At 36.1% G+C, this 70,497-nt stretch overlaps 7 protein-coding genes across 9 annotated transcripts; 1 reads left to right on the top strand and 6 right to left on the bottom strand.

The window, feature by feature from the left end:
* Positions 1–7,744: 7,744 nt before the first annotated feature.
* LOC131010228 (protein NRT1/ PTR FAMILY 5.10-like) lies at positions 7,745–10,824 on the bottom strand. The gene is made up of 4 exons (XM_057937653.1): positions 10,489–10,824; positions 10,147–10,364; positions 8,742–9,226; positions 7,745–8,669 (listed from the first exon to the last, which is right to left on the bottom strand). The coding sequence occupies exons 1-4, from the start codon at positions 10,664–10,666 to the stop codon at positions 7,877–7,879; spliced, it is 1,674 nt and encodes a 557-aa protein (XP_057793636.1). The 5' UTR covers positions 10,667–10,824; the 3' UTR covers positions 7,745–7,876.
* Positions 10,825–14,656: 3,832 nt separating this feature from the next.
* On the bottom strand, positions 14,657–17,783 carry LOC131010220 (protein NRT1/ PTR FAMILY 5.10-like). The gene is made up of 4 exons (XM_057937641.1): positions 17,505–17,783; positions 17,198–17,415; positions 16,184–16,680; positions 14,657–15,537 (listed from the first exon to the last, which is right to left on the bottom strand). The coding sequence occupies exons 1-4, from the start codon at positions 17,653–17,655 to the stop codon at positions 14,733–14,735; spliced, it is 1,671 nt and encodes a 556-aa protein (XP_057793624.1). The 5' UTR covers positions 17,656–17,783; the 3' UTR covers positions 14,657–14,732.
* A 3,430-nt stretch (positions 17,784–21,213) lies between these two features.
* LOC131010219 (protein NRT1/ PTR FAMILY 5.10-like) lies at positions 21,214–26,213 on the bottom strand. The gene is made up of 4 exons (XM_057937640.1): positions 25,965–26,213; positions 25,661–25,878; positions 22,245–22,777; positions 21,214–22,176 (listed from the first exon to the last, which is right to left on the bottom strand). The coding sequence occupies exons 1-4, from the start codon at positions 26,113–26,115 to the stop codon at positions 21,372–21,374; spliced, it is 1,707 nt and encodes a 568-aa protein (XP_057793623.1). The 5' UTR covers positions 26,116–26,213; the 3' UTR covers positions 21,214–21,371.
* Positions 26,214–29,810: 3,597 nt separating this feature from the next.
* On the bottom strand, positions 29,811–37,667 carry LOC131010221 (protein NRT1/ PTR FAMILY 5.10-like). Of its 2 annotated transcripts, none has more exons than XM_057937642.1 (4): positions 37,465–37,667; positions 37,056–37,273; positions 35,376–35,872; positions 29,811–30,636 (listed from the first exon to the last, which is right to left on the bottom strand). In XM_057937642.1, the coding sequence occupies exons 1-4, from the start codon at positions 37,598–37,600 to the stop codon at positions 29,868–29,870; spliced, it is 1,620 nt and encodes a 539-aa protein (XP_057793625.1). In that variant the 5' UTR covers positions 37,601–37,667; the 3' UTR covers positions 29,811–29,867. The 2 variants fall into 2 exon arrangements, with proteins under 2 accessions (XP_057793625.1, XP_057793626.1); XM_057937643.1 differs by having other exon boundaries at positions 37,056–37,290; positions 37,465–37,666.
* Positions 37,668–44,233: 6,566 nt separating this feature from the next.
* Positions 44,234–47,591, top strand: LOC131010223 (uncharacterized). Its single transcript, XM_057937646.1, has 5 exons — positions 44,234–44,547; positions 44,741–44,813; positions 45,283–45,844; positions 45,967–46,192; positions 46,277–47,591. The coding sequence occupies exons 3-5, from the start codon at positions 45,317–45,319 to the stop codon at positions 46,735–46,737; spliced, it is 1,215 nt and encodes a 404-aa protein (XP_057793629.1). The 5' UTR covers positions 44,234–44,547; positions 44,741–44,813; positions 45,283–45,316; the 3' UTR covers positions 46,738–47,591.
* A 3,612-nt stretch (positions 47,592–51,203) lies between these two features.
* LOC131010224 (uncharacterized) lies at positions 51,204–53,331 on the bottom strand. Its single transcript, XM_057937647.1, has 3 exons — positions 52,860–53,331; positions 52,087–52,448; positions 51,204–51,990 (listed from the first exon to the last, which is right to left on the bottom strand). Exons 1-3 carry the CDS (start codon positions 52,876–52,878, stop codon positions 51,421–51,423), a joined length of 951 nt encoding a protein of 316 aa, XP_057793630.1. The 5' UTR covers positions 52,879–53,331; the 3' UTR covers positions 51,204–51,420.
* A 113-nt stretch (positions 53,332–53,444) lies between these two features.
* Positions 53,445–56,561, bottom strand: LOC131010222 (protein NRT1/ PTR FAMILY 5.10-like). 2 transcript variants are annotated; one of them, XM_057937644.1, is made up of 4 exons: positions 56,302–56,561; positions 55,930–56,147; positions 54,495–54,940; positions 53,445–54,427 (listed from the first exon to the last, which is right to left on the bottom strand). In XM_057937644.1, exons 1-4 carry the CDS (start codon positions 56,423–56,425, stop codon positions 53,680–53,682), a joined length of 1,536 nt encoding a protein of 511 aa, XP_057793627.1. In that variant the 5' UTR covers positions 56,426–56,561; the 3' UTR covers positions 53,445–53,679. The 2 variants fall into 2 exon arrangements, with proteins under 2 accessions (XP_057793627.1, XP_057793628.1); XM_057937645.1 differs by lacking the exon at positions 56,302–56,561 and having other exon boundaries at positions 53,464–54,427; positions 54,495–54,900; positions 55,930–56,146.
* Positions 56,562–70,497: the final 13,936 nt, after the last annotated feature.

Here is a 70,497-nt window from a genome sequence, read left to right as displayed (position 1 = left end):
TGCTTCAACTTTTGCCTAGGGTCCAACACAGCAGCAATATAAAGAAGCCTATTCATATTGGGATTTGATTCGACATCCTCCAACCAATATTTTCCAATCTTCGCCCTCATCTTGGTAGCCATCGAAGACACCTCAAGATCTTCACTCACCTGCAACTCAGCAATAAGATCAAATATATCACACATCTCAACAAAGAAGAGGTGTGAAGTGGCATATGAAGTCCCGGATGCAAGAAGAGTGAGGTCGTAGAATTTCTTGAGGTATTCTATGATCTTCTTAACATTCACCCAATCTGCCGCTTCAGGTGGTCCAATGGGCCCATTGTCGAATTTTTTGTTCTTCAAGTCCTCTGTATAAGAAGAGAACATATTCCCACACACCCCGAACACCTCCTCATACGGCTCAGCTGACTCTAACATCAGATATGTTGAGTTCCACCGTGTAGGGACATCCAAACACAATTGCTTCTTGGATTCAATCTTGACTAACTTTGCATAGTCATAAAACTTTGAAGCTCTTGCTGGGGAGGCCTTGATCCACTTCACTGCTTCTCTAACTCTGTGAACCGATAAACCAATCTCAAGTAAACCCTCCTTCACAACCAAGTTCAAGATGTGGGCTGCGCAACGCATATGGAGGTAACCTCCATCGAGAACTCTAGACTGCACCTCATCAAGATAATAGTTCACATATCTTACTGCCCCATCGTTTGCTGTTGCATTGTCTAGCGTGCAACAAAGCAATCTCTGCAAGCCCCAATCCTTCATCGACATCACAATAGCCTCACCAATATCAATGGCTTTGTGACTAACGATCTTGACAAATGTAATGATCTTCTTATGTAATCTCCAATCCTTACCAATGAAGTGTGCAGTAACACACATAAAATTGGTGTTGTTTATTGAAGTCCAGCTATCTGTGGTCAATGAGACCCTACCCATGCCCTTCTTGGTGAAGAAAGTCTTCAACCTATCTTTCCGCTCCAAGAAGATCTTCACACAGTCAGCTCTGATCGTTTGCCTTGTAGGAATTTGGAACATTGGGCAAGCAGCAGCAACAAATTTTTGGAAGCCCTCCTTTTCCACATGTGTGAATGGGAGCTCATCAAGGATAATCATCTCAGCCAAAGTGAGTCGAACAAACTTCTGATCAAACTTCCAAGCTGACAATGAGCTAGTTCCATCCGTGCTGGCAGGTGTGAAATGCAATACAGTTTGACCTTCCGTTGTATTTTTATGCTTTTTGGAGCACGAAATAGTGTGGTTCTTGAGGCCATTCGTCCCATTACGGTATGAATCGGCGCAAATTACAGCTCCACATGTCTTGCACTTCCCCTTGCGTGTCTTCTCCGGAGGATCACCTTCTTCAACCCACATAAGTGTGAAACCTTTCCAATGATCTGAGCGTGCACTTCCTTTTTTCCTTTTCTTTGATACACCACTTTGAGATCCGGTTTCTATTGTTTCTTCCCCGTCTTCGCCGATAGGAATATCCTCTAACCCATCATCATCCATATCATCATTCATATCAATAGCGTCTTCCTCAACACGATTACTATTGCGAGAAGATGCCATAACAATGTAGCAAACTACAAAATAAGTAAACACACTCATTTAGTCATTTAGAAACTGAATTCATAAAGAAAATTGTCATAATAGCTCAAACTAATTTAGAAACAATCAATCAAGCCAACTGAAATCAATCAAACCAATAATAGATATGATGAAATCAATCAAACCAATCAATACCAAATGAAATCTAAAGCCAACTGTACCAAATACCAATCAAACCAAGCAAAACATTCAAATTGAATTCTGAACCGAATCAATCAATGAATCAATATTACAATAAAATACATAAAGCCAACTGAATCAAAATTCTAAAGCCAACTGAATCAAACATTCAAATTGATGCATAACAGATGTGATTTAGCTAATTTATATCAAACATTCAAACTCAACTGAATATCAATGAATCAATATTACAATAAAATACATAAAGCCAACTGAATCAAACATTCTAAAGCCAACTGAATCAAACATTCAAATTGATGCATAACAGATGTGATTTAGCTAATTTATATCAAACATTCAAACTCAACTGAATCAAACATTGAACTCAACTGAAATCTAAAGCCAACTGAATTCATAACACATTCACATTGAGTCATTTAAAAAAAAAGGAAGAATAAGAAGATTCAGAAGAAGAAGAAGAAGAAGAAGAATCGTACGGACCTGGGGAGTGGGGACGGCTGGCGGCGTCTGCTCGGACCTGCTCGGAGGCGGCGCGGTTGCTGGGACGATGGCGGCAGCTGCGTCCTGCGTCCTGCGCGGCTGGCGGCGTCTGCTCGGTATTTCGGCTGGGGAAGGCTCGCGACCTGGCTGGGGGCGACGGAGGCCGGCGCCGGCGCGCCGCGTGAGGAGGCTGGGGAGGCGGGCAGAGGGACGGGAGGGCAACTGGGCAAGGAAAGTTTGGAACAGAGAGGGAGGCGGGCAGCAAGAAGGAAGGAAGAAGGAAGTCTAGGGCTGGGTGGGAAAGTCAAAGTTTTTGAAATTAATTTAGTTAATTAAATAATTTAATATATAATTATTAATTAATTGCAAAAATCGGGTATTTTCGGGTATACCCGATACCCGATCGGGTATACCCGATACCCGATATTTTAGTACCCAAAATACCCGATACCGACCCCGAACCCGAAATTTTCGGGTATAGGGTACCCGATACCCGATTTTTTCGGGTCGGGTAATCGGGTACCCTATACCCGAACCCTATCTTCCCACCCCTACAGTTCATGGTGGTGATAATTTGACGGGTTTTGGAATTGTAACACCTATATCCTTTTTGATTAACCCCATATCCTACAAACACACACTTGACTGCACAAGGAGAGAGTTTGGTGCGTTCATGTTTAGGAATGTGAACGAAAACAGAGCACCCAAAGACCCGTGGTTGAAGTGTAAGGGCAATAGGTATGGAAGCCAGGGTAGACAATTTCTGTAATGGGGTTTTAAGTTTAAGAGTCCTAGTAGGGAGACGGTTGACAAGGTAAACCGAGGTTGCCACAGCCTCGGGCCAAAACGAGGAGGGAACATGAGACTCAATCATCATAGAACGAGTCATTTCAAGTAAAATTCGGTTTTTTCTTTCGGCAACTCCGTTTTGTTCAGGAGTGTGGGGGCAAGTAGTTTGATGAATAATCCCTTTTGTTTGACAAAAAATTTTCATGGAATTATTAACAAATTCCCCCCCATTGTCGGTTCTAAGGGTTTGTATGTTTTTCTGAAACTGAGTTTGAGCCATAGTATGGAAATGAGTAAATTTTTCAAAAACTTCAGATTTGTGTTTTAAAAAATATACCCATGTCATCCTAGTGCAATCATCAATAAATAACAAAAAATATTTAAAACCTTGTCCCCCTATCACGGGCGAAGGACCCCAAACGTCAGAATGAACTAAAGAAAACATAGAGTTCACTTGTGTATCATTTGATTTGAAAGATTGTCTATGGCTTTTAGCTAAGATACAAGTCTCACAAGAAAGAGTATCACTTTGGAGTAATTTTGGAAATAAAAGTTTAAGGTATCCCGTGGAAGGATGTCCTAACCGACGATGCCAAAGCCAAGCTTCCCGGTTTGCAGTTCCGTGAGCCAGCATCACATTGCCTTTTTGAGCAATCTCATCCACATAGTACAGTCCATTTTTCTCAGTGCCACGCCCAATAATCTCCCTCGTCCTGATATCCTGAAGAAAACAGAAGTGAGGATGCATTAGCATGGTACAATTGAGTTCTTTGGTAACATGACTAATTGACAACAACTTATGAGATAGGGACGGAACATATAGACAATTGGATAATCGCAAGGTTGGGGTAATTTCTATATTTCCAGCCCCTTCTACTTGAGTTAAGTCACCATTAGCAGTTTGCACATGAGTTCTAAAGGATTTTGATGACTCAAGTATATCTGATTTATCAAAAGTCATAGTGTCTGTAGCCCCACAATCAAAAATCCAATTTTTGTTCCTACTGATTTGTTTATTTGAGACTTGACATGCAGTAGGGGTTTTTTTCGAATTTTCACAAAGTTTAGGGTCAAAATTAGACTTTTGCATAACTGTGGGGCTGTTTTGAATAACATGGGGTTCATTCTGGGATTTCCCTAAACTTGAGGGACTAGACTCAAAAAAATGGGGTTTCTTTTGTAATTTTCGAAAAATAGGGGACTGAAATTGAGAGAAGGCAAAAATGGGAGGGTTTGATGGATATTCATCAAACCCTATACCTAATATTTCCTCCCTTTGACCGAACAATCTCGCCTCTCTCTCCCTTTGACTGAAATCAGCCGCTGATTCCTCCTTTCCTCTCTCGGTTCCGCCTTTATTTCCTCTCACTGCTCCGCCTCCATTAACGCCGGCATAGGCTCCGGCAGTCGACAGCCTGCTGTTTCCTCGGCCATCTCGGCCTGGGAAGGCGGTCGCGGTTACGCCTCTCTCGGAATTCTCGGCTCCACCCACGGCTACCGCCGATCCGGCGGTCTCTCGGCCATCAACGCCGGCCGCCGCCTTCCCTTTTGCTTCCCACCATTCGGGGTAGCCGATGAGTCGAAAGCACCCTTCTTTGGTGTGCCTCGTCATTCCACAGTTTGTGCAAATGAGCTTCGATTTGTCCTCCCTTTTTGGTTTCGAAAATGGTAAGCCGGGACCTCTGCCGCCGGAGGTGCTGGCAGCGTGGGGTGGTCGGCCGCTGGTTCCAGAGTGGTGGCGGGAGGAGGCGAGTCCAGCCCCTATTTCTCCCGATGATGAGCCTTTATTTTCGGTAGAGTTGGTTGCCGGCTGCAGGATCTGTAGCCGGGCGGCCTCTCGTCTTACTTTTGAGAAAGCCGATTCGGCTGAGGGAATGGGTGTTTCTTTGAGGATGTCTCGCCGGATGTTATCGTATTTCCGATCCAACCCAGAGAGGAATTGATAGAGTCTCCGGTTCTCGATTAATTTCCGGTATTTATTGATTCCTTCTTCACAACACCCGAGAGGATCCGGCTCCCTTCGATCGATGGTGAGCCAAATCGCCTGCAGTTCGTTCCAATAATCCTCCAGAGTAAGTACTCCTTGGCTTACTTTGTTGGCCTTAACTTCAAGGTCGTAAATCTGAAAAGGATCGACCCCGCTTCCATAGGTGATAGCGAGGCTATCCTAGACAGCTTTTGCCGTTTGGTGTTGAGCAAAGTTCACCACTAACTTTGTTTCCATGTTTTGTATGAGCCATGAAAAAACTGATAGATCTGTTTCCTCCCATTTGTAGTAGTCGGGATCCGTTGTTTTTGGAGGTGGTGGTCGGCCGGTGATGTGGCCGGATTTCCCTCTACTCCCTATGGCCACCTTCATGAGGCGAGCCCATAGGGCGTAGTTATTGCCATCAAGCTTGATTCCCAGCGAGATGGTGTTTGAGTTTTGCACTAAATTTGCAATCTGTAGTGATAATTCTTGTGAGGCTGTTGTTTTTGGATCGGTAATTTGGGTTTCTTCTGACATGTTTTGTTTTGTGGTTTGTTTTCAGGAGAAACAGCGTGAGATAAGAACAGGTTTGATCGAAAAAAAAAAGGTTTGAGTAAGGGATTTGGAAACTATGATGATATTTTTCTGAGTTTCAAGGATTTAACCTGCTCTGATACCATGTTAAAAAACATGTTATCATCATAGAAGAGAGAATTTGTTTCTTGAATATTGTTCTTGTATTTCTTTTTCTTGATTTTTCCTGCTGATACAATCATCCCCTTTTATAGTGTTTAGAAAGGGAGCTGATATTCTACAACATCATGAGGATCCCTACAACATCATGAGGATTCCTACAACATCATGAGGATCCCTACAACATCATGAGGATCCCTATAATTAAGGGATCCTTGATTATCTTTTGACTAACTTTATCTTTTGACTAACTTTTTTATTCTCAACATTATTATTATTATTATTATTATTATTATTATTATTATTATTATTATTATTATTATTATTATTATTATTATTTATTCAAAATATAAAAAACATTTTTTGAATAAAAAAATATTTTTAGAAAAAAATAAAATATTATCAACTTTATATAAGCAATAGTCTAATATATGGATTAAAATTAATGCAACACATTATACAATCATATACATGGATTAATATTAATAAAATAAAATAATTTCATTTCATTCCTAAACTTTATTTCTAACTACCAAATATAGAAATTGAATTAAACAAAGAATCACAATTTGGTATTCCTTGTGCATACAAATCATAGAAATCACTAAGGTTTGTGATTCATTTTTCACCCTCATTCCATTGCATTCCACTCCACCTTTATTCCATTCCATCATACCAATCACCTCCTAAAAGTTAAAAACTCATTTATTATTAGACTAGATGTTAGAGAAAAAAAGATGAATTTCTAAATTTGATGTAGCAATTTGAAGTTGAAATTCGAATTTTTTGTTGGAGGCACCCGAATAGATCCACTATTTTCTAAAATAACTGTATTAACTATTACTCTATCCGTCCACCAAAAATAGTCCTAAAGGTGGATGGCACATGTTTTAATAAAAATAGTTATTGTATTGTGAGTGTAGAAATGACCCATGGCCACTTAAAAAATAGTATTTATAATTATAATTAATTGTATTGTAAGTGGATAATATGGTCCACCAAGTGATAGATAGTTTTCAAAAATGAAAAGAGATTAATTTTTGTGGACATATCAAAATGACGAAAAGTGAGGAGTATTTTTTAAGGACGGAGGAAGCATCATTTTTTTCTAATTTATTGAACTCTTTCTCCACCCATCAAATACATCACCTTAGAAAAATGAGTATAAGGTTTAGAAATGAAACAATGTAGTCAAATGGCCATAATGAAGATTGAAAATCAATTTTTGGCCCCTAATCTTAAAACATCAAAATATGGCCATTAATTAGGTGGTATGCCTAATTTGTCATTTTTACTCGGCCGCTGGAAGCTTATGGGTGAGTTGCGCGCTCGCGGGGAAAAGCCAACGCCCGCTGCGCGTATGGCACTAATAGTGCCATAAGTGCCATACGCATCATTTTATTACTTGGTTTTATTTTGGATTTCCGTTGGTACTTATGGCACTATTAGTGCCATAAGTGCCAAAAGGACCATTTTAAACACTTCCTCGCAGGGTTTAGATGTTCCATTTAGGGTTTAGATGTTCGATTTAGAGTTTAGATTATCCATTTATGATTTCTTGATTCTATTATTGTTGTTTCTGTTGCACGTATGGCACTTATGACACTATTAGTGCCATAAGTGCCAAAATGACAATTTTACTTGGTTTTATTTAGGATTTTCGTTGGCACTTTTGGCACTATTAGTGCCATAAGTGCCAACGGAAATCCAAAATAAAATCAAAGTAAAATTTTGGCACTTATGGCACTAATAGTGCCATAAGTGCCTATAACCCGACCCGATACGCAACCCGCGTGCCTGATCCTACCCGGTCGGCCTCATTAAGGGTAAAAACGTCTAAATCAATAAAAATGGCCAAATTTTATGTTTTTTCAATGTGTGACCATAAATTGTGTTTTATGCTTTATTTTAGCTACTTCAAAATTTTACACTTTAGAAATTATAAGAAATTATGATCTTAAGACATTCTGACAATATTTTACAAACTCAAAGAAGCTATACTATTGTTTTTTGATGGAAGAAGCTATACTATTGTTAAATGCAATAGAAAACAAAATACTAATGTCAAACAATAACAGAAGATTCCAATTCGAACTCATCCCACTTACCTCATGCATGCATTATCTACAAAATAAATCTTACTGTAATACTTGATTTATATAGAGTTATAGTTGCATAGATAATAAATACTCTAATAAGAATACTCCAAATCTCTTCCCTTATAAACATAGGATTTTGCAAAGAAAGCATAAGCTAACATCACAAGTGCACTAATCCCTGCTAGCAACCAGTAGAAATAATCAACATGCGCTTGATTCATGTTGTTGGCGAACCAACTATCATGCCCAGCTCGACTCGTGAGGAATTCGATTAAAGCTATTAAAAAACTGCTGAGGAAATCCCCAATTCCCAAGATACTGAGGTACAGGGCAAGCCCTATACTTTTCAAATCACTAGGGACTTGATCATAGAAGAATTCTTGAAGGCCAACGATCGCAAACACGTTCGCCAAACCGAACAGAACGTATTGGGGCGCCAACCACCACACGCTCATCGGGAGAGTCGCGCCCGCGTCGTCCACCAGCCCGTACTCGGCCGCAGTGGCGAGGCGCCGCATCTCAACGAGCGCGGCAATCACCATAGAGAGCAACGACAGGAACAATCCAGCTCCAATTCGCTGGAGCATGGATATTCCTGCGGGTCGCCTGGTCACGGCCCGGGCGGCCGGGACCAGGACCCAGTCATAGACCGGCATGAGGATGACGACAGTCAGGAACGACAGGGACTGCAGCGTGGCGGCGGGAATCTCGAGGCCGTGAAAGATCTCACGGTCCATCGTTTGGCCCTGTTTGGTGAACAATGTCGAACTTTGCGAGAAGACGACAGCGAAGCCCAGACAAGTGAACCAAATGGGGAGGAGGCTTAGGAGCGCCCTGGCGTCGTCAATGTCCCGTCCGCTGCACCTGCACCCATCGGACGCGGTCCTGTCGAGAAACATATGATAGGTCAGGCATAGATGAACCGAAAGCAAGCAATCATCTATGACAACTACTTACTTGATTCTGGCTTTTTCTGCATCAGGAGAGGCAGAAGGGGTGGTGATGAAAACGCGGCCAATCCTAACGAAGGGATTCTCCGCATCGGTGTGTAGGCGAAAGCGGTAGGTGAAGGAGGCGAACAAGTAAAAGAGGAGGGCAAGGATCATGACGAAGCAGGGGATCCCGAAGCCGAGATCCCAGCTGAGATTATCTTGAATATAGTTCAAGATCAAGAGGGCTAGCAGAGAGCCTGCATTCATTGCGAAATACGACCAGTTGAAGAAGGCGCTTTTGGATTTCGACTCATTGATGTCGTCCCCGTCGAACTGATCGGCTCCAAAAGCTTGTATGCAAGGCCTCATTCCGCCTTCGCCAAATGCAGCCAAGTAGAGAGACAGGTAGAAGAAAACGAGTTCCAGTAAAGGAGGAGAGCACTTCGAGTTATTTGCTTCGGCTTTGCAGTCAGAGTGAAGAGAAGCCGACAGAGACAAGAAGCCCAGGCTCTATCCGTTTCATCAAAATTCCCAAATTAAACGAGGCAGATCGAAATCATCTAATTGAGACTAATGCTGGTGCATGTGCCATGTTATGAGAATACAAGTTTGAGGTTAAAATTAGGGATATTTGCAATAAAAGATTAGGGGATTCATTCATGTCGTCTTCAGCAATTTAGGGCTCTCAATCGAGCTAGCCATGTCTATGGACAACAACTCACGCTCATCCTCGAAGGGTAGATGGTGAGGGTGAGTTGTTGCCCATGGACACGACTATCTCTTTTGAGAGCCCTAAATTGCTAAAGACGACATGAATGAATCCCCCAATTTTTTATTTGAAGATGCTCATATGTTATTTTATTAGAAACGACGTTGTTTCATACAAGTGAGAACGACACCGTACGTGTTTTAGTAAGCCAACGATTATGCCATACTGGAAATTTAGACGTTCAACTCAGCTTCGAACCCGTGGAAAAAAAATTAAAAAAAATTAAAATATGGTGTATTTTTTTTATAAAAAAATTAAAAGATTATATGAAAAACGAAATTTGTTAAAAGTTCGTCTACTTTACGACAAATATCCTTTAAAATTACTTGAGAAACTTGTATTTAAAGAGTTTGTGTCATTGTGCCCCATTATTATATCTACTATTTTAGTAATATTTTTATAAAAACAATTCTTTTTAATAATATTATGAATTATACTTAACTTTTATTTCAAACAATTGTAAAAGTTCTATATATACCCTAGCTTTCAGTTTATCAACTATAATAATGAATACTAATAATAGGGAAATATATTTAGTCCAAATGCAATAATTTTCTTATATTTAATATATAAGTACAACAAAAGTAAATTCTTATAGAAAGTGAAAAACAAAAATTCTCAGGTGGAAATTTGCTGTGGTGAGTAGTAAGTACGCACTAACCAAAATGTAGACCACAACGGAAATAATAATGGTACGGTATCTGCCCAAAAATGAGTCGGCCACGAAAGCACCCAACAGCGGCAGAAGCGCCGCCGCGCCGTTCCATGCATTGACGTTTGCGGCCGCAGACGCCGTCGATTGTCCTAACGGCCCCGTCAGATAGGTGATGAGATTTGAAATTATTCCGTTAAATGCAAATTTCTCCGCCACTTCCACGCCTAATCCCAACAATAGGTTTCATAACATATTTAACTACTGCAAACTTGAAGGCTCACTCAATAATCAAAATGTAGATGGAAAAGATAATTACTTATACATAGAAATGGGATTGAACGGTGGTACCTATGATGAAAGAAGCAGACCTCCATAATCCGGATTTGGATCGGACGGCGGGGCGGCCTTTAAAATCGGCAAAGCCCGCCACCACATCATCTACATCTAGTAGCCGAGTTTGCGCTTCGGAAAGCCCACCACCCTCAACTCCGATATCCTTTCTCTCCCTCTCTCTCTCATATCCCATTTGCTCCAAATTATTGAAAATTCAGACTAACTCCACAAATTCAAATATTCATGATAATTTTCCAACTGTTTTTAGACAAGACTAAGAAGATGATCTAGTGCCATATATGGATTTCTTACCCAAAGAAAGGGATTACTGGCTGAAATACTATATTATTTTCCACGTGTACGGTCCACATAATAAACAACTTACCTAACATTTTCAATGAGACCTAGATCAAGTGGCAAAGTTGACGCACTTAAAAAATTTTCATTGTGAGAGGTTGTGTTCAATTCCGCCTGAGTGTGGGGAGTTTTCCCACTTCTGTGTGGGTAGTGGTTCCACCTGCGTGAGATAATGGTGTAGAGGTCCCGCTTGCATACGAATTGCTTATTTGATTATTTTTTTATCTTTGTGTGGTGTAAATGTCTCGTCTGCATGCGAGTTGCTAAAAATAATAATAAATAATAAATAAACATCTCTGGTAATTCTAAAGAAAAAAAAATTAAAAAAATAACGTACCTAACATTCTTTCGCAAAAAAAAATAATGTACCTAACATTCAACACAAATAATTTGCATTTGTAATAGAGTGAGACTTAGTATGTCACGTATACTATCCACTGGATCACTTGTAGTGTTTAATTTATTTCTTTAATTTTTATATTTAAAAGATAAAAGTACTCTCTGTCTCAATTTACTTGATCTAATTCTTTTCCCTACAATTTTTTAAAAGAAATAAAATTGTAGTGAAAAGTATGTAAACCCATATCTATTATAATAAAAATTTGTTAATAAAAAATGAAATAGGCCTAGTCAAATGAAACGACCCGAAATAAAATTAGACCAAATAAAATGAAACGAAAAGATTACTTTTTTAGGTGAACTTGATATTAAAGTTTAATTTTTCATATCAAAACTCTCAATAGCATAATATTGATGACTATATAATGGGGAAAAAAGTCTACATTTTCCATGGCAGTAGTCTAAATCATCAATATCAATATAAATCTAATACGAATCTTGAATTTAACATTTTTAATGGTTTTGTTTTGAAGTACCTAAAAAAAATGATTTGTTTTGAAGTAACACAAAATTAAACTTTTCACAATGCCATAATCCCGTAATCAACCAGAGTGAAGATATTTCAAAATGGCAATAATTCAAATAGCAATATTTATAAATAGTATCCGCATATTTTCACAAATATCTCCATATAATGATTTTAGCCCCAGTAGGTTCATTATGATTTCAGCCCCATCAGGTTCTTGTTTAATTTCTGTAATTTCATGATTATAGAAAAATTAACCATGAAGCACGATCTATTGGTAAGACGCTTTTCTTTCAATCAATAAATCGAGAGTTTGAGTCATCTAAATAGCTAAAGTTTGAGTGTATTTTTCATTTCTTTGACTAATAATAATTTTACAAAAAAATGATTATAGAGAAATTTCATAAAAAGTGAATTTCATATGAGACTGAATTAATTATAGTTTATTTATGACTTGATCTTTGAGTCTGAGCTGCAAGAATATATTTGATGTTTGGATTAAAATCGCAAATATAACCCTAGCCTCACTACAAAACAAGTTTCAATTACTGACATGAGACTTGGTAGCTAATATTTTGTGTCAAAATTAGTGACGTTTAAAAGTGTAATTATTATTGATTAGTTACATCATCAAATATCACTAATTTTTATAAGACACTTAATATCTACCAAGCCACCTGCTACTAGTGGATTTTTTTTTTTTTTTTCTGTAGTGCCTATATTTTTGTGCTCGAAATTCTTACGTGAAAGTCCAAAAATCGGTATGAATATTTTAATTTATTTTGTAAATTGTCCATGAGGTAAGGTTCAAAATTATTATTATATAATACTATTTGAGATTCATGCTCTCTTCTTAATCATGGTACTGCGTGGATTAATAAGATATTTTTATTTTATTTTTCTGCAATTCTACATCTCTTGTAGAAATTTTAACATGAAAATATTTCTCAATATGGAAATCTCAAACTAAACATAATTTTTTTCATAAATTGTAGTATAATATTTTCTTTATTTCTTTTTTGCTGTTTTATTTTTATTTTTGTCTTTCTTTTTTCCTAAAAACATGAATTTTAGTTAATAATAAAATATTCAATATCTATACTAATATAAAAAGAGCATTCAGCACAACATGTGGATTGCCTATTTTACCCTATTACATGTTTTATTTTAAGATTATTTTACATATTATATATTTATAAGAATATATTAATTCATTAGATATTACACTAAATTAATTTGTGTGATATATATCTATCCAATAAATTATACTCCCTCCGTCTACCAATTCTTGACTCATTTATAAATTATCCAATTAATAGATTTTCTAAAAAAAGTAAGAGATAAATAATACAATTAAATAGACCAAATTGTTAATTGAAAAATTAAATATAATAAACATTATATTTATATTTTTTATTTTATCAAATAAAATAACATTAGTTATGTGTACAACGTACGCTCTTTTTGCTAGTACATATAAAACTATAGATTATGACAAGAGCTTTAAATTTGATATATGTAAATAATAGATTTAAAATAAGAAAGTTATACAAGTTAGAATTTTCAAAATAAAATATTTTTCTCTCATCTTTCTTATTTTACATAATATAGTTTTTATTGCATTTGAAAATATTATACTCCCTTCATCCCCCATATTTATGTGTACTTTTTTTTTGTACGTCCTCCAAATTTATGCACACCCTATTTTTGGATACTATTCAATTCCACAAATAATTTTTATAATTTTACCCTTGTAATTAAATTATTTACCCAAAATCTACTTAACAATACCCTTTATGAGGGACCCTTAAATGTAATTAATTGTAAAATGAATTTTTATAGTAAACATACAGCTATAATTAATTAGGGTAATTAGGGTTGGTCTCCTGTGCGGTTGACCGTATACGGCGGGTTACTTTTAAATTTTTAATAAGCATAAGATATACATTTGTTCGCATAAATAAATACTTATATAATAGTACAAGTTCTTATGAATAAAAGAAACAATTATTGTGAATAAATATAATAATTTAGAAATATTACATTTCATTGTAAAAATAATTATTTTTTGTACGATAATAATTACTTGACCAAATAGTTAAGAATAAAAGTATTAACGAGTGAAAATAACCAAAAATAAAAATCCTTATAAATAAAAGTAAATATTATTATGAAGAAATGCAATATTTCAAACCCACCGTATATACAACTTGCACCCAAAAATTAAGTGTTTTTTTTTTTTTTTGCACCCAAAAGTTATTTTTGCAGTATTTCAAAAGTCAAACTATTTTTACAATATGACTGAAAGGATAATTACCCCTATATAAGATAAGTGATGCTGTTAGTTTTTTGTTTTTTTAGATAGATTTTTTTTTCTTTTTTTTTTTTCCCCCACATATGTTAACAACAGTATGATATGGGAATCTAAATAAAGTAGTTTTTTTTAAGCTTATTATACAGGAACTTGTTCAAAAATATTTGTTAAGAGAGAATGAAAACAAAAGTATAAAATACAAAATTGCTAAGGTAAAATGGTCAAAAGGGTTCAAATCGCACCAACTCCTTTACGATGATGTTTAGTTTGGTGTATGAGATAAATAAGATTAATAAATTGATCGGATTAAAGAATGATCAAATAATCAACTTAATTTTAAGTTGATAAAACAGATAGAGTTATTCATTACAAGTCGAACCATGCAAATAAAATACTTAATTAAGCTTGATTATTTTATCAATCAAGTTTAGGAACTTTGACAGTTTGACCTATAATGGAAGCATCAGAATCCAGCTATGCATGATTTGATCAAAGTCATGTTGGAAATTAAAGCCATCTTCAGCAACTACATCTGAAAAAAAAATTCAATATCATACTGTCCAACAACTATGCATGATTTGATCATGGTGATTTACATATATGTTAGAAAACAAGATCGGCGCAATGAAATGCTAGAACTCTCAAACTGGATTTGAATGAGAAGATTTTATTGAAACATGTGATTTCACATGGAAGGAATAATAATAAGAAACCTCTGTAATTTCAGACAGTGATCCTTTTACTATAATCATAAGACTTAGCAAAGTAGATATATAACACAACAGACAAGGCATTAAGCCCAGCCAGGAGCCAATAGAAGTAGTCAAGATGAGCTCGGTTCAAGTTATCCGACAGCCAACTATCCCGGTCATGCCCACTCGTGGCCCTGTCCACGACGGATACCAAGAAACTGCTCAAGAAACCACCAACACCGGCCACACCAAATGACAGAGCAAGCCCCATGCTTTTCAACTCGCCAGGAACTTGATCATAGAAGAATTCCTGAAGGCCAACGAAGGTCAATACATCAGCAACCCCCATAACCAAGTACTGAGGCGCCAGCCACCATATACTCATCGGCACAGTCTCCGCAGGCAAGTCGAGCAGCCCATGTTCAAGAGATATTTCCAAACGTCTCCTTGCAGTGAAGCCTGCAACGACCATACAAACTATGCCAAGAACTAGGCCGGTTCCGATTCTCTGGAGCAGTGATATACCGATTGGTTTGTGGCTTATGGCTCTAGCTATGGGGTTTAGGACGTGTTCATAGAATGGGACGAAGAGGATGATGGAGCCGGGTGTGAAGGCCTGAAGGGCGGCAGCTGGGATCTGGAAATCACTAGTGATGTGACGGTCCATCGTGGCTCCTTGCTTGGTGAAGAGAGTTGTGGATTGTGAGTACACAATGGCAAAAGGCAAACATGCTAAACATATTGGGAGAAGCTTTAGAATTGACTTTGCATCTTCGACATCACTCATGCTGCAAACTTCCTCGCCACTATGCTCTAGTGATGCTTTATCAAGAAATCTAGCACAAACACCAAATTTTCATCACAATAAGCAACAACAACACGACACGACACGACACGACACCACTTAATTTCTCCCATAGTTCAGTGAATGTCACGATCAGCCTTTGCTAAGGATAGCAAATTCGGGGAACCATGATCAGGGAAGGGTATTAAAAGCAGGAACATAAAGGGATCATGCTTGATTTCTCTATGACTCAATTATCAAACATTAATTCATAAAATAACACTTGAATATTGAACAAAGATCACAATGGATCAAAACTTAAATATCTCAAAGACTGCTAGTTTGAGAAACCTAAAAGGCTAAAAACTTAATAAGATATTCAGAGTATTAGCAACGAGATAACATAGTTGAGATACATGTATGAAGACATGTATCTTTGGGCATCTTACTGTACTTGACAAAACTCTGATACCACTCTTGTGTCACGACCGGCCTTAACTAAAGGATAGCTAACACGGAGAACTGTTACAGGGGAAGTAGAATTAGAAACCAGATTTAAAGGGGCTATGCTTTCCTTGCTCGACTCATTTGAAAACTGAACTTTCATTTAAAGCTAAACACTTGATTTACTTGACAAACAATCACAAGGATCGAAAAATATAAGACGAAGTGTTAAACTGTATCGAGCATTGGTTTACCTGAAGTGAGCTCCCTCCTCCTCCACAGCTGCCATGTCTACTGGTGCAACAGCATGCTGGTTTTTCATAGCTAACACGAAAACACGAGTGATCCGCACAAACGGATTCCTCCCATCATCACTCTTCACCTGGAATCTGTATGTCACGATTCCAAGCAAGAAGACAAATAGCGCGAAACACATGACAATGCAGGGGATTCCAAAGCCGAGTTCCCAACTCAGGTTATCTTGAATGTAGGTCAAGACTAATAGACCTAACACAACACTAATACACAAGCAAAAATTCCACCAATTGAAGAATGAGCTCTTTGACTGGAGCTCTTTCCCATTCTCATCATCAAACTGGTCAGCTCCGAACGCCTGCAAGCAAGGCTTGTGGCCGCCTACTGCAAATGCGACTAAATACAATGCGAAGAAGAAGAAGATCACATGAATCAAGGGAGGAGATGAGGAATCAGATGGATTGAGAGCTGCTGATACAGACAGTGAGCCAAGCCCCTATATATGGATCCAACATTCAAAATTTCAACATCTGTTTAGGGGTAATTGCACCTAAAATACACGAATTTTCACCCAATTTTGGTTTTACACATGAACTAAAAATCCCCTTCCAAATACACAAACTTTCAACTCTTCTGATTTCCCACACGGTTGTCAATTCTGCGAATTAATGTCATTGTAGCTAGTTGAAGTGACAAATTAATGACACCGTGACTAGCTGAAGTGGCGTAGACATCCAACCACATTCTTTAGTACATCAACCGTTTAAGCCATGTTGACATTTCAAGCGTTCATCTCAACATTAATTGGAGGCAACTCACAACCGTATGTAAAATTAGAGCAATTGAAAGTTCATATATTTGTAGGTAGAATTTTAGCTCATGTCAAAACTAGAATTCGTGAAAGTTCGTGTATTGAAGTGCAATTATCTCTTTTTTATAACTAAATCGACGACAATCAAATCTTCAAGCTTGGAAACCATAAAACACAATTCCAATTTCAACCAGTTGATTACCAAGATGTAAAGCAGGGAGGCGACGATAATCGTCCAATATCTCCCGAGAAACGAATCGGCGACGAAAGCGCCTAGCAACGGCGAGATCGACGCCGTACCGGCCCACGCGTTCACGTTCGCCGCCGCCGCCGCCGTGGATTGGCCCAGCGGACCGGTCAGATAGCTGACCAGATTCGAACTGATTCCATAATAAGCAAACCTCTCCGCCATTTCAACTCCTACAATCGTTTTTTATTTTTTTATTTGAACAATTATCAATAAAAATGAAAATAAACGAACTAAAAAATGGTGAGACGCATCAAACTACCTATGATGAAGGAAGCGGATCTCCAGCATCCAGACTTGAAGCGGAGAACGCGTCGACCTTTGAAGTCAACGCATCCCCTGACGGCGTCGCCTACTAGAGCTGCAGCTTCCATTGCGTCGCTCTCTGCGGCGGTAGCTGAGCTTGCCGCCATTGACACTGCCTCTCTTTCTCTCCGCTACTCTCCTCTCTGTTCTCAACTCAGTCTTAAGCAAAATATGTTACGATGGTGGGACCAACTTTTATTTTATTTTTTAAATTAGAGTTGGTTATATGCAACGATCACTTCTTTTGTTTATATTTTGAGAAAAATATCATTTTCACCACTTTATGGGAGACCTCCTTTATTATTTTTAATCCCATACTATATTTAATAAAAAATATTTCGTATTATTGATTATATCACTTTAAATATGATTCTTATCAATTTATTAGGTATTAATATGATGTTTGATAAAATATAATACTAAAATTATTGAAATGTATAATTTTGGTTAGTTGGACATATTAAAACTGACGCATGATTAATTTAATTACAAAACAATTAATTAATGTTTATCATCCTAATCATCGTAAGGTAAAAGGTCGAAGAGTTCAAATCGCACCAACTCCTTTACGAAAATGTTTGATTTGGTGATGAGATAAATAAGCTTATAAAATTGATTGAATTAGCGTGTAGGTCGAATTATTTATCACACATCGAATCATCTATATTAACAGAAAAAGAACCTAAGACATCTTAATGCATAACTTGTGGATTGTTTATTTTACCCATATTATATATTTTATTTTAAAATTATTTTACATTTTATATATTTATAAGAATATATTAATTCATTAGATATTACACTAAATTTATGTGATATATTTCTATAGCTATTGATATGGCTTATAAATAAATATATCCATTCAATAAATTATTTAATAAAAGTAATGAATTAATAGATTTTTTAAATTAATAAATTATCAAATAAAATAACATTACGTTCTTTCTGCTAGTGTAAATAAAACACTTGATCAAGTTAAATTATTTTATCAATCTAGGAACTTTTACCTATATAATGAAAGCATCAGGATCCAGCCATGCATGATTTGATCAAAGTCATGTTGGAAATTAAAGTCATCTTCAGCAACTACATCTAATCAAAGCTTTCATTTTCATATTGTCCAACAACTATGCATGATTTGATCATGGTGATGTAAGGAAACAAGATTAGGGTTAATTACGCAAAAAATCATTAACTTTGGGCCGATTTTCAAATTTGTCATGAACTTTTTTTTTTTTTATCAAAAATTCCATGAATTTAAGGACTTGAACAATTTTTCCATGATCATTTCTAACATCCCCAAATTCAAAGTTGACATGGCACATTTTAAGTTATTGAAAAAATTATGTGGAATTGCCGAACGATTAATAAAACGACGCCGTTTAGGTGTGATAAAACGACGTCGTTTTTCATGTGTGATGTCGCCGGTGATTTCCTCCGTCTCCTCCGCGACTAAGTCGTCTGCCTAAATTGGGGGCAGTGGCGGTGGTTCACCGAGCCCAAAGCCAACGGCCCCTTCGCACCCCTTTTCCTTCTCGCCGGCCCCTTCAAGCCCTCGTCTCTCACCACCGGCGACGTCCGTATAGGAATTCGATGGAACCAGTAGTCGTTTGGTGCCGGAGGTGGTGGTGAGGGAGGCGGAGGATCTGCAGGGTTGGTTGCGAATCTTGTGTGGTGGTGGGGAAAGGCAGCGTAGGGACGGCGGATCTGGTGCCTTCGCACCCCTTTTCCTTCTCGCCGGCCCCTTCACGCCCTCGTCTCTCACCACCGGCGACATCCGCTTAGGAATTCAATGGAACCATCAGACGTTTGGTGCCGGAGGCGATGGTGAGAGAGGCGGCGGATCTGCAGGGTTGGTTGCAAATCTTGTGTGGTGGTGGGGAAAGGCAGCGTAGGGGCGGCCGATCTGGTGCCTTCGCACCCCTTTTCCTTCTCGCCGGCCCCTTCACGCCCTCGTCTCTCACCACCGGCGACATCCGCATAGGAATTCGATGGAACCAGCAGATGTTTGGTGCCGGAGGTGGTGGTGAGGGAGGCGGCGGATCTGCAGGGTTGGTTGCGAATCTTGTGTGGTGGTGGGGAAAGGCAGCATAGGGGTGGCCGATCTGGTGCCTTCGCACCCCTTTTCCTTCTCGTCGGCCCCTTCACGCCCTCGTCTCTCACCACCGGCGATATCCGCATAGGAATTCAATGGAACCAGCAGACGTTTGGTGCCGGAGGCGGTGGTGAGGGAGGCGGCGGATCTGCAGGGTTGGTTGCGAATCTTGTGTGGTGGTGGGGAAAGGCAGCGTAGGGGCGGCCGATCTGGTGCATTCGCACCCCTTTTCCTTCTCGCCGGCCCCTTCACGCCCTCGTCTCTCACCACCGGCGACATCCGCATAGGAATTCGATGGAACCAACAGACGTTTGGTGTCGGAGGCGATGGTGAGGGAGGCGGCGGATCTGTAGGGTTGGTTGCGAATCTTGTGTGGTGGTGGGAAAAGGCAGCGTAGGGGCGGCGGATCTGGTGTGGTGGTGGTAAAGGCCGCGAATCGGAGCAGAGCGGAGAGGGCGGCTACTGGCGCGGCGGCGGTAGGGGCGCCGGATCTGGTGCGGCGGCAGGTGGAAGGAGGTGAAATTAGGGTTTGGCCGGTGGGGAAAATGGGGGACACGATGGGGGGTCTTTTTTTTTGTTTTTCTATTTTCCATGTGTCAATTTTTAGTTATAGTTGGCGCCATGTCAGCGCCATATCAGCTTGTAATTGCCATGTCAGCCCGGAGTATCACCGAAGGTAAAAACTATGGAAAAATTGTTCAAGTCCTCAAATTCAGGGAATTTTTTATTAAAAAAAAGTTGATGGCAAGTTTGGAAATCGGCCCAAAGTTCATGATTTTTCACGTAATTAACCCTAAAATAAATATATCCATTCAGTAAATTACTTAATACAAGTAATGAATTAATAAATTTTTTAAATTAATAAATTATCAAATAAAATAACATTACGTTCTTTCTGCTAGTGTAAATAAAACACTTGATCAAGTTAAAATTATTTTATCAGTCTAGGAACTTTTACCTATATAATGAAAGCATCAGGATCCAGATATGCATGATTTGATCAAAGTCATGTTGGAAATTAAAGTCATCTTCAGCAACTACATCTAATCAAAGCTTTCATTTTCATATTGTCCAACAACTATGCATGATTTGATCATGGTGATGTAAGGAAACAAGATCAGCGTAATGAATGCTAGAACTCCCAATTTGGATTTGAATGAGAAGATTTTATTGAAACATGTGATTTCATTGGAGATGCTCTTGCACAATTACCTTTATATAAGAAAAGTATAAAAACTTTCACAAAAATTCATACAAATCAATTAGCATCTAAAAATGTATTTGTCACTTCACGTAAATTTTGGTAATTTTACATATTTTGTTATTATAAAAATCGATATTTTTCATATACAAGTTACAAGTTATGTGAGTAGTTTATTCTATTAATCTTTAGTAGATGAAAATTTTGGTACGGACATTTAGAATCATAGTTAATTATTAATTGTTAATTAAAAGAAATAAGAAAATAAAAAGAACAAAAACAAGGGAAGCACCGTGGCCGAGGTCCTCTCGGAAGTGCAGCCTTTTACGATCCAAGTTCATATATGTCATTATGTTTGAAACCTCTAACTACATTTTAAGACCATATTACTATTCACTATTATGAATCATTATCAATGCACGTTACATGTATAGTAAAAGTAAATGCACTCTCAATTATACAAATGCACTCTCATTTTTTTTTACTATATTTGAAAGAAGATGAATAATGATTTTCCCCAAATCTAGCTAGTCTTTCTTCTTGTAAGCATAGCATTTAGCAGAGTATACATACGCTGCCAACGTGACCGCGCTGATCCCCGCGAGCAGCCAATAGAAGTAGTCGAGATGGGCGCGGTTCAAGTTGTCCGAGAACCAGCTCCCGGCCCCGGCTCGGCTCGTGATCAGCTCGATTATCGATATCAAGAAACTGCTCAAGAAGTTCCCTACACCAAATATACTAAGGTAAAGAGCAAGCCCTATGCTCTTGAGCTCAACAGGAACCTGATCATAGAAGAATTCCTGAAGGCCAACCATCGTGAACACGTCAGCAACGCCGAGCAGCAGATACTGCAGCGCCAGCCACCACACGCTCATGGGCACCGTCTCGTCCGGCTTGTCGAGCAACCCATGCTCGGCTGCAATGTCGAGGCGGTGCCCCTCAACAAGGGCTGCAGCCGCCGTGATCAACAAGGAGAGGAATATGCCAACACCTATTCGTTGCAGCATTGATATTCCTGCGGGTTTCTTGCTCACAGATCTCGTGATCGGAACTATAACTCTATCGTATACAGGGATGAAGGCGAGGATGGAGACGCTGATGAGAGATTGCAGCGAAGCGGCTGGAATTTCGAAGCCACGAGTGAGGTGGCGATCTAGCGTGGCGCCCTGTTTGGTGAAGAAAGTTGAAGCTTGCGAAGAAACGACGGCGTATCCCAAACACGTGCACCAGATCGGAGCGAGCCGCAGGATTCCGATGGCGTCGTCGACGTCCGAGGCGGTGCATACGTTCCCGTTTTTGTCGGGAGGTGCGAGAATTGCCTTGTAAAGAAACCTGTTACCAAGTTCCTTCAGTTTTCTGAATAAACATTGATTTTGCATTAAGGCCTATTATTAACTTACTTGAAGTCGGCACCGTCGCCGCGAGCTTCCTCTGCCGTAGCCACAGCAGAAGGGGAAGCTCTCCGGTTTCTCGCGGCCCTCACAAACACCCGCCCGATCCTCAGAAATGGGTTCCTCCCATCGCTGCTAAGGAGGAAGCGGTAAGTCGTGGAGCCGAGCAAAAAAACGAATAGTGCAAAGCACATGAAGATGCAGGGGATTCCGAAGCCAAGTCCCCAGCTCAGATTCTCTTGAATATAGCTCAGAACAGAGAGAGCTGCCAAGATACCTATGTTCATGGAGAAGTACCACCAGTTGAAGAAGGAGCTCTTTGCTATTAGCTCCTCCTCGTCTTCGTCGTCGAACTGATCGGCTCCGAACGCTTGCACGCAGGGCTTATGGCCGCCCTGCGCGACTGCTACCAAGTACAAGGAGAAGAAGAAGATGACAACCTCCAGCGACGGAGGCGAACAAACTGGGTTGTTTGCGTTGGTTTTGCAGTGGGAAGAGTTGGATGAATGAAATGCAGCTGACATAGACAATAAGCCAAGACTCTGTGGTCCATCATCATATATACAAAAGTTAGACATGCTACTAAGATGAATTTTGGGTAATATTTTTCAAATGTTCAAACTTGAACTTCAGTTCAAGATCTGTTTCCATTATTAGATCTAGAAAACTTTATTTTACTCCATTCAATAAATTTACACTTATCTCATTCAATAAATTTCTTATTTGGAAATGTCACTGGGAGTGAGCATCTAGTTTGTTCGGTTGAAAATTGAATCGAAATTCTAAAATTCAAGTAAGCAAAGTTTTTTAAAACATAAAATCTCCTATACACCCGAGTGTACCGTACACTCGGGGTGACTCGTACTCAAATTCTAACCCGCATGCTAATTCAAATCCGCATTCTGATCCAAATTGTGTAAATGACACTATTCAGTTATACCGATGACACTGCTTATGATTCATATTATTCAATTATATAAATGACACTATAACATTTTAAAATATTATAGTGTCAACTACAGGAAGTGTTATTTATATTTCTAAATAGTGTCAATTATACACAGTGTCATTTACAATGTTATAGTGTGATTTATACGCATTGTCATTTGTACAATAGAATAGTGTTAATTACAGACAATGACATTTGTATAACCGAATAGTATCATTTACACGATTTAAGACATGATACAAATTTGAATTATGATGCGAGTTAGGATATATGTACGAATTAATTCGAGTGTATGATACACCCGAGTGTACCCAATACCACCTCTTTTTAAAATGGCTAAACTCGAATCAACCAAAGTTTTTCTTTAAATGGAACTTCAAACTTCGATTTCGATTTCACTTCGACTTTAACAAAACTTTTTAATATTTTCATTTATAAATAGACAAAAAATCATAATACAATTAAAATAGATTAAAAATCAAACAAATAAATAAAAAATATTTTAATATATTAAATGTCTTAGCCTTTGAGAATTTTTAAGGTCCAATTTATATTATTTTAATAAATTAACAATTAAATAAATAAATTTAAAGATCGTACCATTGTAGATTTGAACCAATACCTTAAATATTAAGAAGCATTAATAATTCTACGGCTAGGCCCAACGCGCGCAAATTAGGCATAACGAGCGTCGTGTCAGTGCGAAGTGGACGAATTGGAAATATCACACCGTACTTCCAAGATGAATTTTGTATCTTAAAATTAAACTAACACTTTTTCATATACTTCATTTAGTCTACTAAATTACAAACTTCTCATTTTTGTCTCCTATTTTTATGATCTCTTTCAATAAATTATGATTTGAGCTATTTTAAAGTTATTTATACACTTTATAGTTTGAAGTTATTGTCGAAAAATACTCAAATTTTGCCAATTTTTTTATTTATATCATGACTTTTGTTTTTTGTCAGAAAATACATAAATTTAAGATTGATTCTGAATCCTCCCATTGTGAACAATTTCCTTCAAATCCAATCTAATGTTGCAGTGAGAAATTACAAGTCGTAAAACTAGTTAGATTGAATTTGGGCGAAATTGTCTTATTCCGCTTTATTACTGATATGCAGCGTTACTTAAATTTGGGCGAAATTATCGTCTGTGAGACAATTCAAGATTAATTTTAAATTTATGTATTTTTTTAGTAATAAAACAAAATTGTGAAATAAATTAAAAAAAATTGACAAACTTTAAATATTTTACTATAATAATTCTTTATAGTTTTGATATTTCGTAGGTGGCAGAGCCATGGAATGAGATTCAGTGTACCATGCTTTATGTCTCATTTTCAATTTTGATTATTTTCTTTATATTTTTTCTTCAATTTCAACTTTGTAGGCTTTAGTTTAATTTTATGATTATTAATTAGGGTTTATTCCATCAATTTAGGTTATATAATTATTTTTTATCACTTAATTTTACTTTTATTAACTAATAATAGGTTAATAAATTCAAAGTCATGGTATATATTTTTTTAAAAAAAATTAATTTTTCAAAATAAAAATTGAATATAATTTATAGTATTATAATAAATTTTATTTTAATAAAAAAATATTTTAAAAATAATAAATTTAAGAATGAAAAATAGTGACACACATGAAGAAATTGTGAAACATTGAATTTTATCCCGAGAGGATGGTGATAGGCTGATAGCGAAGGCGTTAATAAATCAATTACTTTTGCTTTTTTATTCTCACAAAATGTTGAAAATATCGACCATTTTTTGCAAAATTCAATATTTTCTCAATATCATCATTAATTGACGTCTTCTACCTACGTCCCTAGTAATCTATTAATCAGAAGTCAATGAGCTTCAGATACCGTATCCACACGGACATACTCGGCCCCATCTTAAAAAAAACAATCCGCCCCATCTAAAAAAAATAGTGTTATTTGAATAAAATTTGTGGGACAAAAAAAGATGAATTTTTTAAAATAATTAATTTATTTTAAAATTTTGGTTCAATTTAAAAAGAATTTAGTTATTTGAATTGTTTTCTCCTTTGAATTTTTTGTAATTTTTCAACAATTTTTAATCAATTTTTTTTTAGTTTTTGTACTTTAAAAATAATAAAAATTAAAAAAATTATTAAAAAATTATAAAAATAAATTACAATGTGGAGAAAATGATAAAATTAATTAAATTCTCTTTTGTTTTGTACCAAAAAATTTAAATAAATTTATTTTAAAATATTTAATCATATTTTGTCCAAATATCATTATTGAAAAAAAAAATACCTAATGCCTGAAATCTTGGATTAATGATCAAGACTTCGAGTCATCGGTCATGCGATTTTTAAATTTATTTATTTACTTATGTATTTTTTAAAATAATAAATAAACAGATTAAAAAAATACTAGTATATATAGTTAATTTATAAATTGTGTAAAATTAACAAAAAAAAAATAAGGCACTAACCACTACGTAAAGCACAGAAGCGACAACAATGGTGCGAAATCGGCCCAAAAATGAGTCGGCGACGAAGGCGCCCAAAAGGGGCAGGAGCGTCGCCGTGCCGTTCCAGGCATTGACGTTCTCCGCCGCCGCCGCCGTCGATTGCCCCATCGGCCCCGTCAAATAGTTTATCAAATTCGAGCTTATTCCATAATACGCAAATCTCTCCGCCACTTCAACACCTAATTAAACCACAACACACTAAATTATTAAATTTAAACACTTCAAAAATTCAACAAAATTTCTCGAGCTCGATTCGCGGCCGTACCGATGATGAAAGAAGCGGATTTCCATCTGCCGGTTCTCGACCGGCTCGCCGGTCGACCTCGGAAGTCAGTGGCAGCGCCTACGGCGTCGTTCAGCAAAGCAGCTTCTGCGTCAGATACGCCGTTTCCGGCGATCGCAGTAGTACTTCCCATTTTCTCTCTCTAGATTCTGGGTTTGCTAATAGGTTGTTGTCTCTACTTAAATAGTTAAAGTTATTATTATACGTAACACAACTGCATAAAAGAGATTTATTTTGATCCTCACGTCACTTCTTGTTTGAAATTAAGTTGAAGAAATAACTAAATACTCCTTCCGTCCCGGCTAAGACACTACATTTATTTTTCGACACGGGATTTAAAGAGTTGTAGATTAATATTTTAAGTGTGTAAAAGTAATAAAGTGATAAAGTAGGAGAGAGAATATAATAAAGAAATACTTAATTAGTGTTAATTAAGTGTTTAAAATTTCTTATTTTTGCCAAATATAGAAATATAGCATCTTTGTTGAGACGACCCGAAAAGGAATATGTAGCATCTTGAGCGAGACGGAGGAGTAAGATACTCCGGTAATTATTTGTGGTTAACGTGGATAATAGCTTTTGAAGTCACATCTTTCAGGTTCTTTCTTTTTCTTTTGTTGGATGGGGGAGGAGAGCGAGGATTGAACTCCGTTTCTCACCTCTAACAATGAGGAATACCACTACCCTTCAAAAAAAACAATGAGGAATACCACTAACTACACACATGTCTATGTCTATTGTATCTTTCTTTTTCTTGAGTCATTCAAAGCTGTCGTGATATGTTTTTATGATAATATATGCACTTTATTGTCATATTATCAATTGATTGTGATGATTGTGTGAGTAAGTTTGAATATTAACCATTTTTCCTAGACATAAATAAAACAATGAATATCAATAAAAAAATAATTTAAATAGTAGTGGTGGATGAAATCTTTTTTATAAATATATAAATAAATTTAAAAAAAATCGTGTAATAGTGGATTTGAATTTTAGATATTTAGTTTCAGACATTAAACCACTTGAAAACTAAGTCATTTAAATTGAAATACTCCATCTGTTCGCGATATCATTTTCACTTTTGTTATTTTGATCTATTTTCAATATCATTTTCACTTCGATCCATTTATAGTAGTAGGGTCCACAAACTTCATTCACAATAATAATGGAACTCAAAACTCCACTTACAACATATCCACTACTATCCACCATTTCGTTAAAACTCATGTCATCCACAAAGTGAAAATGATATCGTGGATGGTTAATCATTTGTACTTTTGTTACGAGGCGATCTAGGGTCATGCAGGCCCGAGCTTACCCTTTGAGTTAATTATTTAATTTCAATTCAATATAATGGATTTTAATTAAAATTAATTGATATTATATTCCTCTTGTTTTTAGTTTTGGGTTGTCCTACTTGAAATATACTATTTCCTTTTAAGAAAAAACATTAATCACAAAATATATATATATATATATATATATATATATATATATATATAAATTTAGAGTCCACATCACCTTTTCAACTCTACACTACACCACTTAATAATTTCATTAACATTTTCTTAAATAGCAATGCCAAAAAAAAAGACATTTGAAGTGGGACGGAGAGAGTAATATTTAATACTCAATTTGTCATTTTTGTTCGTTCTCATAAAATGTATCCAATTCATTTTTGATAAGTTTTTCACTCACAATAAAATGAGACATTTACTCCACTCACAACACATTGAATCAATTTATTAAAATCCATATCATCTAAAATTGACTACATCTTATGAGGATGAATGAAGTATCTTTCACTGCGAATGAAGGAAATCTTCATCCAAACTCATTATGCCGTAAATATCTTTATTTATGTTCTTCCCAATTCAATACTCCCTCCGTCCCAATAATATTGTCCCCTTTTTTTGGGCACATAGATTAAGAAGTGTGAAATTAGTGTTGTAAAGAAGAAAGCCCCACATGTTTAACAAAAAGTAAGTATAGCTTAATTTTTCTTGTAAAATTAACAAAACTAAATTCTATAAATTAATGGCAACAACAAATAATCTTCAGATTTCAACAAAAAATTAACGGCAAGGACAAAAAATGCAACAAAATTCTGCAAATTTCAACAAGAAATTTCAACAAAATCTTCATCCTCCTCAACAAATTTCAATAATATTCTTTCTGCAAATTCCCACTACCACCGCTCTTAAAATTCGGGGGGCCGCCGGAACAGTGAACATAATCAAGCAAAAGAACAACAAGAATAAAAATCAAATCTTTAGCGTAACCCCCTAAATAAGAAGAAGGAACAGAAATTCAACTACAATTCTCCACAAATTAGTGGGGCTGAGATACGGACATCACATCCCGCAAATTAGGCGAGCCCTAATTTCTGATAAAAAAAAAAAAAAAAACCAGAGGAGAGGGGAGACGAGAGGGATGGAGGTGGGAGGGCAACGGAGGCCAGAGGGATGGAGATGGGAGGGCGGCGGAAGCGAGAGGGCGGCAGAGGCCAGTGGGAAGGCGGCAAGAGGTGAGAGGGCGGAGGTGGGAGGACGGCGGAGGCCAGAGGGATGGAGATGGGAGGGCGGCGGAGGCGGCCAGAGGCGAGAGAACGGAGGTGGGAGGGTGGCGGAGGCTAGAGGGATGGAGATGGGAGGGCAGCGGAGGCGAGAGGGCGGAGGTGGGAGGGCGGCAGGGTGGCGAGAGGACAGAGGGATGGAGGTGGGAGGGCGTCGGAGGGTGGAGAAGAGAGGGAGGCAAGAGAGTGTGGAGAGATAGAGAGAGAGAGAGAGAGAGAGAGAGAGAGAGAGAGAGAAATTAGGGTTTAGAAGGGGGATTAATTAGGATAGTGTTTAATTAGAAATTAATTAGTCCCTAAAATTTTCTTAAAAAGAAAATAGGACAAGATTATTGAGAAAAACCAAAAAGGAAAATGGGACAAGATTATTGGGACAGAGGGAGTATTTCTTATTCCCAAATCCAAAAATCGGTTATTTCTAATCTCTTTCTCCTACCCTTGTACTCCCGCCATCCATTTATTTTACGGCATGACGACGGAGAAGACGAAATCACGGTAGACAAAAATGTGCTCTTCATTTAGGTGCCCCTGTGAGATGGATTATGTTTGTTATAAATATGCATGGATGTATTTATATATGCACAAGTCACAACACAAAAATGAGAGAGTTGTTATGTCATGACTCATGAATATGAATATGAGTTTGGCGGAATTTCCTTCCTTCACGGTGAAATATATCTGTCAAAAGAGAGAATATATTTCAAGAGGATGAGCTGAGTCATGCAACGCATATATATATATACAAGTCGTATTAATTTAAAATTAAAACTACTTATAGTTTTGACTATGGGACACAGAATGGAATTAAATGGTCATTTTATGAGACACAAGATCTCATCCAGCGTTTTGGTATTATATTATGGTATAAAAAGTTGAAACGGAAGGGATTTTATCAAGTTACATTGAAAAATAAAGACCACATTAGTTCATTACTAGAAATCTCATTTCCTTTAATTTGATGCTAAGCTAGTTTAGCAAGTCAAGAAGGTCCTCAATCAATGATCATATCCCCACCCGGCATAAGCTGCCGTGGGTTAGTTGTTTGTTAAACATATTTGGGAAAGTTTGTTTCCCAAACAATTATATCATTATCCCTAATTTTAGTTTTTATCATTATACAAAATTTGGAAGACACGTTATAAATACATATCGATAGAAAAAAATTGGCATGTTGTCGGTGCAAAATTCGTGAAAGGTGGTTTGCAATCACAGGAATTATTACTGTATATGCCATAAACATTGATGCAACAGAATAAGAAATTAAATATGACAAGACGAAATTAAATCATTACTAAACTTAATTAAGCGACCTATTGATTAGCATCCTTGATGCATTTGGCAAAGTAAACATAACCAACAAGAGAGACTGCACTAATCCCCGCCAGCAGCCAATAAAAGTAATCGAGATGCGCGCGGTTCAAGTTGTCGGAAAACCAGCCGCCAGCGCCGTCTCCGCTGGTTGCATTCTGGATGACGGATACCAAGAAGCCACTGGCGAGGTTTCCGACGCCGATTATGCTGAGATAGAGGGCAAGCCCCGTGCTCTTGAGCTCACTGGGGGCTTGGTCGTAGAAAAATTCCTGCAGGCCAATCATGCCGAAGACGTCAGAGATCCCGAAGAGCATGTATTGTGGGGCCAGCCACCACACGCTCATCGGGATCATGGCGTCAGGCCTGTCCACTAGGCCGTGTTCGCGGGCAGTCCTGAGGCGTCTTGTCTCAACGACTGCCGCGAACACTATGGAAAGCAGGGACAGTAGTTGCCCAACTCCGATCCTCTGAAAGATTGATATGCCCGAGGGCTTCTTGGTGATGGAGCTGGCGATGGGGACGAAGACGCGGTCGTAGATGGAGACGAAGAGCATGTCTGAGAGGGCGATGCAGATGATGAAGGAGGCGGCGGGGATCTCGAAGCTGGGGCCGATGCGACGGTCCATGGTGGCGGCTTGCTTTGTGAAGAGAGTCAAAGGTTGCGCATACACAATGGCATAGCCCAGACTTGTGCACCATATGGGGACAAGCCTCACCATTATTGCTTTCACTTCCTCAGGATCTTCTTCTGACACTGGAAGCAGCACCCTGTTCACACGCCCCAAATCACTCTCATAAAATGCTGTTATACTCAAAATACCGAATAATGCTTGAATTTAAATCTCACTTTACGGTGGTATTAAAGATATTAACTCAAAGTGTGTGTGCGTGTTTTTATTATTAGAAAATAAAGGATAAAAAAAGTTTTTTTTAGGACGTGTTTTATCTAATTGTAAATTTATCATGAAAAAAATATTAAAAAAAAGAAGGATAATTAATGTATAAATACATGAATTTTAATCATTTTTTAGTATTTAACATGAACTTTAAAACTTAGTTATAAATAAAGCTTATTAGCCTGTAAATACACAAACTTTTTATATTTTATAAAATTTAACATGACTTTTATTTTCTATACACATATACATGAACTTAGTATTTTTTCTGATTTTTGGCATCAAAAGGTCGAAATACCATGTCATTCACTCTCCAATCAAAATAATAAATAAAACTATTCTATTCAAGTGCATATTTTATAGTCCATGTCATGTATTTCGGCCTCCACCTCGACAATAAATAGAGTTTTTTCATGTCTGTGTAAAAAAAATAAAAAAAATGTTAAGTTCATATATTTGTGAGCAGAATATAAAAGTCATGTTAAATTTCAGAAAATGTAAAAAGTTTGTGTATTTACAGGTTAACAACCCTATAAATAAATTAACTTACTCACTTTTTTGTATTTAACATCAACTTTAAAATTTAGTTATAAATATATGAACTTTAAACTTATTCAATTTTTGACTCGTCTTTTTTTTTTTTTTTACCAAATTAAAGTTGATTTGGATGCATGAATCTTAACGTAGACAATTGGCATTTGACGAGCTTGTAGAAGCACTCAATCAGGAACCCATCGATGTTGGTTGTGAAAACACCAAATCGTAATGAATGAAATTCTGATTTTGGGTTTCTGAAATCCTCAAATCTTAAAAACGAAATTGGCTTTCTGTATTTGTGAAATTTATAGACAATTTTGTATTGTTCACTTTTATATTTTAGTTTTGAATTATTTTCCTCTAACAAAAACGTCGACGCCGTCATCTCTCAGCGTCAAATTGTCCACGTCAAGATTCAGGCATTCCAAGACAGTTTTAATTTGAAAAAAATGGAAACCGGATCAAAAAGTGAATAAGTTTAAACTTCATGTATTTATGACTAAATTTTAAAGTTCATGTTAAATACCAAAACGTGAGTAAGTTAATGTTTTATAACTAGAATTTAAAGTTAATGTTAAATACCAAAAAGTGAGTAAAGTTCATGTATTTATACATTAATTACCCAAAAAAGAATTTCCCCTTTAATTAAATTCCTCTTTTCTTTTCACTTATTCTTTACAAAAGAAAATTTTACTATTTCGCATTCCTCATTTTCTGTCCATTAATCCCCACTAAATAAATTCGAAAACTGTTTTAAAAAAAAAAAAAAAAAAAAAGAAGAAGAAGAAGAAGAAGCGAGGGTTGCGGTGGGAGTTGCGGCGACGGCGGGGCTGCATCAGCACGGCTGCTGCGGCGGCGATTGCTGACTGGGGACACGGGCGGCGGCGGCGGCGGCGATTGCTGACTGGGGACACGGGCGAGGGTTGCGGTGGGAGTTGCGGCGACGGCGGGGCTGGACTCTGGTGTGGGCGAGGGGCGCGGCGGCCGGGCTGGCGAGGAGCGAGGGGCTCGCGAAGGAAGAAGGGAAATAGGGAAATTGGCGAAGGAAGGAGAATTAAGGGAAATAAGGAATTAGGGGAATTAGGAGAATTAAGGGAAATAAGGAATAAGGAGAATCAGGGGCTCAACCGACTTCAATTTCAGATATTTTAAAATTAAATTTAATTATATAATTTAAATACATTTAATTAAAAAATCGGGTATTTCGGGTATACCCGATACCCGATCGGGTATACCCGATACCCGATTTTTTAACACCCTAAATACCCGAACCCGAACCCGACCCCTAATTTTTCGGGTATAGGGTACCCGATACCCGATTTTTTCGGGTCGGGTATCGGGTACCCGATTACCCGATCCCGAAATTCCCACCCCTACCAAGAATAATGATATATTATTCATCATTTGAGTGAGAAAAAAAATGAATGAGAAATTGTGAATTTCTATTTTGTAGAAAATGAAGGATTTAAAGGGAGAAAATTTTTGTATTCTTCACTTTCTTATGATAAATTTACAACTAAAGAGAAGACACCCTTAAATTCCTCTTTTATTTTATTTTTCTCATTTTCTACAAAAGAGAATTTCACTATTTTTCATTTCTTCATTTTTATTTCAACTAGTACGCCTTCCCGTGCGATGCACGGGCCACAATATATTTATTTATTTGTAAAATTTTAAATTATGTAAAAATATAATTATTTATGAGTTTGATTAATTAATAACAAAAAACTTATACTAAGTTAAATATTAGTATTTCATTTAAAACAGTGTATAGTAATACTTTTATCAACTTAATGAGTAGGAGTGTAATATTAAATTTAATGAGTATTGTATGATAATAATAATAATAATAATAATAATAATTAAATTTACAGATTGTAAAATAAATAGTTTAAGTCTCTCTCATGTTGAGCAACTAACACTAAACATCAATAACAATATTAATAGCTATCATGTAATATAACAATTTTGGGCTCTTAAAAGTTCAAATTGTATTATTGTTAAAAGTTCATATTTAAGTAGCCCAAAACTAATTAAAAAATATATACGAATAATAAAAAAATGAAAATATAACAACAAATATGTTTATATAAACAAATAAATAGTTCGTAGATATAATTAAATAAATCTATATTATATTTTAAATTCTAATTTTAAGATGTATAACTATTTTTTTTACAAATTCATATTAAAATTTCCTTCTCCTTAATTGCATTTAAAACTACTATAATTAAAAAATATTTAAATTTAAAATAATAATAATTAAACAATCATGTAAGAGTTTTTGCAAGAAAAAAAAAAGACATTTACTTATTTTTTCGCCAACAAACGAAAACAAATGAAAAAAAGAGTACGCTATTCAATATTGGAGATAAATGAGAGCGAACAAAAATTTATTTGATACTTTAAACAATCATAACTTATTTATTTCAAAATTATTTTTTATAATTATTACATCGAATTAAAAATCTTCTCGTAATATTTAATTTAATATCTATATTAAATATTTTTCATGAAAAGAATTAAATTAGAAAAAAAATATTATAATGATATGTTTCTATTTTTTGAATATTATATTTCTAGAGAGAGAAAGAGAGTAAAATAGAGAGGTTCAAATAAGTTCAAGAAAAGAGAGAATAAAATTGAAAATATTTTCAGTCCTTAGATTGTGAAGATCTACGGTGCATTCATTACTTGTATATTAAAGATTATACATAAAACAAACTTATCAAATTTTGGTGAACTTTTAAAAATTTTAAAATTTATATAGTTCAAAAACTTTATCTACTCTATCTCAAATTTGAGATAGTTCTTTGATATTTGATTATTATTTTTAATAAAAATTAAAATTAATAAATACTTTTATAATATTGTCTCGACATTTATTGATAATAGTGCATCATATTTTTTAATTAAAAATTTTAATTTAAATATTTTTATGTTACACTTGATAAAATAATCCAACAAATAAATTTGATGTTCTATTTTTTTATTTTTATCAAAGAGATTAAAAGATAGATAAATTTTATAGGAGAAAGAGATCTAAATAGAGATATAAATATAATAACAATGTGAGGTGAATAAGGAGAGAGAGAGAGAGAGAGAGAGAGAAGAATATAAAAAAAGAGAGAGGACAGAGAAAATTAATCACTTTAAAATTTTAAATTATATAACTTATTTATTTCAAATTCATATTTTCATATCGAATATATTTTGATAAATCAAATTTGAATTTTTTTAGAAAATCATAGAAGTATGTGTGATAGAACAAGGAGAGAGAAAATATGGAAGAAAAAAAATGTAGATATATCTTCTCTCTCCTATTTATGCTCTCATCTTTGGTAACTTCTATCATAGTATGTCTTCTCTTCTCTTTCATCTCTCCCATCCCTCTTTTAAATTTTAAAATATTATCCTCAATTAATGTTGTAATTGCAAAAATACCATCAAATTTACGGGAAAAAAACTGGTGTTTTATAGTATTATTATTATATATAGATGAGGGATATAATGCTATCAAATTGAGAAATAATATTATCACTCCTTAAGAAAAAGAAGGAATTGAGAAATTATTGTCTCTTTTGTAAAAAATGAGTGAAAAAAAAAAGAGAGATTTCAAAGGGAAAAATTCTTTTTATCCCTCATTTTAATGATAAATTTACAAATAAGAAAACATACCCTAATTGTATTATGAGCGAACATATGCGATAAAATAGATAAATAAATTTCTGAGATAGTATCTATTAAAAAGGCACAATGACATTATTTCTTTGGGATGAAGTATTACGAAAAAATCATGTTCCCTTCATTCCGCGAAACTTGAACAATTTCTTTTCACTACGTTTTTTAAGAAGTTAGTATTCTGTGTGTTAAGTGTGGTAGGTGAAACAGTGAAAATGTAAATAGATGACAAACTTTTTGTCATCTAAGGAAAGTGCTCAAGCTTCACGGGAGAATCCGAAAAGAAATATTGATCAAGTTTCACGGGACGGGAGAAGTATAAAACTCTGAAAACCACAAGCTAAAAACCAACTGCAGTGCCAAATTGAAAATAAAAATAAGAAAAGGACTCACTCGAGATGAGAAGGTTTGCGTTTTTGCACAAAAACGCGAAACATTCTGAGAAACGGATGCCTCTGGTTCTTCCTCTTCCTCTCAGTGCTGAATCGGTAACGCAGTGAGCCGATGCAGAAGAGAAGCAAGGAGAAGAGCATAGCGACGGTAGGGATTCCGAATCCAATCACCCAACTCAGATTGTCTTGAATGTAAGTGACGACGGAGAGGGCCAAGACTCCGCCTAGACATGTGGTAATGAACCACCAGTTAAAGAAGGAGCTCTTGGCCGCGTTTTCCTCATCGTCTCGCACATCAAACTGGTCTGTGCCAAATGCTTGTAGGCACGGCTTGTGCCCACCTTGAGCAAATGCAACAACATACCAGCAACAGAAGAAGAAAATTGTCTGAATCTCAGATGGGTAGCATGATGATGTGTCGTTGTTGTTTTCATTATTTTTGCAACTTGTGGAGCTCAGTGAAATTATTGCAGAAGATAGTGTCAACAAGCACAGTCCCTGTTTAATCCATCATAAATAAATCATTTCCAATTGGCAATGGATAAAATAATGTTGTTTTACAATTTCATTCTTAAAAATCGTGAAATTTGATTTATGAAAAAAAAAATTCAATATACATTTTAAATTAAAGATTATGACAAAATCTTTAATTTGTGGTAGGAATAATCAAAACTAAATTTAGAATGAATAAATTATTTAATTTTTACCATAACTTATTCATTCTAAATTTTTTTATGATTTTTGAAATTAAAGAGTTCTAAAATGAATTATTATAATTTCTTTTTCCATAATTGCATAAAAAATTATTATTATTGAAAAAATATATAAATAAAATCAAAAAAATTATAAAAAATAAAATAAATTAACATAAAAAATTTAAAGAAAAAATTATATTATATTCAACATTAAGGAGAGAGGAAACAAGATAGAAGAAAATGTTTATTCTGAAACTTTAAATAATCATAATTTTTTTCTCCAAATTTTCATTACTTGTGAGAATGGATCCCACAGCCAAATTTAAAAAAAAACGAAAAAAAAAAAAGAATCTTCTCTACTTTCTTTAGTGTTCCTTTTTTCTCCTTTACGACATGTTTACTTCTTTTTTGCTATATTTATTTTATTTCCTTTTCTATTTTTTGTATTTTTAATGACAAAAAAAGTAGATATGACATATTTTTTTAAATACTTCTTTCCTAAAAAGTAGATATGACATGGTTCATTTTATAACTCTTTCCTAAAAATAATTTTTTTGTAGTAATTTTAATATAATTTTGTAGATGAATAATCATATATATTTATATATATATATATATATGTATGTATATTAAAATTATAATTTCAAATATGATATTTATTTATTTATTGTGACAGGTAATACTTTATAATGAGAATGTGTAATGTTAATTTTCATTATTAAATAATACTTATTCATTTGTTTAAAAACTATAATTATCATTATACTTAATTTATACAAAGTAGAAAATTTATGTTTTCAAATTCAGAATTATATTAGGTAATTAATGTAAATTATTTTATTTTTTACAATATATTTTATAATTGTTGACTTTTACTTATGCTTAATATTTATATTTATTGAAATATGTAATTTCGATACTCGCCGTGCCGTGCAAGAGGTGGAAGCAATTTATAGTAACAGTAAGAGAAATTGTGCAGAACTAACCAATATATAAAGCATAGATGAGAAAACAATCATTCTGAACCGGCCCAAAAGCGAGTCCGCCAGAAGGGCGCCGAGAATTGGCGAGAGCGCCGCCGTGCCGTTCCATGCATTCAAGTTCGCGGCGGCAGCCGCCGTGGATTGGCCTAATTCGCCGGTTAAATAACTCACCAAATTCGAGCTAATTCCATAGTAACAAAACCTCTCCGCCGTTCCAGCACCTGGTAACACAAAATCACTAAACAAACTTAAATGAGAAAAAGAAAAGGTTTCAAATTACTAAATCTGAGGAAAGTAGGAAATGTTTCAAATTTATATAGTGGAGTATAATATAATTCAATTACTCAAAATATTTTTATAAAGAAGTAAGAATGTTTGCTTATTTATGGCTGTGATTTTTCTTTTTACCTACCTGCGATGAAAGAAGCAGATTTCCATAAACCGGATTTGGAGCGGATGGATGGGCGGCCGTTGTAGTCGACATAGCCAGGAACGACGTCGTTCAGCAGCGCTGCGGGCATTACTTCTCCGGCGGTGGTTATAGCCATTTCAATGTAAGGACCGTTGCAAACCACTTTCTTGGCGGGCCTAGATTTTTTTTTTTATGGTTCCACAAAATTTGATGGAGGGGGGGGGTCTAGTATTTGTAGTGGGGATGTGGGCTTTTTTTTCGTTGGCAACATTAAATTTAAAAATTGCCAAGACACATCAAATTTGTAGCGCTCATAAAATTGCCAAGACACATCACCCAAGCCGAACTCGAAGCGAGCTTGAGCTTGTTAAGTGGGTGACGAATCGAGCTCGATCATCAAGATAAAAGCTCGAGCCGAGCTCAAACATACTAGTATTCGGCTCGGCTCGTTTACGACCCTAATTTGTACCTCAGACATAATTATTTTTTCTTTATTTGTCTCTCCTACTTTTTGGACACATATATCCTCAATAAAAGTTACATTCTCTCTCCTATTTTATTATATATTATTTATTTCTTAACATCCGTGACCAAGGCTTGTGGCCTATTGAATCGAGACGTTGGGAGTATATATAAATAATTTTTCAAAAAAATATGAAAAATTTTATGTACAAAAAATATTATAAATAAGGATATTATAAGTATATCAAATTTTCTAATTATATAATGTACAATAAATAGATTCTTAAAAATTAACACTACAGGAAAAACGATTTTAAGGAAAAACGATTTTAACGACCAGATTTAACATTGAAATTATTGGTCTTTAATTTACGTTGTTAATGACTGAATAGAGATCGAAATATCTTCTTTTAAGGATCGAAAGTTCGATCATTTTATTATTATTGTTTTATTTTTTAACGATCAAAATGATATTTTCTTAAATTCGTTCGTTAATATTATTTTTTTATTGTTTTAAAATCAATCATTAATATTAATTTTTATTAGAAATCGATCATTAATTCGAACGTTAATATTAATTTGTTAATTTTTTTATTATATTAAACTTAGTTGTTAATATTAATTTTTTGTAATTATTATTTTAAAATTAATCGTTAATCATGTCGTTAATAATATATATATATATATATATATATATATATATTTAAATTAGTCATTAATATTTTTTTCTATTTTTAAATCGGTGAAAATTTCTTATAGTACTTTTTAACGGTAATATTAATTTACTTTCAAATTTTTATTATTTTAAAATTTTCATCATTTTTATGGTCACTCCCACTGCGGTGACCACCAATCTTCCGCAAATCACCCAAACAAGTCTTGATATCCTTCATGTACATGTATATTCGAAGGGTATGCATGATTGAGATTGCATATTAAAAAAGAGTTTAAATGTATTGACAGTTGTTAGTTTTATCAAAAATATTTGTCTATTTTATGGGTAAATATCACTTTAAACTCCAAACTATTTTCGCACATATCAATTATATTCTGAACTATTAAAAATAATTTTTTAAACCTTAAACTATCAATTTTGTATCAATTACCCTTTATCCATTTTTCATTCTTTGAATTTTTAATGAGTAATGCATATAATCACGTCGTTTTATATAATATAGGTAAAAAAAGAATGATTCTAAATACATTGTGGTATCCGGTGAGACACGTCAAATTTTTGAAGCTAAAAAAATGGACGAATGGTACAATTGATACAAAATTAATAGTTCAAGGTTTAAAAAATTATTTTCGATAGTTCGGGATATAATTGATAGTGCAAAAATAATTTGGGGTTTAAAGTCATATTTACCCCTTTTTATCGGTGACCATTTAGAAGAAACTCCAAATTTAATTGTGTTTGACCCATCAATTCCATGATTGGTGACTCACTTGGAATTTATTGAGACAAAATACAATCGGAAAATAATTTGTTTCTTATATTTTTTTTAGCAAAAAAAATTCGATTGTTAACAAGAAAAATTCCATCGTTAAATTTTTTTAATTAAATGGTGAAAATTTAAGATCAAAATCGATATTTATTACGGGTTACGAGTTACGACTGAATATTTGGTTGTTAACCCCGCTTTTCCTAGTATTGTAAAGTTATAAGTATGGATATTATAGTATATCAAATTTTCTAAAAATGTATCCCCAATTTTGGTAATAATTATTATTTGACGATGAGTAATTTATAGCCCGCTCTTGGTGGCACAAGCTTTATCGATCACTTATCTTATTTCTTATTAGGACAAGGATATTTGCATTTGATTTTTCCCATATGTTTGGTATGCCTAATATTTATAGCCCACTCTTTAGCCGCAACAATGCTGACTTTCTCCTTAAATGAGGAATCTGAAATGATTTTTATAATATATCTCCGGTTTCAAAAGTAGAATTTTGTAGTTCTTTGTATGAGATAGAGCTTTTGGGTAAATTTCATGTGCACGTGAGAGATAAATTGAAGTAGAAAATTATGTGGAGTAGATTCAAACATGATATACGGTCACTAATTCATTTTCTCTCACTTTTGCATGTTTCATTTATGTGGAGTAGATTCAAACGGGATATATATGGTCACTAATTCATTTTCTCTCACTCTTTTGCATGTTTCATCATGATATGAACGAAGACAAAATCGCACATGCATTATGCAGAAGGATCTATCGTAAAACAAAAGCAAATTTTGTCTAGTTGGAACAATTATATCTACCAATTGATTCCATTTTTTTTTTGTTTATATATTTAGAGTTAACTCACTGGAAGAAAATTGCTCATACATGCTATAAATTGACCAATTAACTTATAAGCATTTTCCGCTAGATGTATGTTTCTTTATAACTCTAAACAAATGATTTTAAGATTCACTTTTGGTCTTTAAACTCAAAATTAAACGAGATAATGTTAAAAAGCTAGAAGTGATTATCAAACTTCATACGAGATATACTCATAACTCAATTTTGCCTCCAAACAATATGATGCTCACGAGCTATGACCAGTCAAATTGAAGAGCGTTCATAAATCAAATGTTACATTGCAATTGTAAGTCAAAGATCAAGAAATAAAATACATATAATAGCTGGAATTGTAAGATAAAGCATTTCAATCTGCCACTTTTATTCTTATAGTTATTTAATTATTAGTTTACTACTAATTATGATAGAACTTAGAAAATAAAATATAGTAGGATTATAATTATTTCTTGAAATTGAATTCTTCTTTGTTGAGGGATCGAAGAGACACAAATAACTATAGGGCAATAAATTGAAAAAATTGCAAAAGAGCCCAAAAACAATAAAATTCTTCAAAACAACCCTAAATGCACCTTGTACGCACCACCCGATTCGTGAGGTGGGCGCACCCGATTTTTTTTTGGGGGGGGAGATTCGCCATGTGGCGAATTCCGTGCGAATCCCACGCGAATCGCACCAGCACCCTGCACATATCCGATACTGCAATGTTCTATTTTTTGAAGAATTCGTGCATCATAGCTCACGAGTTAGAAGTGGTTTGCCAAGCTCCAAATGAGATGATACTCACAACGTAATTCCAACCTTTTAAGCTTCAAATAAGATAATGCTTAGCACTCAGTTCCGGCCTTCTAAGCTCCAAATGAATGATGCTTATAACTCAACTCCATTCTATCAAATCATGGACGAGATGCTCTTTCAAGCTCCACACGAGATGATGCTCAGAAGTCAATCATGGTCTTACGAGCTCTAGATGAGATGATGTTCACAAGTTAATTCTTATCTTCAAAGTTGCAGATGAGAGATGTTGCTCACAAGTCAATTCTTATCTTCCAAGCTGCAGATGAGGTGATATTTATAAGTAAAATCCCATGTAACAAGCTTTAGATAAGATGATAATTAGAAATTCAACGTACAAAAGTCAAATGTGATGTTTCGAGCTGCAGACACGATAATGCTCAAAAGTCTTGTAAGGATCAAATGAGATGATGTTCACATGTAAGATATGGTCTTAAATTTTACCTATCAAATTAAAAGTTACACTCCTATAACATTAGTAAAATTTTCCTATATACAATTAATAAGAAATATGATGTATCAATCCTTCATCATATATATCCTACGTCAAATATACCTAATTTTTTTTCTTTTTATTTTTCTAAAATCTCCAACCTCACATCATCTTTTTATAAAATCTCGTGGCTTAGCGGGTGAGTGTGCTATCTGTTGTGGTGGTTTCGAGAACTTATGGCATAGTTTCTTTCATTGCCCTTTTGCTGAGGAATGTTGGAGAACCAGTGAGCTGGATTCTATTATTGACCCCATCATCATCAAGTGCGACTCTTTCAAGCAAGCTTTGTTCTTGATTGTGGATGAGGAGAATGAGGAGTTAAAGGCGTCTATTTGTATGCTGCTATGGCAGATTTGGCAAGACAGAAATACGGTGGTTTGGAATAGCACTTATCCCGTTCCGTCTCGGTCTGTGCGCTCAGCTGTCGAATGTCGCAATGATTGGATTTTGGCACAGGTGCCTCAATTGCAGCAAGTTTCTTCACGGAGGGCTGCTCCTTTGTGTTTGGGATGGCACCCCATCCCGCCGGGCCATATTTAATGTAGGGTTGATGCAGCCTTCTTCACTACCAATCACTCAATAGGGATCGACATTGTTGTTAGAAATCATGAGGGAGACTTTGTTGCAGGAAAAGCTCTCAAAATTCTGGGACAGCACAGCGTCGAGGAAGGTGAGTTGATCATGGGCATTAAGGAAGCCCTCTCTTGGATCAAAGAGTTGGGATTTGCTCAAGGTTGGGTGGAGAGTGATAGCCAAAGAGCGTGCAACGTGATTAGCTCAAGAGAGCGAAATATTTCGGAGTTGGGTGCTATTGCTAGTTTTTGTCGGGAAGAACTTTTATCTTTACCGGGTATTAGTGTTCGGAATGTTAGACGTGGTCGAAATGCTATAGCTCATTGTTTTGCTAAGGCCGCGAGAGATATTTCTACACATCATGTTTGGAGTGAACCCCCGTCGTTTGTGGAGGGTCATCTTCATCTACCATGTTCATGTGCTCAATAATATATCGTCTCGTTTTCCCTAAAAAAAATCTTATTTATGTCACTATAACTATATATTTATAGTGACGATCTTATTTATGTCACTGTAACCATATATGTATAGTGACGATTATTTTTCACGTCACAATAAAAAAAATTAGTGATAAAATATATAATTGTCACTATTTACCGTGACTATATATCAGTGACGATTATGGTGTTTTCACTAAACATATATATATATAGGGACAATATTTTTGTCCGAGACAAAAACTATATATTAGTGACATATTTTTTTGTTGCCAATATTTGTCGTCACTATATGTTTGTGATAATCTTTTTTGCCGCTCCAACCATCTCTATACTGTAATAATATATAAACATCAAGAACTCATATTATAGTAGTTAGTTTTTTATGTGTTTGGTGTAGATTTCATCGTTTTTTATGTATTGGGATATTAATTTTAGTATACAATTTTTTTTGAAATTGAGGTTTAATATAACAGAAAAAGAAAAAATAGCATCCCTTAAAAGCACAAAGAGCAGACTAAGGGCAAGAAACTTTTAATATACAATTTTATTATTAATTTTTTTTATTGTACTAAAAGTTAATAAAGTATACATATATTTTGGTATAAAATTTTAAATAATTTTTTGAATTACAAATGATAAACTTAATTTACATCTTTTGTATTTTGTAAAACTTATATGTGTATTTACATCTAGTATTTTTAGAAATAAATGCGATCACGTCTTTTCTTAAAGAAGCTTCTACATCAATTTTACAATTCGATTTTTTAGAAATAAACGTGATCACGCCCTTTTCTTAAATAAGTTTTTAATATTAAAATAATTCCTATAATTATACATGTATAGTGACGATTATAACATGTGACTAAATGATTACGTTTTAATGACGATAAAAGCATGATGCGACTACATGTTGGTTTATATAGTGACGGTAAAAATCATGTCACTAAATGAGAAAATTGTAGTGACGAAAAAAAATTGTGACTATTGATTGAAAAATTTAGTGACATTTGTATCATGTCACTAAATTACATAATTATAGCGACAACAATATCATGTCAATACAAAAAGAAACTATTGTGACAAGCTTGAAACGTGGCTACAAATTTTAAAATATAGTGACAAAAATAAATTCGTCACAATTTAATCATATTCAGTGGCAACATTATCTGTCACAATAATTAGATTTGCAGTGACAATGTTTTGTCGTCGTCACTATAGCTTTTACCGACAGTGGATGTAGTTGCAGCTTACCGACGACCACAAAAGTTGTCACTGGATGCTTTAGTGACGACTTTGGCACATATAGTAACAAAAATTGTTGCCACTAAAAACCTTTTTTTTGGTAGTGTAATGTGAAACTCAAACTTCACTATCTCACCTAACATTTTTCAAAACTCACGCCCAAAAAGTTGCGGAACATTGATTGTGGATGGAGGGAGTATATATCAGATAAAATTTATAAATTCATAATCTGTATATTAAAATAGATTTGTAGCTTAAATTTTTCCTTCTCTAACTAAACTAACATTTATTAACATACATGCGACATAGAGGATGTTTGGTAGAACTTATAAGCTCTTTAAAATATTGTTTAGAAGTTTATAAATTTTTTTTCAAAGTGTTTAGCAAAATAAGGGCACGTTTGATGGCATTTATTATGGGATATAATTTGTATTTCTCGCCCAAAATGCATGTTTGATGGGCTTCATGAATAATAGTCAAGGCCCGCCTTAACTGAGTAAGCCCGCTTCAATTTCACTGTTCCTCAAGAATAATTCATCAGCCGCATACCCCAAAATTAATTATACCTTGTGGAACAGTGATTTATACTAATTCTTTAGTTCACGAATTTACCCCTGGATCCACTTCAAAAAACTGATAATTTCGTGAATTGCCGCCTTAACTACGCCATTCCTTCAACTCAGTGGGCCTCAGTTCTTGAAGGGCGAGAAAATAGAGCAGGTGTCGAGTTCTTGAAGGGCTCGTCGGAAAACAAGTGTGGAGTTCGTCGCAGGTGATATTTTGACTGTTTTTTATTCTAATCTGTAATTTCTGGCTAGTATTAAATTTGGGTGTGTATGCAAATTTTGATATATTTTGTTTCATGAGTATCGGAATCAGATTTGATATGGGCTACAAATTGAACTGCTCTGACTATTTCTAATTCATGGTTTTTTGACACCTTCAACATTTGTTGTGTCGGGCAGATCTGGAGTCAAGGTGCCCCTTGTGCATTTTGTTTTCGTTGAGCTAGGGTTTCTGTTCTCCCAGTACTTTAAGGTATTTCCACTTGTCTCATACCCAGCCTTATGGATTGGATGCTTGTGTATTGTTTGGCTGCGAGATGTTTGTATATGAATGTGGTATTCAACTGTGATTTGGAGGATATTGATACTAATGAATTGTTGTTATTTCTATGCGTGTTTTGTCTATTAACAAAGACAGTTTCAGTTTTTTGTTGATTGATAAACTATGCATGATTTGGATATGATTTGTAAGCTCTTTCGGTTGGCCATTTCGAAAATATACCCAATTATGAGTAATTTGATGGTTGTTTGCTGACTTTTGGTACTAGAGCCGTGCTGAAAATGTGAAATTTGCCAATTATGAGTAATTTCATGGTTGTTTGCTGACTACAAATTGTACTAGATACGTGCTGAAAATGTCAAATTTCTTCTTCCTTTTCTAATACACGTTATTCGTCAGCTATTCATATTGCTTTGGGGTAATATTCTTTATTTATTTGCAGACTCCTGTTTTATGTTTGTTTCTTGTGAATCATAATGCCGACAGACGACGTTAATGCATTGTGTATATACTTGTTATTGGAAGAACAACTTTTCCATCAACAGTTGGTTTTGTTATTGGTAGCTTACCACGTTATGGTTAGGATAACATCGCGCAAGCGAAAAAGGGGGTCCTACATGCCTGCTTTTAGTATGATTGAACGCATTCCTGATCAAAATAGGCATATGAATAGGCTCGTGGGTGTTAGTGATGTCGATTGTCTCGCGAACTTACGTATGGACCGCAACACTTTCGGTCGACTATGCACTTTGTTACGTGAGTCAGGGGGGTTGTCGGATGGAAGGCACATTAGGGTAGAAGAGCAAGTGGCAATGTTTTTGTCCGTTCTAGCGCACCACAAAAAAAATAGGGTTGTTAGGTTCGATTTCTGGCGGTCTGGTCAAACTGTGTCAAGATTCGTGCATCTCGTACTCAAGGCAGTCCTGAAATTGCACGTTGTCTTATTCGTGAAACCAGTACCTGTTCCAGATGATTGTACTGACAGCCGGTGGCGATGGTTCAAGGTGACTCATTTTCATTCTTGTGTTTTTAGATGATACTATTATTCTTTATATTTCTGACTTCAGTAATTCTTTCTGCCCAACTTCTTTCAAGTGTCTGAAAAATGTGATTTTCTAATATATAGGGCTGTTTGGGTGCCCTTGATGGCACGTATATAAACGTGATGGTAAATAATGCCGACAAGCCTAGGTATCGGACAAGAAAAGGGCAGATTTCGACTAACACACTCGCTGTCTGTGATCGCAATGGGAAATTCATCTATGTGTTGCCTGGCTGGGAGGGTTCGGCCGCGGATTCAAGAATACTGCGTGATTCCCTCATACGGGTTAACGGGCTGAGAGTGCCTAAAGGTATATCTCCTTGTTAGTAAACGAAGTCTTTGTACCATAAAATTAATTTCATTTGCTGACAGACTAAAGTTTTCAATGAAACAGGCAAGTACTATCTATGTGATAACGGGTATGCCAACAGCGAGGGGTTTCTTACTCCGTACAAGGGCATACGATACCATTTGAAGGAATGGGGGCCAAACACAGCCCGCCCGCAAAATGCAATGGAGTTGTTCAACCTTCGCCATTCCAAGGCACGAAACATTATTGAACGTGCTTTTGGAATAATGAAAATGCGTTGGGGGATATTGAGAAGCACAACATTTTATCCCCCCAAGACCCAGACCCGGCTTATCATGGCGTGTTTCATTCTCAATAATTTCATCCGTGCGGAGATGCCCGACGACCCAATTGAACAAGAGTTTGATAATGCTGCTGCGAATCATACTGAAGATACTGAGATGGAGGGTGATTTCATAGATGGAATAGAGTCTTCTCCAGCCTGGAATGCAGAGCGAGATGCAATAGCAGAAGCCATGTGGAACAATTATTTGAATAACATGTGAAATGCTTCGTATCTGCAGATTTTAGCGAGGAAATGGGCTGTTCTTTTGGCTGTACCCATTTGCTAGAGGGGGCTGCTTAATTGCCTTTATTTTTTATTTCAATTTCTGGATTTGGAAACGGAATTTCGAATAGTTGAAACCATTGTGGGCTTTTTTATCAGTGATGTTGAAACGGTGGAATTTTATTTGTGTTTTGTGGCATGATGAATATGTGAAATTTTAACTGTGGTGGTCTGTGATTTATGATTTATGTTTATTTGTTTATATGCTTGGAGTATGCTCTGATTGGGTGATTATGCAGTTTCTTTCTAAGCTTCTTGTAGCTAGTTTAAAAGCTTCATCGGGTGATTATGCAGTTGGTTTTTCTGATGGTTTTATATATTGATTTGGTTTCAGGCTCATGGACAATCGAATGGCACCTTCTTGTAGCTGCCGTCGTGGACGGATGTTGTTAATGTATGCCGGCCCAAAGGCTCAAAACCCAGGGAGATGGTATTATACGTGCCCTACGAATAGAGGTCATATTGGAGGCTTTATTTGGTACGATGAATACCACTGTGGTATCCTAGGTTCAGCCCCAATCACTGGTTCATATCCAGCGACTACTTACCCACCACAAGAGTCTGAGCATGCGTCGAGCTCAGTGGTTGTTGATTCCCCACAACCGAGCTCCAGCACGCACGTTAGACTTGCACCACGAGATGAAGTCCAAGTTCCTCTCATCTTTTTGTTGCTTCTCACGGTCGTGTGTAGTGTTATAGTTGGTAGGTTGTTTTAGTCACTTTATTTGGGATGTTATGATGTTTATGGGCTACTAAACATATCTATTATTTGGCTGCCCCTCTTTTGTTTTGTTATTATGTAAATTATTTTGAAGTTTGTAATTTGTTTGTGAACCTCTTTATATGTTATAGTTTCTGCTTCACTTGCTCTCCAGCCTTGTGTTTTATTTTTTATGGTAACACAGCAAACAATTATCACATTTTCATCTTAATGTGTCATCCATTTGCATTCAACAAAGATATAGCAATTACTAATATATACCTTGATATATTTCAACCATTCAAAATGCAGACATATTAATCCCCCCATTTCATTGACCATGTCTTAAAAGGCCAAGGGAATCTCGCACCACAAAAAAAACATGCCTTTCCTGATGTAAAACCGGAAAGACCATAAAAAACAACTGCCATAATTTACATGATATAAAAAACACCAAAAGCAAGAGCCAACTAGATTCATCTGCCTAAGGCCAAGGAGCCCATGACGAAGCTTGCGAATCATCAACAACGAGAGGAGATGTAACCTCATCGGAGTCGTCGCTATCATCTTCATCTATGAGGAAGCCGCCGCGGCGAGGGAATTGCAGCCTCCTCTCAATTGATGCCCATTTTCTAGCTCCTCCGGCCTTGGCTTTGCCCTTTCCAAGCTTTGCCCAAGATTCATCGCTTATGACGATGACATTGCGGCTGGCAGATGGCTCCGCTTTCACGGTGTTCGGATCGAAAAGCAAGCTTAAATTTTTCCACTCAGGTTCCCCCTTCCAGAAATATGCTTGAGCGAACTCATCCTCCTTCAAGGTATATAAAAATCACACCAAAACTGTAGATAGCAAAACAACATGCATAACATCAAGAATATTTAAAGACTATTTTCCTTACCTTGATAATTTTTTTCCAAACAACGTCCGATGCAAAGACCATGTTCTTTTGAACATCCCAATGGGTCCCTTTCTCACTGGATAAGCGCTTGAAGGTCCTGAAGCGTCCTTCGAGAAACGCGAGTCGTTCTTCTATCTCGATGAGTCCAATGGTGGTGTTGAAGGCACGATTGAACAAATCCAACACGCATAGCTTCGCGTGCGCCGATTTGTGAGGCGAGATAGGGCTGCACTCATCCTTCTTCGCGACGAGAGCATCCAGCAGAAACTTATCTTTCTTGGCAGTCCAACCATCATCGTAGATATACAACGATTGAGCGTCAATTTCGGCGAGGGAATCCATTTCCGGCGAGGACATCAGAGCACAGACAAAAGTAAAGTTCAATTGGCGTGTGCATGAATGGGAGGTTGGAAGGTCTTTTAATAAATAAATGCTTAGGAAACTTGAAAGCAATTACAAAGACTAATAAATGTGATGAACCTATATTGATTTGATGTACAACTCTCTATCTTCCGGAATGCAGACGATCTTTTGTTGCTTACCTTGCATCTGGAATTAATTCTTGCACCTGAACTTAGCTTCATTTGCAACTATTCATTATTTTTTATCTTTAATACTTGTTTGAATTTTCAATTTTTGAAATAGCAATTAATTGATTAATTGATAATTTCAAAAATAAATAAATAAATTATGAAATATCAAAAGCATGCATTGATTTTCTCATAGTTAAATACAAATTTACTATCCATATATAGCTTATCAAATTTAAAATAAAAGTTACTATCAACGTATACAATTTTTTATCAATAAAAAATGGTTCTCCATTAATAAAAATGTATACAATTTCAAAAATTGATAATTTAAAAAATAATGGTAGATTTTTTACCTTATCTTGATAATTTCAATTCCAATTAATAAGAAAAAATGTATACAATTTTACTATCAACGTATACAAAGAACTCTATCAATAATTGTCATCTTTTTTTACCTTACCTTGATAATTTCAATTTCCAATTAATAATTTTATAAAAAGATATATAAAAGGAAAGTTCTTGTATATTTATTTTTAAAGAGAATCGATAATGGTTCTCCACATTTTCATCTTTCAGATCCGTTCATTTTGAATCTTTTAAAAAATTTATTTTTTAAAAGATAGATGTATATATATACATTATTTGGAGCTAATAAATAAACAAATATAAGTTTCATTTTTTGTGTTATATATGATCTTCGCCTCCGTAATGTTGTACATAATTATGGACACAACATCTTTATTTAATTCTATATTTCTTGCATGGAGTAGATGTGTAGTAGTTGGATAAAATTGATTGCTTGATATGATACTTGATTTGAAGATGCCTTAAATAGATCAATACTTATAAAACCTTTCTTAGCCAGATTTGGCCTGCACAATATCTGAAGATTTTCAAGAAATATGTCATTTCAATTATAAATTTGTTCACCCACCAACTGCCAAAGCTTAAATTAATTTTTAGTAATCACCTACATCTTTTACAATTTCGGTCAAGGATAAGACCGAAAAGTGATCCATTATAAATGCTAATCTCCTCCTTCAAGTGAAGAACATCTGCATTTCATAAACTCTACGCTTCAACCCAAAAATGAAAGCATTTGGTGAGCCTTCGCAAGATTGGTTTCTGTATCATGGGAAATGGAACATTGCGCTTGATTCGTACCTAATCAAGCGGCTCGTGGAGCGAGAAGAGGAGTGTAAGCCGGTGTCTCCTGCTGATTCGCCGCATGCTTATATATGTGCCATGGAGGCACTAAACAAAGAACTCGGCGCCGACGTAACATACAACAACGTTCTCGATCGTGTCAATTTCCTGAGGAAGCGCTATAAGTGCTTCAGGAAGCTTGCATGTCGTGTGGAGACAAAGTGGGATGCCATTAACAATCGCGTAATCGCCAAGGACGAAGTTTGGAAGATAATATTTCAGGTATGACTAAATTATAGCTAATAATATATTTGTGATTTCTTCGATTTATAGCTAATAATATATGAATAAATTATATCTTTCCAATCCAAGGAGGATGACTTCACCCGAGCCTACTACGAGAGTGGTGATCCATTGTGGGAGAAGCTCTGCCGACTTTTCGAAGTTAGTGAGACCAACAAGGAAGCCTCTCCTACTGTGATCGTACTAGGTGACTCTCCACTGGGATTTGCAGAATCGACAACCAAAAAAAACATCTCCATATCCGAGGGCGAGGTAACATCTGGTGTGGTAAAAGCCCCAACAGCCCGGAAGCTAGATTTCGGAGACACCGGAGAGTGTAGCTCATGTGAATCGCGTGCGCCGTTTAAGTAAGAATCAACGATGAAGCGTGTACCTCTTGTGTTGGTGAACTCCATCTAGTATTTTTGTTATAATTTGTAAATATTATGTAAGCACTGGATCGGCATCCCAACTTCACAACTTGCTTGGAGCTAGTCACAAAGAATAGCTCAACCTTTGTGTTTTTTTTTTTGTAACAGCAAGTGGTGTCTTTTGTATGGTTAAGATGGAGTTCACCTCATCTTTGTTCTATAATATTTATGATGCATTAATATTACCATTTGAAATTATAAATTTACAAAAGCATATATTCACCAGCTAATACAAGAATTGGCTAGAAGGGGCTCGACATAGGAGCATATTTACAAAAAAAGTGAAACCTGAATTTTACAAAAGCTAATACAAAAGCATATATTCACCATTTCATTCACCTTAAAATCTACATGTCCCATCATCATCATCTTATAATGTAGATAGAGCAATTACCATGCTTCAAAAGATCACACCAAAATAGCATTAATATTAACCAGCTAATACAAGAATTGGCTAGAAGGGGCTCGACATCGGAGCACATTTACAAAAAAGTGAAACTTGAATTTTACAAAAGCATATATTCACCATTACTATATACATGTCCCATCATCATCATCTTATAAGCGAGATAGAGCAATTACCATGCTTCAAAAGATCACACCAAAATAGCATTAATATTCACCCTAGACCTAGAGCTTTTTGTTCATGAGTATACGTACTACATACTGCGGCTTTGCGTCAAGAGGAAGTGCCATAAACAATTCAAGGGCTTTCTTGTCACCTGCCAAGATTTCGTATGCGTCAAATTTGTCATCCATGGTCAAAGTAGGCATGTTGCTCAATTGATTGAAGACTTCTTTCCTAGCCTCCCCCAAGTCCTGCTTATACCCAATGCGCGATGACATCTTTTCCATTCTCTCATTGGCACCCTTGCTGAGGTCGCTTATCACTTGGCAGAGACCATCGAACGCTTGTTCAGAGCTATGTTTCCTACTCGAGGATCTTGCAGCACCTCCCATCTTGGCAGGCTGACCCACACTAGCATCAGCTGCTTCGCTATGGACATCTTCCTCAAAATGGGGATAGTAATCGCCCTGCGTTCCATCATTATCTAATTCAACCCCATTTTGCATTTCATTGACTGCGTCCACGGCATCTTCCGCCCCCAATCCAGTAGCCCGGTCCTTTCCGAAGATCTCCTTCCATGCCTCTAAATGGGGCCAACTCTTAGTACGCATCGAGCGTGCGTTGGGGTCACTCTACATTTATGGAGACAGTAGTGAATCAACATAATCAACAATACAAAATATAATGTGAAAAGAATTCCCCGAAAAATCTGCTCAAATTTCAACTACCTTAGCGATGATATCCCATTCCTCAATATCAAGGTCGATCATGTGCTTACCATCGACGTTAAAACCAGCCCCAGTCTTCCCTAAAATAAGCTGCAGAGAATTGTAGTTCCTTTTCCACGTTGCAATTCTCGAATGGATATGCGGTATACCTTTCAGATCCGTCCCTGGAAACACTTTCTTTACCGATTCTTCTAGCTTTCCGAGATATCCAGCCCTGAATCCGTTATCCGACTTCCAACCTTGCACCACAAGTTCTTTCATTGCTGCAAGTAGCACCTCCTCTTCCCTCGTTGACCAACTACGTCGTGTTTTATCGGGTTTGTTGGACTTGTTTGAAACCATTTCATTGCTAGTAGCAGAGTCTGGTTGTATATACATAAACCACAGATTAATCAGCTAACTATGGATTTGAAATCAATCATAAAACAAGTCCACAGCATAGCTATGAAATAAACAGAGTTCATGACTTCACATCAAACACCTGCTACCTTTATATAAATTTCATAGCTCGATACACATAATGAGATTTTAAATTCAATAGCCCACACTTGTTATGAACATTTGATTCATAATATCCACAGCATATTACGGCCACAAATGATTCTTGAATCAAAAATTATTAAAATAAAAGAAACATAAAAACAAAGGGCATGAAATTGGAGTCAATGCGCTTAAATTGCAGTATTACGTTCGTTAAATTCCGAATCAATGTACTCACAAATAAAACATACATGGCAAACGAAAATCAATTAAAAAAAGAAGAAGATATTCACCTTGGTGGTTGTTGCTCATGATGTTTCAAGTTCTGCTGAGACGAAGGGTTCAGTATCGCAAGTTCGTCGCCTCCTCTCAATTTCAGAGTGTTTTAATGAACGAAAATAAACCGAGCTAGAAGAAACACCAGCGTTAATAATTTTGGAGGGCTAATTCCTTTGATAGTTTGGCGCCCTAATTTATGAAAAAATGGCGCCATTTTGGGGCTTCATTTTCCCCCAATTTTGTAAGGGACTGATCGGTCAAAATTGTAAATAGTGAAGGGTAATATGGTAATTTCATGGGATAAGCCTTACATTTGTACAGATTATACGCAATATAGCTGAATGCATCAAACACGGAAAACAAGTTATACATGTATTAATTACTTTCTATCAAATAAAAGACTAACATAATTAATCACACCAATGATGTATTAATTGTCCCTATATCAATAATATAGAGATAATGTGAAATACTATCAAACGTGCCCTAAGTTTATAAACAGCTTATAAATTTTAAAAATAAACTTCAAAAAAAGCTTATAAGTTTCCCAAGAAATGAATTTTCCTACCCCAACTTATATTTTTATAAACTTATGTAATAATTATTTTATAAATATTATTGAATTATAATTTGTTATTTTCATTATATATCCTCTTAAATTCACCTCTTTTTGATTATTTCTTTCTAATTAATTTTTTTTATCTCTAACTTATAAATTCAATTATTCAAATACTTTAACAACTTATAAGCTTCAAATATATATCTAGCACCAAGAACTTATAAGTTCTTTAAAAAAAACCCATAGTCGTACGAGAGGGTCGGGTGAGGGGCCTTTCAACTAAAAGAATAATACTTGGCAGAGTAAACATAGCCAACAAGAGAGACCGCACTAATCCCCGCCAGCAGCCAGTAGAAGTAATCAAGATGCGCGGTGTTCAAGTTGTCGGAAAACCAGCCGCCACCGCCGTCTCCGCTTGTGGCATTCTGGATCACGGATACCAAGAAGCTACTAGCGAGGCTGCCGACGCCGAGTATGCTGAGATACAGGGCGAGCCCCGTGCTCTTGAGCTGATTGGGGACTTGGTCGTAGAAAAATTCCTGCAGACCAACCATGCCAAACACGTCGGAGATCCCGGAGAGCGCGTACTGTGGGGCCAGCCACCACACGCTCATCGGGATCATGGCCTCAGGCGTGTCCACCAGGCCGTGCTGGCGGGCAGTCCTGAGGCGTCTGGCCTCGACGACTGCCGCCAACACTATGGACAACAGAGACAGCAGCAGCCCGACTCCGATCCTCTGAAACACCGATATGCCCGAGGGCTTCTTGGTGATGGACCTGGCCACGGGGACGAATACGCGGTCGTAGATGGAGACGAAGAGCATGATTGAGAGGGAGATGCAGAGCATGAAGGAGGCGGCGGGGATCTCGAAGCTGGGGCCGATGTGACGGTCCATGGTGAAGGCCTGCTTGGTGAAGAGAGTTGAAGGCTGCGCATACACAATGGAGTAGCCCAGACTGGTGCACCAGATGGGGATTAGCCTCACCATTGTTTTCGCTTCTTCTGACACTGGAAGCAGAGACCTGAGACGGCCCCAGATTAGTCCTAATTTGGTAAAAATAAGAAAGCCGAGGTCTGTAAAGGACTCACTCAAGCTCACAAGTGTGGCGTTTAAACATTTTGTCCCTTTTGGTGTGAGTGGTGAAGCGGTAAGTGAATGAGCCGAGGCAGAAGAGAAGCAAGGAGAAGAGCATAACCAGGGAAGGGATGCCGAATCCAATCACCCAACTCAAATTCTCTTGGATGTAATTGACAACGGAGAGGGCCACCACTACGCCCAGACATGAGAACCAGAACCACCAGTTGAAGAAGGAGCTCTTGGCCGCGTTTTCTTCGTAGTTTCCCACATCAAACTGCTCTGCACCAAATGCTTGTAGGCAGGGCTTGTGCCCACCTTGAGCAAATGCAACCATGTAGAGTGACAAGAAGAAGAAAATTGTCTGAATCTCAGATGGATAGCATAATGTGGTGTTGTTTACACCATTTTTGCACCTCACTGAATTCATTGCAGAGGATAGAGTCAAGAAGCCAAGTCCCTATTTATTCATCCATCATAAATGTAGCATTTCCAAGTGTCAATACATGAAATATGGATATCATTCAAACAAACTAGAAGTCCAACATCAATCGAAAATACTTTAGTTACCAAATATTTCCACCAAATTCTCCAGATGAGATCGTCTCTCCCACTATTTTGCGTGTACCACTCTTAATTTATTTATTTTGTGGAGTAATTATTTTTTATAAAAATAAAAAATATTACTATATTATGAACTCTAATTAATATTTATCACTAAAAATTGAAATTTTAAAAGATTATATACCCTAACTTTGAATTAATGAACCCAAAATAATCAATTATATATTCAAATAAATATAAACAAATAATTATAAACTCTAATTGAATGAGTGAATCCTTGTTAATTATCTTTTTATAATTATTAAAGCATAATAAATTAAAATAGAAGAAAACATAATTAAAAATTATAGTAATAAATTTAAATTAAGAGTGGTACACACAAAATAGTGGGACAATGGATCCCATCTGCAAATTCTCCATATCTAAATCTAGGGCTATTTTTTTTCTACTGTGAAATTTTGTCGAAATTGCCAAAACTTATCTTCTGCCCTTATTGGGCGGCGGCCACTGAAAACGAACCAACGAAGATTGGAGGATGGGAAGGGCAGAGAAAGAGGAAGACAAGTTGCTGCCGAAAGACACATATTTATTTTTTAATATATATATGCATATGTATTTGACAGTAAGAGAATATCAATATAGTGGAGCCTCTACCGACACTTATTCTCGTGTTGCTCCTGAGCAGGCTATATTTATAATAACTTTTGAGTTGGATTAAATGCTAAACATATTTGAATCAAAATTCAGACAATAATTTCTCATAATATATTCATGCTACTAGTGTTGGAGAAACAAAACCTTATCCATTAAATTTCATGTTCTTTTTCCTGTGTTTTCTTCTATCAAAATCTTATAAAAGAAAGAGAAATTGTGCAGAGCTCTAACCAATACATAAAGCAGAGATGACAAAACAATCATTCTGAAGCGGCCCAAAAGCGAGTCCGCCAGAAGGGCGCCGAGAATCGGCGAGAGCGCCGCCGTGCCGTACCATGCATTCAAGTTCGCTGCGGCGGCGGCCGTGGATTGCCCTAACTCGCCGGTTAAATAACTCACCAAATTCGAGCTAATTCCATAGTAACAAAACCTCTCCGCCATTTCAAAACCTGTTAATACAAAATGAGCCAAGAAAAAACAGTTTAAATCACTAAATTTTAACAAACATATGTGTAGATGATGCAGTTATTCAAAAGAATAGCAAACATATATGTATGGCTAACGCAATTATTCAAAATTATGGCAGTGATATTTTTTAGCTACCTGCAATGAAAGAAGCTGATTTCCAGAAACCGGATTTGGAGCGGACGGATGGGCGGCCCTTGAAGTCGACGTAGCCGGGGACGACGTCGTTCGACGTTACTTCTCCGGCAGCGATTATAGCCATTTATTGTATGTAACGATCGACCGTTGGTTACGACTTTCTCGGCGGGTGTAGATTTTTTCTGGTTCCCACAAAATTTTAGTGTGGGTCTAGTATTTGTAGCGCGGAGAGATATTTTTTTTATTATTAGTAGTAATAATGGATGTAGAATAAAAGTTTATTATATAAATAAATAACTTTATCTAGAAAAATTTGAAAAAAATTAGGTGCTAAAATATTAAAACTTGCATATACTTCGCATATAAAGAGTGATTCCAATGGGTACATACAAGTATATACTTTTAAGGCCTTAAATTGTGAAAATTTATTGCTAAACAAATTCAAGGTTTGAGCTTTGAATTTTATAAGTGCTGATTTTTTTTATTCGTAATATTTCAAATCAAATTTATAGTATGGATATTGTAAAAAGTATTATATCAAAATTTGTAAAAATGCACTCCATTATTTGTAAGAATAACAGTAATAATTATTACTCGTATTATTTGGTCAATTTTCACACGTTATTTTGATATAGACAAATACCAAATTCTCACATACATCTGCATGCAGGGGCGGAGCCAGACTTTTTATTCAGGGGGGTCCAAATTTTTTTTAAAGAAAATTAATAATTAAATAAAAAAATAAAAAATAAATTAAATTATATTAAAAATAAATGATAATCAATAACACAATTATAATATTATTTAAATTACAAAAAAACACATTTTAACAGATTTTCAAGCTCATATTCATGTTACGACGTATTTTGCAATAAAATTACTAAATATTGAATATTATATATAGTGCAAATACATGATACAGTCTCTTTCTAATTTGGAGAAATTTTTATTTGAAATGTTACGAAACGATGTCGTTTAGGCCTCACAAAAACGCCTTCGTCTTTACTAATCCACGTAAGCTCCAATTCAACACTCTAGCGATCGAAAAAAATTGGGGGACGAAATTGCAAAACTTAAAAAAATAGTGATTTAATTCGCCACACTCAAAAGACATTAAAATTGCAAATTCAAAATAGTTTGTGATTTTATTTTCCAAAATTCCATGAAACTTTGTAAGGCAAAGTAACTTTCAATATCAAATTCAAAAAATAAATCTCTAAAATCAAATCCAAGCATGATATGTATAAATTAATTATGTGTTTACTTATTCTAAGCATCTTAACTCTAAAGCTTACATATCAATTACAGTATAAAATAGCTCAACAAGATAATGATGTAGATAAAATTATATATTTTTTATTTTTAATATAAAATTACGAAAATATCCTAGTATTTTTGAAAATCCCAGGGGGGCCCAGTGACCCCCCTGCCCCACCCCTAGCTCCGCCCCTGTCTGCATGGATTTATTTATTGTAAAAAGAGGCGACAAAATTTGTCTTGTTCATATGGAACGATTATATCGACCAATTGCTTCCAATATTTTCTATTTCGATGTTATCTTTGTTGCTTTTTTATTTATTCTTTCTATTTAGATGTTATCTCACTACAAAATTCGCGAAAAATAGCTACGGAAATTTCCGTAGCTAAAAACATTAATTCCGTAGCTAAACAGCTTTAACTACGGATCGAAAACAGAAATCGTCCGATGGTATATCGCTCGTCGCTAAATTTTTAGCTACGGAAATCCGATCCCTCGCTAACGTTAGCTACGAATTTAGCTACGGAAATTCCCTCGCTCGAGTGTGTCGCCGTAAACATCGTCTAACGTTCAGCAACGGATTTAGCTACGGAAAATCCGTAGCTAAATGGCTAGGGAAAAATCCGTAGTGAGTCCGACAATAGACCGGCGACAGTAGTTTCTTCACCAGCTATTTGGATTTAGCTACGGAAAAATCCGTAGCTAATCCGTAGCTAAGTTGCTAAAATTTTGTATTTTTTATTTTAATTTTTGTTTACGTAGATACAACCTGTTATATATTCTATTTCCAGCAAAACTAGGAACAATTACTATTATTTCAATATCCAACACACATACTCATTATCCCAAAATAGTCAATATCAAAGTCATAAACCAAAATAGTCATAAACCAAGATAGTTTAGAAATCACATATAAGTATCTCAAAACCAAACACCTAGAAATAGTAGTCATAAACCAAAAAAATAGTTTAGAAATCACATCTCTAACAAGTACTTCAAAACCAAACACCTAAAGATAGTCGATATCAAAATCAGAACACATGTATGATCATGGAACATGTGATGGTGGATTTGGATGGCTAGTTGCGCTACTTGATTGCCCTTGCAACTGCTTGATAATCTCCATTGCAACTTTAACCTGTTCTTCTAATCGAGATGTCCTTTCTCGCTCTGCTTGAAGCTGTTCCTCTACATCTCCTAGGCAAGTGGCATATTGCTCTTTGTCGATGTCGGGCATAGCTGAAGTACTATTCTCTCCCGATATATCGATCTTCAAGGTCGATGCGAGGCTACCTGTGCCAAACAATCTTTGCTTTTTATCTAAACCGCCTCCCAAGACATCTAGATAGATCTTGTTCATATCCACAGGCGTATCAGGATGAGATTGACCCATCTCTGCAGCAATTTCTTGTACCTCCACCTAATTGATAAAAAATATTGTATAAAACATATTAAAAGACTAAATTCCAAGAAAGAGAAATAACTCCATCTATTGATGTAAAAGACTTGCATCCTACTCTTCAAACGGTCTTGCTAATTTCATAAGCTACACTCAAATGATTGAAGTCTTGCTAATTCACTACTAAGCTAGTTAACAAGGGTACATCATACAACGACTTAGTATGAAAGTGAAAGCAAGAGTAACAATACACATTTAGAAGATCGCCTCTGCACTATGGTTAAAAAAAGGAATAAGATAATTTGCAGAAACAATGTGTTTGCAATTGCTAAGTTGGCTGACTTTAACATACAGTTCACAGGAGTCTTAGAATTTAAAATAATGAATGGTGAGATTAAACAAGTTTGTAATGCTATTAATTCCATAAAAATGAGATAAAACTTCTTTCATATTAAAGAATTTTAAATAACTTACATCGATTCTTTCAGACTTCTTATCGGTGTAAGTCCCATCCTTCTTCACATGTGAAGCACGAAAAGAGTCATATATCACACTCGACACTGGGACTACCTTCGCTGCAGCCTGTTTATGAAGATATAAATAAATATTTATGTACGATAAATAATATAACAATAATAATAAAGAATTTTCAAATAATCCTCTAAAAAAAAAATTCAAATAAGATGAGTCATTCTTGTATTTCTTAATTAAATAGTAGTTTATAAAACAAGAAATATGAAGGAATGATCTACATTACCTGTTATGCTATATAGAGGAGGCAAGGCGCTGAATCTGATCAGTTAATCACCACTGCAGCCGGTGAAATATCAAATATATCCCCTAAAATGCCAAGAATTGTGTGAAATATATTTAGCAAAAAAACATATAAATAAAGCCACAGATTTATTTTCATTACACCATTAGTACATTTTGATTGCTTCATTCAATAATAACCATTCATATGCACAAGTACAATACTAGATTTGACAGCAGCAACTTTGGTCAGATGAATGCATTGAGAAATTATTGGACAATTCACATAGATGAAAGCTATTATTGCTTCAAGACTTCAAATCCTAGATGGCAGAAATCTAATTAAAATACTCAACACAAATGAACATATCCACAAAATGCAGCAAAGAATATCAATTCCAACAATATTTAAAAATCAATGTCAGATAGTTCTTCTATCTTCTTAAACATCACCAAAAATCACTTTTCTTAATCACTTGGGAATTCCTATCCAGAAATTGCAAAGGTCACATGATATGCATCTCATTTTAAGGCTGACAATAAAAAAAATAATAATAATAAAAATCCACCAATCATTCAAGTGGGGAACCTCTTGTCCAAAACTGCATGCAGTTCTTCAAACAAAGCATGCAGTTAGCTAACACTCTGTTTTAATATATCTTTTTTCTGATTGATAAATAAGTAAAGGAGAAAAGGCTTGCAAGAATTCCGAGAAATCATGATGTAACCTGAAGAGAATAACACGAAGCGGTGTTCAGCTAGGTTTCTGCACCAACACCATCTCCTCAGATCAGGGCCGGCCCTGAGGGCGGGCGGGCACGGGCGATGGCCCAGGGCCCCAAAAAATTGAGGGCCCAATTTTTTTAATATATCTCATTAATTATAGGCTTTATGTATACTAAACAATATTAGATAACATAATTTATTGTCAAAAATTCAAAATTCAATTTAAAATCAATTTCAAATTAATTTGATGATAATTTTGTAACATAATTTTGAGGGCCCAAAATTTTAAATATATCTCATTAGTTATAGACTTTATATATACTAAAAATATTAGGCAATACTCCATTTTTTTTATCAAATTTATATTATATTAAAATTCAAAGTTCAAATCGAAATGTAAAATTATGCTGACAATGCCAGTTACTAATAGACTGTTATAAAATGAGCTTCTCAAATTTAAAATGGTTGAAAACGTATTTGAGATCGTCAATGTCTCTAAAGAGATTGAATGATTTGACAATATCTATATACATATATAAAAGCTCAACCACTTTCAAAAATAGTAAGTTATGTTTTCTTGTCAAAAATCACCTTACTATTTTTGAAAACAATTTTTTCTTTCTAATTTTTTTTATCAATCTACTCTAGATAATAATAATAATAATAATAATAATAATAATAATAATAATAATAATAATAATAATAATAATAATAATAATAATAATAATAATTTTAATTTTAATAATAATAATATAAAAATCATACAAAAGCATACTAAAAATTTAATAAATGTAAATTATACTAGAAATTCTATTTTAAGATATATATATATATATATATATAATTATTTATTTACAAATTTATATTTTAAGCTAAAGAGTTCTAAAATGAAAAAAAATATAAGTTTAATCTTAGTAACTGCATTAAACTGTTATAATAAAAAATATAAATATAAATATAAAAATAATACCATATAGTAAAAAATATATAAAAAAACAGAATAAAATAAACAAATTTTAAAATGTTATGATTCTTGATCATGACAAATTTTAAATTTCATATTTGCTAGGTTTTACTATTTGTTAATTTTATCAAAATACAAATTTTAAAATTAAACTATATATATATATATATTCATTATATACATAGTACTGTGTATATTTCAGTAGAAATTTTGTATAAGTTATTTTAATATAATGTGTATATATTATATCATCTTTAATTTTATCATGTATGAACGAAATTAAAATTCAGGGCAAATTCATGAATGAGCTAAAATTTATGTATTTATATTGCAACTTGATATAGTTGAAAAAATAGCAAAATTCACTAATAGTTTGTGGATTTACAGTCAATTAACGCCTAAAAAAATATTATGAAATGCAAATCAGTAAAAAGTAATTAAAAGTTCCAAAATCCCTTTCAAAATTAATAGAAAATTTGAAAGAAAAATATCTAGATATTTTGGTGGATTTTTTAAAAATAGATAATAATAATTGTTAGTTAAAAAGGTTTTGTCAACATCTTGGTCATTCATTTTATATCCTCCAATTATAAGATGGTTTTATCTTCATTTTAATTCTATTGTCTTTATTAAGAGATTTTAGATAACATAGATTTGAACGATATCGTAAATGATTTTGCAAGTAAAAATGCTAGATGAAATCATTTTTTTATAAGTATTGGAAAATTTTATTTTTTAATATATTGATGCGCTAATATATTGAGGGCCCATTTTTATAATTTAGCCCAGGCCCTCATTTTTCTCAGGACCGGCCCTGCCTCAGATTTCCAGAATGTACAAATTGATGATTCTATTCAATGATGGCAAAATTTGGAAGTGAATTAGCACAACTGAGCAAATGGGCAAACAAAAAATAAAAAGAAAAAAACATCTCATTCTTCAATCTTAGGGAAACATGGCTGAAACTCTCACTTCCCTAACACTTCTGCAGCCTTGCATCAAGCAGAGTTCTCTACAAACAAACAAGCCTCAATTCACCCCACTTTCTAAATCAGTAAGCATACATTTTTTGCTGCCATTTACTTTTCATTATATGACTTGATGAGTTATTCTTGATTTAGATTAGGCAGAGCTCAAGTTCAAGGTTTTACAAGGAGATGTGATTGTAAATAAAGAAGTTGAAGTTGACATTAAGCTCCCACCTTATAGGTAGAGAGTTTATTCCAACCCTGAATTAGGAGCAAAAAGATCAAACCAATTCAATATCTATAATCTACTGCCAAGGGAAGGGGCAGAAAAAAGTTAATGAGACTGAAGCATGAGAGATAACAAACCAAATCCTATTAATGAATGCAAACTGTTTGCCTCGTCTCAAAACTTTATGAGTGGAGACAAAATCAAACAAAAAAAATCGGTATATAGAATGACGAAGTTCTGGTTGAACTAACCGAACAGAGAACTGCGATAATAAACCATAAAATTTGGCAAATCAATTCCACAACATTCAAATCGAAATAGCCGGCTGAATGATTTGGAGAATCGAATTACCTTATTGCTGGAAGCAATGGAGAAGGCAGCTGGAACAGTAGTGATTGGGGCTTGGCGAGTAGACGATGAATCTGAGCTTAGGTTTTAGCGCGTGCACCGTGGCGGCGGATTAGGGTTGTGGAGGGGATGATGGTGAGCGAGCACGGTGGCAGCGCCTGTGAAAGAGAATGAGATGGTGAGAGAGATAGAGATCGACGATGCTGAACGTGATGTGAATGTCATGATCTGTACCTACCGACGACTTTGAGAAAAACGGCGGAGCAACCGCGGCGACGGCGCCGGAAGAGTGAGAAACGCTAAGGTTTGCAATGGAGGAAAATGAGAAGAAGAAAAATCGCGGCTGAACTTTAGATTTGAAATTTGGTCTTAGCTATGGATGTTGCTACGCACATTCCGTAGCTAATATGTCACAATATCCCGCTACGGACAGAGTCCGTAGCTACGAATTAAATTTTAGTTTAGCTACGGATTTAATACGGTTATTCCGTAGCTAAATTTTTTTAACAAAAATTAGTATTTTTTTTTACTTTAATGACGGAATACATCCGTAGCGAAAATATTGCTACGAAAATCCGTTGTTAAATTCAACAAATTATTTCCGTAGCTGATCCGTTGTAATTCCGTCACAGAATAGCTACAGAATTATTTCCGTAGCTAATTCTGTAGCTAAATGTAGCGTTTTTTTGTAGTGTCTTTATTACATTTTTTTTTCTTTTTGACAAGTGGGAGCATTTGGTGGGTTATATTATATATAGGACTGTAAATGAACAAAGCTACTCGCAAGCTATTCGACATTTGACTCGAAAAAAACTCGTTCGGAGTTTGATTCTATAATAAACGAGCTAAGCTCGAGCCTGATTTCGAGCTCGAAATTTTTATCGAGCCGAGCTCGAGCCTGACAGTGCTCGGCTCGTTGAGTTCGCGAACATGTTTGAATTCGATTGTTCGCGAACATGTTTGTGAGCCTGTTCACGAACCTTCAATTGAGCCTTCAATCGAGTTAGTACACGAGTCTTAAACAAGTCGAACTTGAGCTCGAGTAACATATTAATTAAGAATATTTTCTTAAATTTATAACAAATTTCGAGTTTGAATATAATATATACGTTAGGGTGTAATCGAATCGAGCCGAACCGAATAGTGGTGTGCTCAAGTTTGATTTGTTTAGTATCGAATCGAATCCCGAACTTTACTTACTGAATACTTTGAGGCTCACAAGCGGTTCACGAGCCTAATCGAGCCTATACGAACTTTCTAAATTTATATTTATATTTAAAATATTCATTATTTTATTTTTAAAAATAAATTAATTTATTCAAAATAATAAATATCTTAATTATTTTTTTATAACAAACAAAATTAATTAGAGATTTAATACAATTATTATTAATTTTAATGGATAAATATAAGTTGTATCTACTAATAATTTATATTTTTCAAGCTGAATCACTTGACGAACATATTCACGAGCTAACGAGCCGAATACTACTAAGCTCAAGTTTGGTTTGTTTATTTATCGAGCTTCTCTAAACGAACTTGAACGAGCTTTTTTCGAGCCGAGCTCCAAATAGTTCACGAGCGGCTTGGTTTGTTTACAGCCCTAATACGAACATCTAACGAGCCGAGCTCGAGCTCAAGTTCGAATTTGACATTATCGAGCATCACCCGAGCCGAACTCGAACCGAGCTCGAGCTTGATAAGTGGGTGACGAGCTGAGCTCGATCATCAAGATAAAAGCTCGAATCGAGCTCGAGCCGAGCTCAGATACCCGAATATTTAATCAAGCCGAGCTCGAGCTTGCTAGTATTCGGCTCGGCTCGGCTCGTTTACAGCCCTATTTATATATGTTAGGTCCGGGGGGTCTCGAATAGGTGTATGGGGGGGGGGGAATACACCTATAGGCTATTTTTACAACAATCTACTGACCTCAATCAGAGGGATCTCAGTCAGAGATCAAAACGAAACTTTACAAGCAAGCAAGGACTCCTGTTTTACTGAAATCAGTTTTGACCAACAGGGTTGACGACTGATACTGAAAGCTCTTCTGTAATGAGTTATCAGTTAAGTTGCTGGAACTTAACTGATCCAAGTAAGGGCTTCAGTCGTGTTTGCTAAGATAGAGATGATATCAATCTTCCTTACTATCAGAGGATAGTTCAGTCAGATAGATATCATACGCAGCGAAAATTAAACTTCATTTTGTAATAGCCTCGGTGGAGCAGATAGTTGGATTAAGGTTTCTCTTTGCTGTTAGTCAGTGTTCAGTTTTATCAATAGAAATAGCACAATTAAGAATGTAAAACTGAAAGTTGTAAACAACACAGAGACTTTTACATGGTTCGGAAAAACTCTTTCCTACATCCACGGCTGGTTGATCAGACCAACAATCCACTCCGCAAGTGCTTCACTGGTGCACTGCAAACCGTACCCGTGTGCTTGCCTGGTGCACACAACCGTAAACTGAAGAAAACCCTTCTTCAGCACCCACACACCTCGCGTAGGATTTCCCTGCTAAGCACACCTCGTGCTCAGACTTTTCACTCAGAGTTCAGAGTACCTTCCTGAACTCCGAACCACTCAAACACTCTTATGGGGGGGAGGTTTGAACGAGTGTCAACTATACTTACAAAGAACAAGTTCTTTGAAGCAAGTTTGACCTTTGGCTTCTGGGTAAACATATATATGCCTAGGGTCTAAGAGAATGTATGTAATCAGCAGTGACTGATTTTGGCTTTGGAATTCTCTTCTTCGATTCAAGCTTTGGGGCGGTTAAGCTTTAGGCTGAGTAGCAATTTCGGCAGAGCTTCAGCTTATGTCGTTGAATCGGTGAAGGTTGAAGTGATCCTCGAGAGCTATTTGTAGGAGAACTCTTGAATAGATCCGTTGGCGTAAATCGTCCTCAAGATTTCTTCCGTTGGAGAGCAATTCGAATTTGGGTTGAGGCTTCAATCTTCGAGGTTCCTTGTCTGTGTGGAAACGGCTCTCTTTGATGGACAGGAGATGTGACATCTCTGAAAAGTTACCACCAGATAGGAATGACCTCTGCAGAGATAAGATATTCTGAGATCTCTGCATTTAATGCGGTTGTACTTGTGCGTACGTGGCTTCCTCTGAACGTTGGAAGAGCAGTCCTAGGAGGAATGTTCAACTGATACTTGACTTAAGTATCAGTCCATTGCGCGCATTAAATAATCAGTCTTCAACTGATACTTCAGTTGGTAACTACAATCTTCAGTCTTCAGTCTTCGTTCTTCAGTCTTCAGTCTTCAGTCTTCGACATCGCAACTAAACTAGAAACGAACTCTAACACTTGAGTTCAAAACGATTCTAGTCTATTACATATAAGTCCTATGAATTTTGGTATCATCAAAACAAGGGTTAGGATATTCCACAAGGTTCCCAACAATTTCCCCCTTTTTGATGATGCCAAAACCACACTGCAGTTCTAGACAGCAAAAAGACTGAACTCACAGTACAAGTTCTAAACAAGGGGTGAAAACAGTTCCCCCTTAACAATAGAACCTAAAAACTTGTACTTAGAGCAAGAACGAAAACAATTCTAAAACAGAACTAAAAGAAGACAGAAAAACCATAATCAGAGCCTGGACAAAGAGTCATTGTCTTCAGGTTGAGATCAATAAGAAGTTGTTCTTTTCATTAAGAAAAAGGCTGATAAAACATCAGTCTAAATTACAACTTGAAAGCAGATAAAGAACATTACAGAGGACACTCAACAGACTCAAGGTTTCTGATTGTAGAGTTTGAAGACTGCTTCCCATACCTTTCTGGCATTATCGGAGTCTGGATGAAAGTTCCAAATCCTGCAAACGGTTCTGACTTCTTTCTTGATCCTTTCTCTGTCGACTCCATTCCTGATCCTTGGTGGAGTCACTGCTTTCTTCTGCGGGTCAGGAATGCCTTGTCCATATTCCTTCTGAGCTTCCAGCATTCGACGAACAAGATCTCGTTCTTTCAGTTGCATGAGGAAGTACTTCCAGGCTTCATACCTGCGCTCCTTGTCGCCTTGGATACTTGCAAACACCATCCATTTGGTGTAGCGTTCCTTGATTTGCTCCCACCAATCATTCAACTCTGACGGTATCCATTTATCTGGTCGCTCAAACTTTTCCAGATGAGATACAATCAATCCATTCTTGAGATAATGTTCAAGCTTTTGACTTTTCTTTAGAGTTGAAATGAAGTCGACAGTTTTCTTCTTCTTCAGTTCTGATTCACTTGAAGAGCTTTCTCTGCTTCTCTTTCTGCTGGCTTCAACTAAGGCGAAAGTGGGGGCAACCCTTGCAGTGATTTCCTCAGCCCTGTTTTCCATCCTGTTGAAAACAGAGGGGATCATTTCCGCTTCTCTTTGCATACGCCTCAATATATCCTCTTTCCCCTTTTTGGCATCAGCTGGAGGAAGTCGGCTTTGTAACTCTTGAAGATCATTGAGCATCTTCTGAACGAGAGCGGAGTCAGGAGATTCTTTGGTTCGTTGGAGTTGCCTTTCCACCTGTGCCAGTCGTTCCAGGATAGGTTGTACTGTCGTTGCAACGAGTTCCTTGACCTCGGTTCTCGGCATGAACGTCTGTAGGAACTCGAGTTCCATTTCCCAGATCTTGTCAGTTAGTCCAGCGTATTGTGTCTTCCTTTCAATCTCTGATTCGAGGAAGAGTGTGTACAATTCCGTGTGATCCTTCCGAATTTTGGGGATACCAGTCTCTGGATCAAGCATTTCAAGCTTATATCTGAGCAGAGCGTTTTTCTCTGCCTTTATCCTCTGTTTGAGCTTATCGATCAAGCCGGCATGATAGACCATGTCTTCGGTTGCCTATTTCTCTACTTCTTTGAGCTTCTTCACGAACTTTTTACCATAGATTTGTTGTAGTTCGAGCTCGTGCTTGAGTGAGTCGATTTCAAGCCGTTGATCAGTAAGCTGGTTCAGCAGTACATCCATTGGTCTTTCTTCATCATCAGAGATCCGTAATAGATGTCTGCGCGGCCGATTATGTTTCCAGATGGTAAGGCGCTCATCAGTTTCCGTATCCGAATCAAATAGAACAGGTCCTTCTGCGCGAGGAAGCTCGACGTGTTCTATTGGAACATCTAATTCGGTAGGAGAATTCTGCTCTTGCTGACGCTCTTCGTTGGCCTCGGCTTGATTGGTTTGAGTAGAGCGATCTGTTCTTTCTTCAACAGATTGCGGAATTCCATGCTCTTGACTGATGTCTTGGCCTTCAGATGAAATAGGCTCATCAGTGCTCAAGAGTATTGATGAAGGCGGAGGAGACTTGAGGATGTCGTCAACTCGTTCTTCAGAAATTGGACGATCAGCATTGTCTGCTGATCTCTCTTCTTCTACTGAAAGAGGAGCATCAACAACAGTGATGCTCGCCTGGTCTGCTTCAGCAGGAATTGTCGGATCAGAAGATGGTAACTCCGGTTGACTGATTGAGTCAGTCATTGGTTGTACATCGGCGGCAGGGTCAGCAGCAGCTTCCGCCGGTTGTGCAGTGTCATCAACTGGAGAGCTGTGAGCCGCAGTAACTTCTTCTATGATTAGAGGTTCGTCCAACACCTTTGATGTCCCGGCATCGTCGTTGAGTAACATGAGATGTTTGAATTGTTTGGAGGAGTACAAGTAATTCATGGAAAAACTGTCAAAGTCATGAATTACGTCCCAAACATGTTCAATTTGAAATAGGCTGATCAGGGAAGCCTCTTCCATCTCAAACGAGTCTTCAGCTTCAGGGCTGTGAAGACTGTTGATTCTTGGGCATGGCGCTGTCTTCAGAAGAGTATATATGAGGAGTCTATGAAGGTCCCGGTAGACTCCTAAAGACGTATCAACATCACCAATTATGCGTCGGAGGCGATTGGTGGCAATTTGTTGAGCTTCAGACTGAAGTTCAACAGCTTCTTGAGTACCTTTGAAAATAAAGGTGGCGGCTGGTTCTAGTACAGTTTCCACAACTGCTTTGCCTTTGGATTTTGGAGAAAGTTTCCAAGGCATCTCAGTTGGTATAGATGGTTTCTTGGGGGGGATGGTACGAATACGTCGTGGCACATTCGTGCGAGGATTTGATGGAGGTGAATCAGGGGCTTCAGAATCAGATGATGGAGGAGAAGAGATGTCAATTACCTTCGCCTTCGAGGAAGGTTTGGGATCTCTTCTGGCCAGTTTGAAGAGACGAAGGCTGTCTGTGAATTCGATCATCTTAGGCCATTGCACATATTTGTGCTTCTTGGTCCCCTCGATGATGATCTGGGATACCCTGTTCCCTTGTCGGACCATCGTCGTCGGCCTTGTGTTGTGAGCTTCATTGAAAAGAAGCTTTAGGTAAGCTTCTTCCCAGCTGTAACATTCTTTCTTCATAAGAGCAGCCATGACATTCTTCTGCGGTTGAGAAGCTTTGTCGGGAGTCCCTGTAGCACCTATCCAGCACTTCTGGATAATTTTGCCCAACATTGCAAACTCTGGATGAATATGAGAAAGAGTGACTTGACTCTTCGTTGATTCAGATTTATCCTTCAGTGCAGACTTGAGAGTTTCATTTGCTTCATCATCAGTCAATGTGGAGAGGAGATATCCGTTGTTTGGGAGATTGAACAATTCCCTGACAATCTTTGAGACGTTGAGAGTCTCTTCAATGCAGTTTGCTCCGTTGATGATACTGACTTTTGAGATCAATTCTTCGGAATTGTTGAACTTGAGATTTCTGTAAAATTCTCTGACAGCATCGTCGAGTAGATACTTCGGTTCATTGGTGATAAACTTCATCCATCCGTTCCGGTGAAGAATTTCTGAGGCCTTTGTGTATTCCGGCTTCTTTTCAAAGGATTCCTTATGCACCGTCTGCTCATATCTGACATCTTTCTCTATTGAAGCTTCCTTCTCGTTGTCAACCTTCTTCATGGTAGTTTTGGCCATCTTGAATAGGAAATCTGTGAAGAGAATTTTGCAGAGTGTGATCTCAGAGTAGAGTGCTGTGGATTTTGAATGTTAGAGAGAGAGAGTGCAAAGGTGATGGAGAATTGAGGAATGGCAGTAATGGAGAAAGTGTGATCGTGGGAGATGAACAGTTTCCTAGGGCAATCGAAAAGACGTGGGCGGTTTGAAATCTGCGCGCCAAATCAATTATAATAATTTTTTACGTCCGTAATAAATGCCCGTCAGATAAGTGCCTAGAAGAATGAAATATGAACTGATATAGAATATGTCATGATCTCTTGCCGAAAATAGGCGGCATATGGTGCATGCAATGATTTGAAAAGATATGCACAAAAAGAGATTTTGTAAATTGAAAACCCAAAACAGAACGCAATGTCGTCAGTTAAACAAAATCACTCATAGGCCCTAATATCATTACTAGTCCAAGTCATAGAGGATACGAACAAGTTTCCAAACAATCAGTAAGGACAACAGTTAAGTACTGAAAAAGCTTAAACAGTGTTCCCCCTAAATTAGATAACCCATCATCAAGAGTAAATTAGGCAAAGGGAACAAAGACTGAATAAACATGAATATGCTTAAACTCAGTAAAGAACGAT

The sequence above is a fragment of the Salvia miltiorrhiza genome, chromosome 2 (assembly GCF_028751815.1).
Source record: "Salvia miltiorrhiza cultivar Shanhuang (shh) chromosome 2, IMPLAD_Smil_shh, whole genome shotgun sequence".
NCBI classification, from domain to species: Eukaryota; Viridiplantae; Streptophyta; class Magnoliopsida; order Lamiales; family Lamiaceae; genus Salvia; species Salvia miltiorrhiza.
The sequence above is the reverse complement of the archived record's forward strand: the minus strand, read 5'-3'. Positions and strand labels throughout refer to the sequence as shown.

What these genes read in the sequence shown, in the direction of transcription:
- LOC131010228 (XM_057937653.1), bottom strand. Translation starts at nt 10,666, where the DNA reads ATGGGATATGAGAGAGAGAGGGAGAGAAAGGATATCGGAGTTGAGGGT. An exon ending in CCGTTGTGGTCTACATTTTG is followed by an intron (nt 9,227 to 10,146) that starts GTTAGTGCGTAC and finishes TGAAACGGATAG; the next exon opens with AGCCTGGGCTTCTTGTCTCT. An exon ending in GCAGAAAAAGCCAGAATCAA is followed by an intron (nt 8,670 to 8,741) that starts GTAAGTAGTTGT and finishes GTTTCTCGACAG; the next exon opens with GACCGCGTCCGATGGGTGCA.
- LOC131010220 (XM_057937641.1), bottom strand. Translation starts at nt 17,655, where the DNA reads ATGGCGGCAAGCTCAGCTACCGCCGCAGAGAGCGACGCAATGGAAGCT. An exon ending in ATCCGCTTCCTTCATCATAG is followed by an intron (nt 17,416 to 17,504) that starts GTAGTTTGATGC and finishes AAACGATTGTAG; the next exon opens with GAGTTGAAATGGCGGAGAGG. An exon ending in CCTCCCTGCTTTACATCTTG is followed by an intron (nt 16,681 to 17,197) that starts GTAATCAACTGG and finishes ATCCATATATAG; the next exon opens with GGGCTTGGCTCACTGTCTGT.
- LOC131010219 (XM_057937640.1), bottom strand. Translation starts at nt 26,115, where the DNA reads ATGGGAAGTACTACTGCGATCGCCGGAAACGGCGTATCTGACGCAGAA. An exon ending in CTTCTGTGCTTTACGTAGTG is followed by an intron (nt 22,778 to 25,660) that starts GTTAGTGCCTTA and finishes GATGGACCACAG; the next exon opens with AGTCTTGGCTTATTGTCTAT. An exon ending in GGCGACGGTGCCGACTTCAA is followed by an intron (nt 22,177 to 22,244) that starts GTAAGTTAATAA and finishes ACTTGGTAACAG; the next exon opens with GTTTCTTTACAAGGCAATTC.
- LOC131010221 (XM_057937642.1), bottom strand. Translation starts at nt 37,600, where the DNA reads ATGGCTATAACCACCGCCGGAGAAGTAATGCCCGCAGCGCTGCTGAAC. An exon ending in ATCTGCTTCTTTCATCGCAG is followed by an intron (nt 37,274 to 37,464) that starts GTAGGTAAAAAG and finishes TTGTGTTACCAG; the next exon opens with GTGCTGGAACGGCGGAGAGG. An exon ending in CATCTATGCTTTATATATTG is followed by an intron (nt 35,873 to 37,055) that starts GTTAGTTCTGCA and finishes TGGATTAAACAG; the next exon opens with GGACTGTGCTTGTTGACACT.
- LOC131010223 (XM_057937646.1), top strand. Translation starts at nt 45,317, where the DNA reads ATGCCGACAGACGACGTTAATGCATTGTGTATATACTTGTTATTGGAA. An exon ending in GCCGGTGGCGATGGTTCAAG is followed by an intron (nt 45,845 to 45,966) that starts GTGACTCATTTT and finishes TCTAATATATAG; the next exon opens with GGCTGTTTGGGTGCCCTTGA. An exon ending in CGGGCTGAGAGTGCCTAAAG is followed by an intron (nt 46,193 to 46,276) that starts GTATATCTCCTT and finishes TCAATGAAACAG; the next exon opens with GCAAGTACTATCTATGTGAT.
- LOC131010224 (XM_057937647.1), bottom strand. An exon ending in AATGGGATATCATCGCTAAG is followed by an intron (nt 51,991 to 52,086) that starts GTAGTTGAAATT and finishes CCATAAATGTAG; the next exon opens with AGTGACCCCAACGCACGCTC.
- LOC131010222 (XM_057937644.1), bottom strand. Translation starts at nt 56,425, where the DNA reads ATGGCTATAATCGCTGCCGGAGAAGTAACGTCGAACGACGTCGTCCCC. An exon ending in ATCAGCTTCTTTCATTGCAG is followed by an intron (nt 56,148 to 56,301) that starts GTAGCTAAAAAA and finishes TTGTATTAACAG; the next exon opens with GTTTTGAAATGGCGGAGAGG. An exon ending in CGCCACACTTGTGAGCTTGA is followed by an intron (nt 54,428 to 54,494) that starts GTGAGTCCTTTA and finishes GGGCCGTCTCAG; the next exon opens with GTCTCTGCTTCCAGTGTCAG.